The sequence below is a fragment of the Microtus oregoni genome, unplaced genomic scaffold (genome assembly GCF_018167655.1).
Source record: "Microtus oregoni isolate MIOR12 unplaced genomic scaffold, Mior012 000014F_ref0000157, whole genome shotgun sequence".
Classification (NCBI taxonomy): Eukaryota; Metazoa; Chordata; class Mammalia; order Rodentia; family Cricetidae; genus Microtus; species Microtus oregoni.
The window spans coordinates 50,260,787-50,332,875 of NW_024543073.1; positions in this window are offsets into that span (position 1 = coordinate 50,260,787).

Genomic DNA, 72,089 nt, shown 5'->3' on the forward strand with positions numbered 1-72,089 from the left:
ACTGTGTGGGTTCTAAAGAAAGTTTCATTAGGTCAGGGGAGCCACCATTGGGTGGCAGAGTCCTGACATGGTGTGGCTCATCACACAGAGACCTAACCAGTCACAGAATCTCAGGAAGATCTGCTAGGCCTGCACAGCCAGATGGCAGGACTGCCTGGTCCTGGTCCTGTTCTTACTAGTAATCCAGATTGGATTTCAAATGGAAGCGCAGGGTGTGGCTCATGGGTACAGCCTCTGTCTAGGCCCACCCCCTTCCAGTGAGGGCTGGGGAGTGGCTCAGTGGTGAACTCCTTGTAGCATATTCCAGGTCTTGTGTTCAAACTCCACCATAGCAAAAAGGAGAGAAAAGGGGGAGGGGGAGGGAAATGGGAGGAGGTGCAAATTTTTAATTAAAAATAAATAAATAAATAAGGAGAGAAAATGTCAGTAAGAAGAGAACATCATCAAGCCACAGAACAATACCCATAATGACTTTTTGTTGTTATTTTGTTTTGTTTTTTTGAGACAGGGTTTCTCTGGGTAGCCCCGAACCACTCTGTAGACCAGGGTGGCCTCGAACTCACAGAGATCTGCCTGCCTCTGCCTCCCGAGTGCTGGAATTAAAGGTGTGATCCACTGCTGTTCAGCCTCCAAACCCATCTTTTTAATTTTATTTTTTCTGTTTCTTTCATCCTTTTTTTTTTTTAAAGGCTGGCTCCTCTGCGTGTCAGCACCACCACACACTGGCTGTGTCGCTGAGGGTGACCTCATAACTCTCACCCTGCCCCCACGTCCCAAGGGCTGGGATTCCATGTGAACACTGCCATATCTGTGGTGATGGAACCTGAATCTAATCCTTGCTCTGCAAGAACTCTACCAGCCCTTCTCTTTTCCTTTCAAGATGTGTGTGTGTGAGTGAGTGCAGGTGCCCATGGAGACCAGTAGAGGGCAGCAGATCCCTGGAAGTAGAATTAGCAAGTGGTTCCGAAACCACCTGATGTGGGTGCTAGGAACCCAGCTCAGCTCTTTGTAATAACTGCCAACATTCTTCGCAGCCCAGCCATCTCTCCAGCCCCAGCGGCTCCTTTTCTTAGCTTAAAAATGTTTTTATTTATTTTCTTATATTTTTGTTTTTATTTTTTTATTTTTAATTATTTTCTGATTTTAATTTTTAGGCAGTGTGTGTGTGTGTGTGTGTGTGTGTGTACATGCACACATGTACATGAAGGTGTTCACACACATATACAATTCCTCAGCTTTTGCTTGTTTGTTTGTTCTTACAGATAGTATGTTTTGGTGGAGGTGAACTGAACCCCGGGCCTCCAAGCACTGTGCCACCAAACTACTCCTACTCTATAAAAAACTGAAAAGAATATAGGAAGAAATGTCAACCTTTTGAAGCTAGTCTCAGAAGGAGCATCCATCCGGGTCACATTTTATTGTGAGAGTCAAATTGTGTGAGCTGGGGATGGCTCAGCTGCTAACCGCCTTGTGGTACAAGTACAAGGACCTGGGTTCGACCCCAGGATCCGTGAATAGCGCAGGTGTGGTACGGTGCACTTGTAACCCCAGTCCTGATGCGCCTAGGTAAGTCAGCCGAACCTACTTGGCCAGTTTCAGGTTCAATGATAAACTCTGTCTCAAAAAACAAGGTCGATGGCCCCTAAGGAATGACACAAAGCTGTTCTCTGACCTTTACACACATATACATACATATGTAACTCCCACAAAACATGCATGCATAGTAGGTGCAAGAGAACACACACACACACATGCACACACACACACACATGCACACACACTGAAACAAGTCAGTAAGTTCAGTCTACACCAAGGCGAGGGAACCGCAGCGGGTGGATGCTAACATGTGGGAGGCAGAGGCGATTTGGTCACCCATACCTTTTACTATCACTACATATTTGACACCTAGAGTTTTTATAAAGAAGAGGGTATCTGCCGGGCAGTGGTGGTGCACACCTCTAATTCCAGCACTCGGGGGCAGAGGCAAGCGGATCTCTGAGTTGTAGGCCAGTCTGGTCTACAGAGCGAGTTCCAGAACAGCCAGTGCTGTGACACAGAGAAGCCCTGTCTCAAAAAACCAAAACCAAAACAAACACAAAAAGAGGGTGTTTAGGTCACAGTTTTGATAATCAAGGCCGAGGCATGGTGCTAGATCCGGGTCAGGTCTGGTGAGCACCCTATGTGCTGAAACAGGAGGAGACCACATCCAGTGGGAGACTGTCCTGCAGCCCCTCCCAGGGGTTATCGGGCACTAACTCACCTCTCGCGCCGTCTCCTGATGTGTATGTATATATGTGCTATTGTGGATTTGGCTGCAAATGCACATGAATGTTTGTACGTGCATCCATGTGAGAGTTCGATCTTAGCTGTTATTCCTCAGGAGTGGTCCACCTTGTCGTAGCTTGAGACAGGTCTCTCATCGTCCTGGAATCCCCCAAGTAGGCTCCACTGGCTGTGCAGTGAGCCCCAGGGACCCTGTTGTCTCCACTGTGGCGCAGCTAGGTTTGCAAACATGAAACCCCGTGCTCAGCTTTTTAATTTAGAGTTTTAAGAGGTTTATTTTTGTGTTATTTTTCATTATGTGGATGTGTGTGTGCAAATGTGTCCAGGTACCCCAAAAGGCCAGAGGACACTGACTCCTCTGTAGCTGGACTTAGACTCAGCTGTGTGCCAACTGATATGGGGCTGGGAACTGTGGGGAGCCGAGGAAACCCTGAGTCAATGTGCAAACAGCAGATTAAATCCCGAGTGAATGTGGGTTGTTGACATGGGCGTAGCCACATTTCGGACCCCAGTGCCTCAGCCTCCTGGGAGTGGCAAAGCCTGTCCCAGGGGAGGGCAGAGCCTTCCTCTGGTCCAAGGACAGTGTTTAGGAATGATTCCTTGAGTGTATAAACACTGTCAACCGCAGCTTCCTCCTCTGGGAGGACTGCAGCCTGGCATGGCTTCTTTACAGAGACCTCCTACTGAGATAGCAGACCCACCTTCTCCAGCCGTAGAGCAAACCTGCCTCCCAGTTCAGACACACGGAACAAACGGGCTGGGGTTCTGAGTTGTGTGGCTTAGTGGTTAGCATCTTCCTGCAGACCAAGCACAGAGCACCAGTCCCAGCTTTTCTGGGCACAGGTCTCTGTGTGTCTGTCCTTTCTTTGTTTCCTTGTTGCCCCAGCTAGGTCACTCCCTCAAGCCAGGGAGCGCCACGGTCCTCTGAAACAGCACCCAGTTCTCTGAGTCCTGAAGGACCCATATACCCACCTCCGTTCTAAAGATTTATTATATGTATGGATGTTTTGTTTGCTTGTGTGTATGTACACTATGTGGGTACCTGGTGCCCTCAGAAGTCAGAAGAGGACACTGGATCACTCGATCACTCGGAACCAGAGCTAAGCATGGCTGTGAGCTGCCATGTAGGTGCTGGGAACAGAACATGGGTCCTCTGGAAGAGCATCAAATCTGGAAGTTTGAGCCATCACTACAGCCACAGGTCCAGCTTTTTTTTTTTTTTTTTTTTTTTTTTTTTTTAATTTTCGAGACAGGGTTTCTCCATAGCTTTTGGTTCCTGTCCTGGAACTAGCTCTTCTAGACCAGGCTGGCCTCAAACTCACAGAGATCCGCCTGCCTCTGCCTCCCGAGTGCTGAGATTAAAAGCGTGCGCCACCACCGCCAGGCTTCACAGGTCCAGCTTTTGATGTAGGTGCTGAGGATCGAACTGTGGTCCTCAAGCCTGTACCATCTCCCCACCCCCATCAACCAAGCTGCATCTCTTAAAGTTCAGTGCCTGCTCCCCAAGGACCAAACCTCTACTACAGAAGTCCAAGAGAACAGAGATGCCTAGGCTAGCTCAGGGAATGCAAGAGCCTGTCTGCTCTGCCATCCTCTTCCATCGTCCCTTCCTGATACACACACAACTCTCGCACCAGGCCAGATCTCCAGGCCTCAAGTGTGTGTGTGTGTGGGGGGGGGGGTGCCTTCTGGACTCTCCTATCACTGAACCTGAACACCTCTAACTTGGCTCTATATAGCTAGCCTCCATCCTCCCGTTACCTTGGCTAGTTCCCTCGGCCTTGCTTTTCTCCTGGGATACGCAGGTGGACCTCAAGGCCTTTGCATTGTTCTCTGTCTAGAGCTCTGTTTCCAGACCACCCCAGGGGCTCACACTATTCTGCTGTGCAGGTGTAGTGGAGGGCAGAGCTGCATCTGAAGGCTCCATTGGACAGACACCAACCCTTCCTGTTCAACTTCAGTGGACACTGTAAGGGTGGGAACAGCTCCTAGTCTCTGTGTATACGGGTGTGCATGTACACATGCGTATGCGACAGACAGAGGTATCGCCCTCAATGACAACCCATATTTTACTTTATTTTGAGACAGGGTCTTCCCATGTCCTATGGCACTATGTAGACCAGTACCTCCCACGTGCTGAGACTAAAGGCATGTGCCACTGAACGCTGTATGATTTAACTAGCTAATTGTGGGGAGCACCGAGGGGCTCTGATTAACTGCTCACACATAAGCACTAGGGGAACCAGGAATGATAAAGGCACAGGGCTGTGTCTTCAAAGAGAGGGATGTAGGACCTGTTTTCTGCCCAGAAGGCTGGGGGCAGATTAACAGCCTGGTGATCTTTGCATTGTCTGTGTGGCTACACTGGATCCCTCCCCAGACTCTGAGCTTGTCAATCTATAAGAACCTGTCTCTATAATAGGAGGTGTCACATGTAGACAGTCTATAGACCCCATCTTTACGGAAACTGTCACGTGTACTTCATAAAGAGTTTGGTTTTATGCTTTTGTTTTTTCAAGATATGGTTTCTATGTGTAGCTTTGGCTGTCCTGGAACTCACTGTGTAGATCAGACTGGTCTTGAACTCACAGAGATCCACTTTCCTCTGCCTCCCAAGTGCTGGAATTAAAGGTGTATGTCACCAGCACCTGGCCACAAAGGGTTTCCACGGAGCCAGGCTTTGAGCCTTGTTTTGCACATGGTGTTGGGTTAGTTATCACAAGGAAATATCACCAGATTGTGCTGTGCTTAAATACACCTAAAATAAAGTACTCAGGGTCAGACTCCCAAGGTTTGAATACCTGCTGCTTAGTCTTGTTGAACTGAACTACCTTCCTGCTCCCCTCGGGACAGTACTCTGCTGACCATGGATGTCTCAGCGGTCCATGAACTAATTAATGAATGTTTGAAGCAGAGTCTCACTAGGAGACTAGGCTTGAACTCAGAGATCCACCTGCCTTTGCCTTCTGAGTGCTGGGGTTAAAGTTGTGTAGTACTGGGCCTGTGCACATCGCATTTTCAGGCAGGTGTCCTCATAGGACCTGGAGCCTGAGATCGGCTAGGCTGGCTGCCTGGAGGTCTCTCAGGGTTCTGCTGTCTGCACCTCCCCGGCGGAGCCATTACAGGTGTTCACAGCTGTACACGGCTTTTCACGCATGTTCCGGTGCTTGAGTGGCAATGATCTGCATGCAGAGCCACCTCCCCAGGGCAGCAGTGACGCTGGCCAAAGCCCTCAGTGCTGCCTGCTACTGCTGTGTGTGCGCGGGTGTGTGTGTGTGTGTGTATGTGTGTGTTTGTGTGTGTGTGCGTGGCTCCTGAGCTCCTCCCCCCCTTCCCTTTTTTCCTTTAGAAAAATCTTGTCTTGTTTCATGTTATGCATCTTTGTGTACCTGAGCTTATGTCTGCGTCCCATATCCAGGTAATACCTTTGAAGGTAGAAGAAGGCGTCAGACCCCTGGGACTGAAGTTATACTTGGTTATGAACCACCATGTGGGTACTGGGAGAAGAACCCAGGTCCTCTGGAAGAGCAGCCAGTGCTCTTAACAACTAAGCCATCTCCCTGGGTCCTTTCCTGGACCTTCTTAACCACTTCCTACTTCCTGTCTCTCCTTCTGGGGTTCTGGAGGCCTCAGCTGCCTTTCCCTTGACGTGGTGAAGCAGTGTGGTCGGGGGTTGGGCCTCTTCTGCTGTTCATAGCTGTGTGGCCTGCTGAGCCACACACTCTGTGATTCAGTCTTCCAAACTGTAAAGTGGGAACACTGGCTGTTGAGGTTTGGGGGGCAATCAAGCTGGTTTGTCTTTACCTGGTAAGGTCTTTACAAAGTTTTTCTTCTAGGCTTTTTTTTTTTTTTAACTTTCTGTTTTTGTAGTAGCCTCAGGGCTGTGCTCAGGAAAAACAAACAAAGCAGAGAAAGGAGAAAGGAGGTTTGAAGGATGCTTAGATGGGAAAGAGGAAGAAGCTTAAAGGCATGGGATGTGAGAGCCTGGGAGGGCGTAACACCTTGTGGTGCAAGCCACACATAGTCCCACCTAAGCTGTATAGAGCTATGAGGGCCATCCCTGTAGGGTCAGAGAGAGGACCAGAGGAGCAATGGCAAAGCCAAGATGGCAGGAGCCTGCACTCTATAGATGTAGGCTGGAGAGGAAATGTGAGGGAGAGCGGGGGAGCTGACCTGCCGGGGCCAGGCTGCAGTCCGCGCCGCCTGGGAAACGCCACGCCCCCTTCCTTCCTTGGCATCCAAACATTTCCACATAAGGCTTGGCTGGCCGTAGCTGTGTGGGTGAGGGGCATGCTCTCGCCCTCTGAGTTCAGGACAAAAGAATTAGAAGCTCCTGGACTGGGTCCCAGGGGGGACTGTTGTGGACAGAGAGGCTGGGTGAACAGGGAGGGGTGGAAGAGCTGACCATCTGAGCAGCCTCTCTGGGGCCAGTGTCGGTTGCCAGCTGCAGCCCTGGGACACTTCTCTCTCTCCCCAGTCTCATTCACCACAAGCTCACGGTCCAGTGCTTGGAGCTCTCTGGGTCCCTCTGCAGCACACCAGGAAAACTCGAGGTCTCAATTTCAAAATCGATGGGAACCTACCTGCCCTCCTGGTGCAGCCCCTTTCTGTGCTCTGAAACCTGGGTATCAGCAGGCTCCTCCCCTCAGCTCTGCCTCTCTGTTCACTCTGGCCAGGTCCTTCTCCATCAGGAATCCTCCATATTCCTACTCAGTGCCAAGTCAAAGTCATCCATGTGGTCCTCAGGTCTGTCCTGTCACCTCTGAAATCTCGCTTCCCTCCAGCCCCTCTGGCTTCTCTCTGTTCCTTGCATGCTTCTGCCTCTCGACCTTTTCCCCCTGCATATCCTTTTGCCTGGCTTCTCCTCCTCCCGAAACTCTGTTCTAAAGAGACCTAGGGATGCACTGGAGACCAAACGGATAAAACCCCCACTCTCTATGTGTCCAGGTGACATCTATACTTGTCATCCAGCACCTGATAGGTAGAGGCAGGATGAGCCAGCTGGAAGCCAGCCTGGGCTACATGGCAAAACCCTGTCTCAAAACGACAACATACAGGGAGGCTGGGGGGTCGGGGAATGGCACCCTTGCTAAAATGCTTGCTGTGTGAGTGTGAGGACTTGAGATTTACCCCAACACCCACGTCAGACCTGGGCGGCTCACGTGCCATCTCAGCACTAGGGTGTGCAGGGCTGGGGTGAGGCAGAGACACGGGGGTCCTGAAGACTCACTGGTCAGCTAAGTTCTCGGTTCCATGAAGGACTATGTCAAAAAAAAAAAAAAAGAGTAAGACAGAGGGCTGCTGAGGAAGAAACTTGACATGGACCTGTGGGCTCTACACACAAGGGAGCTGGGAGTGTTTGTTCTTGCCTCAAATGACTACAGAGTAAGAACTTATCTCAAAAAAAGAAAGAAAAATAAAAGACCCCTCCCCCCAAGGGGGGAGCTGACAGGAAGCAAGATTAAGCACAGAGATACTGACAGTTGTGTTGAGAAAAAAGGAAACCGGGAAGGGTGGAGTTCCGTGTTTATTTTTCCATTTGAGATATGGTCTCACGTGTCTCAGGCTGGCCTCAAACTAGAGGTTTAGCTGAGGCTGGCCTTGACTGAACTCAGACTCCTCCCTTCAGCTCTTGAGTACCTCGCTGCAGACACAAGCACCCCAAACCTTTGGAGCGGTTTGAAGCAGGGGCATCTCGAGAAAGATGCATGTAGGGCTGGCCAGTGAGCCTCCAGGACCCCCGTGTCTCCACCTCTACCTATCAGGTGCTGGGTGACAAGTATGGATGTCATCTGGCCACATAGAGAGTGAAGGGTTTATCTGTTTGGTCCCCAGTGCATCCCAAGGCCTCTTTAGAAGAGGGTCTAAGTGTGGGTATTTGTTTACTCAGAGCTGAAAGGCCACCCCTGTGGTTTTTTATGGTGACATTCTAATTGCTTTGTTGAGGCTCAATTTCTGTGCCATGTAATTTGCCCACTAGAAGCCTACAGTTAAAGGGCTGAGGGTGCAGCCTGTTGGAGCATCTGCTTAGTGTGCACACAAGAAACAGGGCTCCATCTCTGGTGCAATAGAGAGCAAGCTGAAGTCTAGCAGTGATGGCGCACGCCTTTGATCCCAGTACTCAGGAGGCAGAGGCAGGTGGATCTCTGTGAGTTCGAGACCAGCCTGGTCTCCAAAGTGAGTTCTAGGACAGCTAGGGCTGCTACACAGAGAAACCCTCTCTCAGAAGAAAAGGAGAAGAAAGAAGAGAAGAAGATGAAGTAGAAAAAGAAGGAGGAAGGAAGGAAGGAAGGAAGGAAAGACAGACAATCTGGCATGGTAACCTATGTCTGGAACCCCACATTATGAAAAGGATAATTCAGGTGTCACACAAAGGCACATGTGATCAATCTGTATGCACGTTGGCCAGCTATCTTTTCACAAAAAGTCGCACCATGACCTGAAACTAGGCTGGGCCACACACTCAGCAAAATGGCGCCTGCCTTCCTAATGAAGGGGGTGATTGCGTCTCATCCCATTAGTGGGAGCTAAACCTTACACTCTGGCTGGATTAACTAATCATCACGAGGGAGGAGGGAAGCTTCGAGAACATGCAGGCTGACTACCCTAATGTCCCCCTTCTATCGTCTTTTATCTTCCCTGCTTTCTAAAGAGATAGCTGCCGTCATGAAGATGGGCGAACACCGATCTGGCTTCTTCCAGCTGAATGCGGCCATTAGGCCGAGCAGTCAGGGTTCCCCTCTAGGGGGTCTGTGGAGAAGACCCCCAGATGCATGGGTAGTCTCATGTGTGTAACTGCACACAGACATACACAGACACACAGACATACACAGACACACAGACAGACACACAGACATGCACAGACACACAGACATACACAGACACACAGACACACAGACATACACAGACATGCACAGACACACAGACATGCACAGATACACAGACATGCACAGACACACAGACATGCACAGACACACAGTGTTGGGAGGGAAGGAGGCCCTTGACTGGAGAAGCGAAGACAAAATGATTAGCAAGGCAAGGTACCAGGGGTGAGAGCAGAGGAGATGTTCACTGTCAAAATCAGAGTCCATTAAATCTCTCCGATGGGCTCACGAGAGCCTTCATCTACCGCTGTTCCTTGTTTGGCTTTGGCCTCTGAGGTTGGTCTCCAGAGTGATGAACCCGGGATGCTTCCAGGCCTCGAGACAGCCGTTGGAGTGGCTGGAATCAGTACGAGGTCCCTCCCCTATGGCTTCTGGACAGAGAAGGGACATTTCGCCACCATTTGTGTGTTAGGGTAAAATAATAGTGGGCCTGTTTCTCTTGGCTGCAGACAGGTTCTGAAGCGAGCCAAGATCTGAGGTTTTGAATCTGGGCAGCATTTTTCTCACCAAGAAGAAAATCATTAGTAAGAAACGGTTGTCTGAGCAGCACCCTATATGGAGTTCAGGCTGAGGCCTGGCCTCTAAGCCTCACCTTTGACCTGCCTTCACCTACTCAGACCTCCATAGCTGAAGGAGCTTTTTAGTCTCAGGGTTTTTTAGTATTACAAGTCATAATAACAAATTTACCAGGAGTCGTGAGAATATTTTTCCCTTCCCTGGTGGAGTGGTCTAAGCAACGACACCCTCTTCATAATGTCCCAGGGACAAACTAAAGTTTGATGTCAGGGAAGTTCACCCTGGAGAACAAGAAAGCCTACTGATGGAGTGTGTCGGAGGCCCCTTAGACTGTTGAGGAAACAACAATCACTGGCCTTCGGCTATATTTCCTGTTAGGGAGTAAAGACAGTACAGATGACGAAAATTAACCTTTCCTCTTTAAACTGTCGGGGCCCTCAGGGGCTGCCCGAGCTTGAGAGGAGCCCCTGCCCCCTTTGTTCTTTTCCCCAGTTGTGTGTTCTGTGTGAGGGTATGTCAAAGGCCTTGCTTGGCTCTGGCTTTACTTGGAGGCATGAAGGAAATTTCCCGCCACGCTGACCCTCTTCTTTGTAGACTGGACATGGATTAGAGTCTGCTGGGTGGGTGTCCAGGCCTAACTTCACATGACAGCAGCTGACTCCCGACAGTTCTGGGAAATTTGGGGATGTCCCATAATCCCCTGGGGTCTAGTTGAACTTGGCAGACAAGGGGGCACATAGTCTCCACTTTAATCCTTCTGATTACATTAACATAGCCTCCAAGTATGAACATTGGACGCCTGGTGTCAGCCACTCAGTCTGGTCCTTTTAACTACTGGGCAATATTTAGATAAAACTGAAGTGAAAGCCTAAAATCTTTTAAGATCCATTAATGTGAGCAAAGACTTGAGAGCAACGTATTGAGCTTTAGCCTTAGAAAATTTGATATCATCAACTCTAAGCCTCACCTTTGACCTGCCTTCACCTACTCAGACCTCCATAGCTGAAGGAGCTTTTTAGTCTCAGGGTTTTTTAGTATTACAAGTCATAATAACAAATTTACCAGGAGTCGTGAGAATATTTTTCCCTTCCCTGGTGGAGTGGTCTAAGCAACGACACCCTCTTCATAATGTCCCAGGGACAAACTAAAGTTTGATGTCAGGGAAGTTCACCCTGGAGAACAAGAAAGCCTACTGATGGAGTGTGTCGGAGGGGTCGCTGACAGGACTGTGGTGTCCCCCAAGCAGCCACACTGAAAAGTCTGCACTCAGAGTGGATGATGGCTTCTGAATAGCTTTTTAGCTGGAGGCCCTTGCCCTAGTCTTTTATACTTTCATAGTCCTTAAGACCTGGAGGCCAAGTGCAATTAGGGCAGAACTGCACACAGCTGGCTGGGAGGAGGGGCTGGATGCTCAGCGAGGTCCGGTGACCCCGCCCACGCCCTCCTCCTATGAAGGACCTTCAGAAGTTAACGGGTCCAGCTGTGGCAATCCTTTGTAAGCAGGCAAAGAAGTCATGCCAATGACAGCTGTTTGGCTCAAGACAGCATTGTGCAACACCCCTTTAATTAAAGCACGTTGAACCCAAACTACGTACATAGGCTAAAATAACGACAGTGCACGCACTGTTAAACTACAGGCCTCTTAAATTCCTAGGTAAAGCCAGGTCGAGAACACGGTCTTAATAGAGTACACAGAGCGAACTATCATAGCTGCGCTTATGAAGTGTGAGAAGCAGCAGACAGACCGCAAAATCCCACGAAGCTGGTGTTTACGGGATCCTGAAGGACTCCGCTAAGGAAGCGCTGGAGTTAAGAGCTTAGACAGGGTGGCGACCGCTGCTCTTTTCCCTAGTCTGTCTACGTTAGAGTAACCAGAAAGTAAAAACCCAGGATGCCCAGGGCTCCACGGGAGAACAAACAAAGGCAGACAAGCATGAGCGAAGGCGTCTAGAGAACGGAAGAGACGCTCTATGTCAGTTAGAGAGAGCAGACTTGGAGCAGTGGCGGCGGAAAGAGCCGGCGTGAAGACCCAGCATAGGCGGTGTCTGCAGCCTCCCCCAAGAAGGCTGCTTGTTCCGGCTCCAGCCGTGGTAGCCGCCTGCTGGCAGCAGCTTGCCGGCACCTGGACAGCTCTTCTCTGGACCCAGCTGGGATCTGCGCTTTACCAAGTTCTCCCTGGACTGCTGCAAACCACGTGAGCTGCCCAAGTCTAGACATCTCAGTGTCGGCTCCTTTTGAAGCTTTTAGTGTTGGAGATGCACGGCTGGAAAAGCTCTCAAGTCCCCTCCAGAAACCAGTATATACATCATGTAAAGCAATGTGTCAAAACAAAACAGAAAAACTAAAAATAAAAGATCATCGTGGAGGTCTGGTGTTGCCTCCTTAGTCTGGCATAAAAAATGCATTGGCCTTGTATTGCATGGGCAATACAACCCATGTTGGAGTCTTAGATGGGCCTCATTTCTGTGATCCCATCAGGAAGGTGAAGGCCAAATAGGGAGGGAAGTGGGGAAGGAGGAAGAGCAGAAGGGAGGAAGAGAGAAAGGGGGGAGAGGGAGGAGGGAGGGAGAAGGGGGGAGAGAGAGAGAGAGAAGAGAGAGAGAGAAGAATGAATAAATAAATAAATAAATAAATAAATTCGGGAGAAGAGGATTGGAACCTGTGACTGGATGGCTGTGGTGCAGAAAATTCTAGGGTACCTGCTAATCCAACGAGGGTTCCCGGTAACAGAAAAAAGCATTGAGTTAGGTTAGCACGGATACATGAGGAGGCTGTACACATGGCACAGGCTGATAAAGCCCTCACTCCACCCCGCCAAAAAAGAACAAAGCAAAGAAACAGGCAGAACTCCCACCCCCAAGAAAAGGGGCTGCAGATAGTAACTGTGAATGCCCAGAGCTGTCACCTGAATTCCATGTTCACCTCCCCTCAGCTCCCTCGTACACACGGTGACCCCACTAGAGGAACAGGAGCAGGATGGGGGCGTGTCTCCAAAGCCTGCTGACCCTGGCGTGCTGACGGTCCTGTGGCCTCTGCTTGCTTGTTTGGATAGTTTCTTGGGCCTTCTTCAAGCTGCTGAGGAAAGTTTGCCCCTGGATCCTTATTGATCCAAAAGAGTGTCATTCCGTTAGATCCTGGGGTCACCATGACAGGGTGGGGCCTGTTGCCCCATTGGAGGGGATGGTAACACTCACCCAGATGAAATCCTGGAGAACACCCAAATTACTGGGGGAAAACCAATCTCAGGGTCCTACAGACGAACACACCACAGAGTGAGAGTTATTTGGCAGGGATTTCTTTTTGTAGAAAGGGTACATCAGACTCAAAGTGGGCTAGCAAACACTAACCAAAATTGCCCACATCTCTAACCCTCCTGTAGGTGGTAACTGTGTCTCCTCCCGCTGGTGGGGGTTGGACTTCACAATTTGATGCAACCAATCAGCACAAAGGGGAAGGTGGTGAGAAACATGGGCTTTGGGCTGATTGCCTCTGACAGGAAAACAAACAAAAATCAGTTTCTCACATTCCAGCACTTGACAGCCCAAGGCAGGAGGGTTTGAGCCCAGGGCAGCATGGCCAGGCTCTGTCTCAAACAGATAAAACTGCTAAGGTCTTCTTTAATGCTAACAGCATCAGGCTGGGAAACGGTTTGGTGGGATAAACTGCCTTGCAAGCTAGAAGACCTGAATTCAATCCCCATCAAATAAAAGGCAGGCTGAGCATGTGCTTGTAATCCCAGCGCTGAGGAGGGCCAGCAGGTGGACCCCTGAGGCTTGCTGGCCGTGAGAAAGCCTGTCTCAAAAGGCAAGGAGATGGCTCCTGAGGCACCTGAAATTATCCTGTGGCCTCCACAGTCACACACACTCTTACACATGCAGTCACACAAGCGTGTGCACAGACACACACATGCAGTCACATGAGCGTGCACACACACACTCACACATGCAGTCACATGAGCATGCACAGACACACTCACGCATGCAGTCACATAAGCGTGCACACACACACTCACACATGCAGTCATATGAGCGTGCGCACACACACTCACACATGCAGTCACATGAGCGTGCACACACACACACTCACACATGCAGTCTCATGAGTGTGTGCACAGACACACTCACACATGCAGTCATATGAGCGTGCACACACACACACTCACACATGCAGTCACAGGAGCACACGCGCACACACACATGTAGTCACAAGCAAGTACACACACGTAGTCACAGGAATACATGTATGCATACACACACACACACACTATTAGCAGTTTTGGGGATGGAAGTCAGAGTCTCTGACTGAGTTTGGGTCCTGAGAGAGCAGCAGTGCCCAGCTCCGAGCCTCTCTTGGTGCCCGCTGTTCCTGGCCAGCACTTTTTCAGTAGGCCAAAGCAGAGAGGAAGCTGAGACTTGACCTTTGGCATCTCCGTAAACAGGAAGTTGGCCAACCACTTCAGGGTTGAGATCCAGCCTAGAGGGTCCTTATCAGTCCACCCACCAGTGGCTCTCCTGCCTCTCCCACACAACAAGGCAGCTGACAGCAAGGCCGTCCAGAGTCTCAGAAGTTGGGCTTGATGTCCCAGCTTTCCCTTCTGCAGCTAGCCCCACAGTGTGGAGAGGAGAGTCAATAGTCCCACAGTGTGGAGAGGAGAGTCAATAGTCCCACAGTGTGGAGAGGAGGGTCAACAGTCCCACAGTGAGGAGAGGAGGGTCAACAGTCCCACAGTGAGGAGAGGAGGGTCAACAGTCCCACAGTGAGGAGAGGAGGCCTTCTCAGGGGTGAGAAGGCTTGGGCACCGGCCAGGGCAGCTCCTCACAGATCACTAACAATGGGAACCTCAGGGCAAAGCCTGGAAGATGATGGGAGACAGGGCAGCCTCAAGCAGGGGAAGGTTGAGTCTAGGCTACCATTAGATTGTTCAAGCCCCTCTCACCTCTCGTCTTCCCCACATCTCCCACACAGGTGACAGGAAGCTCCACTTCACTTCCCTAACAAACAGCATCCCCATCCTGAGTTCTGAGACCAACCTCTCCCCAGTTTCTTGGGCTCAGAATTCAATCAAATGTGTGTTTGGTTCCCTGCTGAAGGGCCGCACGGCCGTTTCCCAGCCCTGACCTTACTCTCACTTCCCCTTTTCTCTCGCCTTGCCAACCATGTGTAGGTATCACAGGGTTTCCCACCTTCCTCATCCTCTCAGCTCCTTAGCTCAGCCCGCACCAGCGGAAGGCGTTAACTTACTCGCCACCCAGACAGGCGCCAACTCACCTGCACCTACAAGGCCACCCAGACAGATGCCAGCACTTCTACAGGTGGGGAAACTGAGGCCTGGGGACTCCCAGGCAGGGAGCAATCAGCTTCAGCCTCCACAGTCGCTTGAGGTGGGTCAGGATTCTGCCAGAGTCCAAGGAACTGGAGTCCCACACAGCTCTTGACCACCTCTCAAAGATCTGCTTCAGACCAGAACCTGTGTCCCTGAATTTGCTTTTTACCTCAGTCAGAACCACCAGGCTCCATCAAGCTGGCTCCCTGTGGGAATTCTGATTCCCACTCCACCCTGTCGCCTAGACCCTCCACTCAGGGAAAGTAGAAAAAGCCCAAGGAAGTGGAGGTGGGGGGGTTGAGAAGGGAAAATATTTTGGTTCTCAGGAGGCGAGGAAATTGCCTGATTCCCAACCGATTAGGAGTAATTAACCCTTCGCGAGGCAGTAATTAAGTCTGTGCGGCTGAAGCCGTAATTAGAAGCCCCAGAGGCTCCGCCCCTCCCTAAGCGCACCAGCAGGCTTGCGGACAGCCCTGGTTTTCCTAGGAGGCTGGCGCGGCCATCAGTCTGGCCAGGGGCTCCTGGAGCGAGTGTGAAAAGAAACAGTGTTCCTGGAATCAAATCAGTTTCTCTTCATGGTCCTTTTCGAAGGTGCACAATATTGTTGGGGCAGCGGGGGGCATGAACCGGCTGAGGTCCGCCAGAGGGGCTTAGAGGGTACTTTTCATTTTGAGATGGTTTCACTGTGAATTCAAGATTCTCCTGCCTCAGCTTCCTCGGTAAAGAGAATACAAATACCGCATGTGTCATACCCCAGACCAACACTGAGGTGAAGAAGGTGGGGGACAGCGGCTCCCTCAGGGAAGACGGGGTGGTAACAGGTTCCAGGCTCAGACAAGAAAGGAAACTAGACACGGGCCCAGTAGTATAGACGGTCTGAAGTGAGGACTCCTTGGGCCTGTACTGACCTTAGTGTCATGAAGAAGGCCAGGCTCTGATCCCAGAGCCAAGATGACTGTGTAGAGCCTAGGGTCTCTCAGGGAGAGAGACAAGAGGACGAGAAGGGGCTCTGATGGCCGGGACTGTTCTGCAGACCATGGCTGACTAACAGGACCACAGAAGCCAGGGCCTTGCACACGCCTGTCACCCACCAGAGTTGCTCAGGATGCTGAAGCAGGGTCACCACAGTCCAAGGTTTGTCTGAGCTACAAAGTAAGTTAAAGGCCAACCTGTGCAGTTCACTGAGGAGCCGTTTCTAAGGCAGAGCAGGGTGATCGCCTCACACGCAGGAAGCTGTAGGCTCAAGCCACAGAAACATATAATAAAGAAATATTTCTATTTTTTAATCTTATCTTCTGAAGGGCAATCAAGGTTATCGAGGACTGGAGTAAGATGCTTCCTGATGCAGAAGGACTAGAAATGAGGTTGTGTGCCCCCACCCAAGCCTTTTATATTCTCTCTCTCTCTCTCTCTCTCTCTCTCTCTCTCTCAAGACAGGGTCTTATTATGTAGTCCTGGCTGTTCTGGAGCTCACAGTAGCCACTACCTCTGTGTGAGTCACCATTCCTGGCAACACCATCCCTTTTATTTATTTATTTATTTATTTATTTATTTATATTTTTTGTTTGGTTTTGTTTCAAGACAGGGTTTCTCTGTGTAGCCCTAGCTGTCCTGGAACTCTGTTGACCAGGCTGGCTTTAAACTCAGAGATCTACCTGCCTCTGTCTCCCACGTGCTGGGGTTAAAGGCACGTGCCGTCACAAGGTAAGCTGGGCTCCACATGTATGTCATAGCATGTGCAATGTGTCACATGTGCACATACACACAAAGTAAATAAGTAAAGAAATACACTGGGGGTAAAGAGCTGGCCCTGTGGTTAAGAGTGCTTATTGTTCCTGCAAGGGACCTGGGTTCCGTTCCCAGCACCCACCCGGTGGTTCACAACCACCTGTAACTCTAGTTCCAGGGGATCTGATGCCCTCTTCTGACCTCAAAGGACACTGGGCATGTGGTGTACAGACACATATACAGGGAAAACAGTCGTGCACATAAGAGAAACCTAAAAGAGGGAGAGAGTTTTAACTTCAAGTTCTGTTCCAGGGCCTTTGCACTTGCCGCATCCGACTGGAAAACCTTTAGCCAATCCCGTGTGTGTCTGGGGATTTTGTGCTTCTCCGCTTCCGGACAAACCACATCTCCTTGGAGCCATCTGGGATTCGTGGTCTGGCTCTTCAGTGGCGAGCTGTGACATCATTCCTCTGTTCACCTCCTCCTCAGGACGCTGACTGTGGGCCAGCAATTGCCTTGTCCGGTTCTAGTTGTCCTCCGGCCCCACCCCCATTCTCAGGCGATCAGAAGCTCTGGCAGGTTTAAATGTTCTATTCCCTGACTGTGACCCCAGACCAGGACAAGCACAGTGGCTCAGCAAATGTCTGTTGCATGAAAACGTGGACAAATTCTGGCTGAGAAAAGCGTCCTTTGCAGGAGAATTTCATAAACGTGAGTTGTTTCTAAAACTACTCCTGGGAATGGGGGAGGGTGCGTCCTGGGCGGGGACGAAGGTGGCAGTGACCCACTTTCGCAGGCGGCGCTCGCACCTCCACTTGGCGGCCCCCAGGTGGCGCTCGCTCCCCGCGCTGCTGCCGCGGTACCAACTACGAGCGAGTGGTGTGTGTTTTGTGGGCGAGGCCTCCAGACTCAGCCCTCTCCGCGGCATCCTAGGAGGAGCGCCTAAACCCGGATTCGGATGCCAAGTCCTGTTTCGGAGTTCGCTGCCTGGTTGGGAAGCTTTTTGATCATGTGTGAGGTAGAGATGAGGATGCCGCTCTACCTATCTCCTAGCCAGGTCTCACATGATCCTCCAACTTAGGTACTGAGGGACAAGCTCACTAGGTGGATGTCCTATTAATGTACATAGGGCACGGCTGGCGCAGGGAGAAGGGAAGGTGCACATTCACGGTAGAGATGAACGAATCTCTATTGTACAGAGAAACCGAGGCTCAGGCAACCCGCATGACTTGCTCAGGGCTCAATCCCAGCCCTTCCCTCTCAAAAAGCCTTGGCAAAACCTGGCACGGTAATGGCATCCACATTATAAGAGGCCTCTTTCAAGTGGGCTCCACCCCGGTGGGAGACACATCGGCCTTGGATGTCCATCTCCCTAGGGCAGATGTCCTGGCTCTTGCTCTCACCCACAATGGCTCAGTGCTTAGGCCGTCCGGCCCAGCCGCTGCATTCAGGTCTCTGCCTTTTGACACTGTTGAAGGAGATGATCCCACGCTTTAGAGGACGCTGAGTAGATAACCTGGTCACCACAGTTGGGTCCCAGTGCTGTCTGTCCCCAAGGGCCCCTCGCCCACTGCTGAAATCATAACTGCTCCAGGACTTTCTCTGCTTTCCCCGAGGTCAGAGTCCGAGGGCTTGCCCGAAACCCCACCCCCACAAGGCACAAGGAGGCCTTTGGGAAAGAACCGCCAGGGAAAGGAAGAAAATGTCTACTAGGCAGATGCACACAGAACCTTGTAAACTGGTGAGCGCCTTTACCCGATTCAAAAATGGGGCCCAAGTACCTGATTTGGCAAAAGATCCCAGAGACTTTTGGAGAGACGCTTACGGTTAGGGACACCTGGGAAGCTCCTGGGAGCCCTGGCCCTGAGTACCAGCTGTGGGTCAGTGCTGAGCTGTGTGCCCACCCGGTAGCCGTGCCAGAGCTCTGCCCTTGTCGGGTGTTAAGTCCTGAACTTCTGGCTTGGAGCTGGGTACACTCAAATGCTTGGCTGTCCAGATGAGGTCATGCCCAGAGCATCTGCTCGGGGCCTCCCCACCCTTTCCTGTGGTTGTCCAGAAGACCTCTTTGGACACAGAGAGCCAGCTACCCTAGCCCACTCCCCTCCCCGGAGGCTGGAACCGACTGTGTGTATGTTTGCTGTGCCCGTGTGTTTGTCTGCTGTGACGTGTTTACATCGGATTTTTCTGGCCCGAGTGTGTCTGTCTTTGTTTATCCTTCTGCTCTGTCTCCACAAATGTGGAGGAAACTTCTGTTTCCAATGAGGGGCCAGAGAAATATCTTACTGCTACATTCATGCACTGGAAGTGATTGAATTCCCAAGATTAGAGTAGAGGCATTCTGCCTGAAACTGGTTTAGAGGGAGAAGCTGCTAGACCTGCTCTTTCTCTGCTCAAAAAAGAAACGGAGGTATGAGGAGGTGAGTGAGAGGGTGGCCAGAAACTGCGATAAACCAACCACATGCAGACAGTAAAGAGGGAATGTCTATGACAAATCAACCACATGCAGAGGGTTCTCCTTGAGTAGATGTTTCATGAGCTAGGTGCAGGGACACACACCTGTCACCCTGCCACTTAGAGAATGAGACAGGAGGTGTGTTATTCAGGGTTGTCAAAAGCAATGATTCTCAACCTGTGGGTTGCAACCCCATCAAGGTCAAACAGGATCATAGATCAGATAGCCTACATATCAGATATTTACATTAAGGTTCATAACAGTAGCAAAATTACAGTTATGAAGTAGCAGCGAAATAATTTTATGGTTGGGGGTCCCCACAATGTGAGGTTGCCGCATTAGGAAGGTTGAGAATCACTGCTCTCAGAGAAAAAAACACTGATAGAATAAATCTATAAAATCCCCTTTTATAAGGGGATTTATCAGAGTGGCTCACAGGCTGTGGTTCAGCTCATCCAGCAATGGCTGTCTCCAAACAGAAACTCAGGAAATCCAGTTGTTCTGTCCGCAAGGCTGGATGTCCCAGGTGACTTCAGTACCTACCAGAATCCCGAAGTAGGCACCACTGCCAGTGAAGGAAAGAACTCGCCAGTGGTTGTGAGGAGAGGCAGGCAAAGAGCAAGAGCTTCCTTCTTCCACACCCTTCTGCATAGGCTGCCACCAGAGGGTGCGGCCCAGGATCGGGGTGGATCCAGTCACGAAAAATCCCTCACAAGTGTATCCAGCTGCTCTGGGTTTCAGTTGATGCTAGACATGATCAGGTTGACAACAAAGATTAGCCATCGAGGATAGCGAATTCCAGGCTGGTCAGGGCTACAGAGTAAGAGCCCATCTCAAAAATTAAAAAACAATTTTAAAAAATGCATTTTCTCTTGAGACAAAAATCTCATTCTGTAGCCTGGGATGGGCTGAGATTCACTATGCAACCCAATATTGCTGCGACTTGTGGTCCATCTCCTTCTTAGCCCACCATGTGCTAATTACTGCCACGCCTGCCTTCAAACAGAAGCAAAGACTTCGGGGCTGGAGAGATGGAGGAGTTAAGAGCACTGGCTGCCCTTGCGGAGGACCTGAGTTTGATTCCAAGCACTCACACGAAGGCTCACAGCTGTTGATTCGAGGGGATCTGAAAGCTTCTGGTCTCTGCAGATACCAGGTGTGCATTCACAGGTGCAAAATAAAATAAATAGAACACTGTAAAATCTAATCTACTGTTTAAAATTATACATGTGTGTGTATGTGTGTATGTGTGCGTGTGTGTATGTGTGTGTATATGTGTGCGTGTGTGTATGTGTGTGTATATGTGTGCGTGTGTGTATGTGTGTATGTATGTGTGTGCGTGTGTGTATGTGTGTCTGTGTATGTGTGTGTGCATGCATGAGTGTGTCCCACATGGGTTGTGCACATCAGTGCAGACACCCAGAGGGGCCAGGAGATGGTATCTTATCCCCTGGAGCTGAAGTTACAGGGTTGTGAACCTGTGTGTGCTGGGAACTGAACTCCTGTCTCCTGCAAGAGCTCTAATCCACTGAGCCCTGATTTTTAAAAAAGTGCTCCGAATGTAGCCCAGATATGGAACTGTCTGGGGTGTCCCCATAACCTGCTACAGGCAAGGACCTCTTGTTCCTATTTACAAAAGAGGAAGAGAGCTGGAGTGGAGTGCCCAGGATCTTTGGAAGCTCAGGTCTCGAAGGCCTATGTCTTGTGTCTTTACTCTTCTCAAACGACAACTGTATTGTTTTTTTTAGACAGGGTCTTACGTAGCCCAGGTTAGCCTCAAGCTAGCTAGTAGCTACAGCTGATCTTGAACTCTAGCTCAGGCTCAGACTGGTCTCAACCTCGTGGCAATCCTCCTGCCTCAGCTTTCCCAGTATACCACCGTAGCAGCCTGATACCACGCTTGAGGTCCCACAATGGTAGGCTTCTCTGTGCCTCTGTTTCCCTTTGTCACCCACGAGTCTCAGCAGAGTGTCCTCAGCTCAGCGGCTGAGCTCCTTGGCACGATGCCAAGTTTCTTGTACTTTACTCCTGTGGGTAGTCTCGGCCCAAAAGGGCTCGTTGGATCTGTGAACAGATATATCAATTAGCGCTAATTAATAATCCCTGTGGGATCAGCACTGTACCAGTGACAGGTCCCCAAGCTCTGAAGAACCTTGAGGCTGACATGAATCCCTAGTATGTGACATTCGGGGCCTGAGGTCCCTGCTGGGGCCAAGAACAGGGCCCCTGGGTGACAACACCACAGGGTAAGATCTCAGAAGCCTGGGTTCAGACCTGTAGAGAGATGTGACCTGAGGGCCCACCAGAAAAGTCACCAATACTTCACAGAGAATCAAACTTTTAGGTAAATTCTTCATCATTCCTTGCCTCGGTTTCCACATCTATAACATGAGGGTCATACTTTCCTCAGTCATTAAGAAAGATAAGCAATCATGGAAATTTCATGTCACGGAGTGTGGCAGCAGGGGCTAAAGTGAGCAGTTACAGTGGCTCCGACAGTCACCAGCGCGATCTGAGGCAGGGACTCAGCGTGACCGGCCAGATTTTCCTAGTCCTTAAAGTTTCCTTTGCCTGGTATAGACTTCATGGGGTTGCTAGAAAGGGGCTGGAGAAACAGCTCAGAAGCAGGTCACGGGCTGCTCTTCCAGAAGACCCAGGTTCGATTCCCAGCTCCCACCTGGCAGCTCACAGTCGTCAGCAATTCTAGGCCCTCGTGCATATTGGGATTTTCCTGAGCACTATTTGTTGTGTGAAGTGTAAGGAGGAGATTTCCAGTCTCTCTGCCAACTGGCCTATTTTGTACAGGAAATTAAAAAATATATTTGTGCCAGGCAGTGGTGGTGCATATCTTTTAATCCCAGCACTCGAGAGGCAGAGGCAGGTGAATCTCTGTGAATTTGAGACCAAGTTGGTCTACAGAGTAAGTTCCAGGACAGTCAGGGCTACATAGAGAAACCCTGTCTTGAAAACAAAACAAAACAAAACAAAAAAGAACTCCCAAAATTCTGCGAGTGTACACAAATATATGTGCACCAACATGGAAACCAGAAGAAGCCCTCAGGTGAGGGTCCCACGTTGTCTCCCTTCACCTGTTTCTTTAAGGCAAAGTCTCTCCTGAAACTAAGCTAGGCTGGAAACCAGCAAGCCCGTTGATTTTATCTTTTTTATTACAATATGTTTATATTGATTCTTTGGGAGTTTCACATCAAGCATCTCAATCCCACTTGTTTCCCAGTCCCTCTGTATCCGCCCTTCTCTCTTGTAGTGCCCCCCCCCCCCAGGAAAACTTGAGAATCTCCTCTTGGATATCCTGTAGCTGCCCTGAGTCATGGAGATCTTGTAGCTATGGTTCCCAAAATCAGTTTCTCCGTGGGCTCCAGCAGGTCATAGATGGGTAGGTGTTGGGGAGTGCCAACTCAAAGCCCTGAATGTGTCCTGGTCTGGTCAGCTGCTGGACCACCACTTAGGTGAGGGGCAGAGCCAACTCTCCCATGCCTGTGGCGAGGGGTGGGGCCAACTTCTCCAAGTGCCATGGGGGTGGGCAGCTCTCCTATGAGGGGCAGGGCCAATGGGCAGCAGGGGCATCTCTCTGATGAGGGGGGAGCCGGCTCTCCCCATGCCAATGAGGGGTGGGACCAGCTCAGCACAGCTCTCATACTTCAACACATGGTTCACATGACCTCCTGTGGTAATATGGGCAACTGGCATCCACATGGCATCTGGACCACGGACCCAGACATGGTCATCAGCACATCTTGGGTCTGGTTGTCACAACAGCCCCAGGTGGCGGCAATGCAGGGCACTCAGATCTGTGGGCCCTGGTGGCAGCATGACCCTTAGACAACTACATGGCCCCAGGTATCAGCCCAGCCCCTCTGGCATCTGCATAGTCTTTGGTGGCAACAGGCCACCGACATCAACTATGACCGTGACTGCGGAGGGACCACAGACCAAACATGGCCCCTGGTGACAGCACAGGCCACTCAGACTGGGGCAGTCCCTGAAGTGGCGTGGCCCTTGGGCACCAGCGTGGCATGTGTGGTAGCCCAGACCCCAGGCATTCTCACGGCCTTCGGTGATAACAGGAGTCATAGACATTAACAAAGATCACGGAAGGACCACTGACCCAGATGTGGCTCTTGGCAGCAACCTAGGCCCAGACATCCACATGACCCCAAGGGGCAAGCAGGCCACCTACATTAGCCTTGCCCACCCTTGCCTCTTCAGATCTGCCTCTCCTCATAGGGCTTGAGCCATCTTCCTTCTTTCTTTCTGAAACACCACCATATACTGGCTCACTGTAATGGCACCACGTGGCTGGGCTGGCCCATGATTCCTCCTCCTAAGAGGAGGAATGACCACAGGCTGTCTTGTGAATGTCCTTCATCTGCTGGACCCTAATGGCAGCTGGCAGGCCCTAATTCCTCCAATTTTATCTTTGGTAAAAGTAGTTTTATTATTATTTATTTACATTCATGTGTGTATGTCTGCATGTGAGGAGGACAGAGGGTATCAAATAATCCCCAGGAGCTGGAGTTATCAGCAGTTGGGAGCTGAACCTAGGTCCTCTGTAAGAGCAGTATATGCTCTTAACCATGGAGCTGTGTCTCCATCCCCTTGAGTCTGTCATTGCCTCTGCTTAGACCTGGAATTGCAGGCAAGCACAGGACACGTGGCTTGTCATGCGGGTGCTGGGATCTGAGCTCCTACTCGTGACTGTTCAGATGGTGTTCAGAGATGCTGAGCCATCTCTCCAGGCCCTCACATGCTTTAAATATTTTTTTGAGAATAGGTTCTTCTCTCATACAATATATTCCAACCCAACCACAGTCATTATGTGCATGGTTTGTGTGTGTTGTGTGTGTGTCAGGGACATTGCGCCTGCCACAGTCACATGTGAAGGTCAGAGGATCGCTCTGCAGTCAGCTCTCCCAAGTTACTTTCGCGTAGGGTCTGGGAATCCAAGTCAAGTTGTCTGACTTGTGCACTTTACCCCACTGAGCCCTCAAGCCCCTCACATATTAACCCTGATCTCTCTCTCTCTCTCTCTCTCCTGCTTGTTCTCTGTGGCTGTGATAAACACCATGATCTAAAGCAACTTGGAGAGGAAAGGATTTGTTTTAGTTCAGAGGTTACAGCCCACAGCATATAAGGAATTCAGGGTTAGAAACTCAAAGCAGAAACCATGGAGGAAGCTGCTCACTAGCTTGCCCCAGGCTCACAGCTGTTCTTACACAGCTCAGTGCATCTGCTGAGGGGTGGCATCATTCTCAGTGGGTTGTATCAACCAACAATCAAGAAATGCCCCCAGACATGCCCACAGGCTAATCTGGTAGGGCAATTCCCAGCTGTATTTCTCTCTCTCCAGGACTGTCAAGTTGGTAGCCATGGCCAGCCACCACAAGCCCGCCCCTTGTCACTTGACGCACAGACACATCACTGCTAAACCTCTCCTTGTCCCCGAGATCGCATGCTAAATACCACAATATAAAATACAGTCCAATCCCAAAGTGTTGCAGTGCAGGATTTAAATATTTCAACACTTTGAAAGTTTAATGTCTCAGCCGGGCGGTGGTGGCACACACCTTTAATCTCAGCACTTGGGAGGCAGAGGCAGGTGGATCTCTGAGTTCTAGGGCAGCCTGGTCTACAAAGTAAGTTCCAGGACAGAAAAACACTGTCTCAAAAAAAAAAAGTTTAATATCTCTTTGAAAAATCCAAAGTGTTTTTTTAACTGTAGGCTCTGGTAAAATAAAAAATAAGTTATATGCTTTTTTATTTCAAGAAGGAAGAATCAGGGCATAGTTGCTTTCATATAAAAGCAAAAAGAAAACCCCATAGTGTAAAAAGGCTCAGTGTCTGGGACTGGAAAGATGGCTCACTGTTAAGAGCACTGGCTGGTCTTCCAAAGACCTGAACTCAGTTCCCAGCACCTGTGTCAGGCAGCTCACAGCGGTTTGTAGCTCCAGCTCCAAGGGATCAGACATCACGTGTAAATGTGTAAATACCCATGTATGTGTGGTCAGGCACACACACACAGTCCTGCACATAATTAAAAATAAATGCTAAAAAACACAAACTCAAAAAGAAAAACTTCGCAAACTCCATGTTGGCTATTTGGGACTCACTATTGATGTGCTGGACTCCAAAGGCTTGGGCAGCTCTGCTTCTCTGGCTCGGCCATCCACAACACACATAGCTAGTCTCAAAGGCTCAGGCTGGCTCTTGCCCATACCTGCTTCTGGCCTCAGTGGACACCCATGGTCCTAGAGTCTCCGTATTCTGTAGTCCCCACTGTGACTAAGGCTGCACCTTCACCGATGGCCTCCTTGGGTCTCCCTGTAGGGACCCCAAACCTACCACAGCGCCAAACCTCAGTAGTTCTCCACAACCCCTTCACGCCTTCAAAGTCAGCAGGATGCAGGAGACTCTTCCACGTTGCTTGCCAGGTTCTGCTGCCACCTCGATGTGCAGCCTTGGCCTCGACTGGACCACAGCTTCTGCGTGCTGACTTGGAGGAAATCATTCCCAGGAGTCTTTGCCTCCGTGATGCAGGTCTTTTACTGAACACAGTTGGGTTTTCCCCACAACTAGCTAGCATGGACAGTCCTCAGGTCTCCCTTCCACACATTTCAATTCAAATGATTCATATTAGCGTCCTGGAGAGGCCCCCAAAAGACCACCATCTATGTATGCAATCAGCAAGAGCGTTTATTATCTTGAGAAGCTGGGGCCACACATCCAACACAAGGGTAAAAATGGTGAACGGCAACCTTCCTCCAGGGAAAGCTTGCACACTCTTTTTACACAACTAAAGGAGTACTAAAAAGCAGTGTGGTCATCCTATCTAGGATTGATTTACACAAGTGACAATCGGATTAGCTCATTTCTAATTGGTTAGGGCTAGCAGAGGTGGGTTAAGGTTATAGCTAGGAAAAGCTATATTCTTTGGCAAATTTGGACAAGTCCCAGGTTTTATCCTTATTTGATTATTACCATGAGGTACCTGGGGAAGGGGGAGTTGGTCCCGGCCTAGTATACGCAATTCCCCTCATCCTTACCGTTGGGGGCATTGGCAATTGATTGTCCTTTGTGTCTTCCTCAGAAACTGACTTGTTCAGTTTTCAGGAGGCTGGAAGCGAGGCCTAATTCTTCACTGAGTTATTAGGACCTGTCATGGTATCTGCCTGGCCCTCTCAATTCACACCATGGCCCTGATAGGGTCTTTGGGAATCAAACTGTCTCTGTAATTATGAGCCAGGCCTCCATCATCTGGGTTTGTCTGAGAACTCATGCCTTCCAGTCTCCCACAGAACAGTGCTTTCGTTCTCAGTACCAAACAACTTTTCCAGACCAAAGTGCCCAAAATTTTCACAATCCTCCCCAAAACAACACAGTCAGGTCCGTCACAGCAACTAACCAGTCCACATATGGTTCCAGTTTCCGTCCAAGGTGGTTTCTGCCGCTGTGGTAGACACCATGGCCACAAGCAATGGGGAAAGGGTTTATTTCATTTTACAGATTACAGGGTACAGTCCATGGCTGAGGGAAGCCAGGTCAGGAACCCTAAATAGAAATCTAAAGCAAACCGCAGAAGACAGCTGCTTACTGAGTTGCGGTCAGGCCCGCATTCAGCTACCTTCCTTGTACAGCCCAGGTCCACCTGCCCAGGCATGGTACCTCTCCCAGTAGGCTGGGCCCTCCTAGGTCAGTTAGCCATCAAGAAAATGCCCCGTGTACATGACCACAGGCCAATCTGATGCACACAATTTGTTCTAGAGTTTCTTATGGTTGTGAAAAGACACCATGATCACAGCAACTCTAATAAAGGAAACATTTAATTGTGTGATTCACTTACAGATCAGAGGTTCAGACCATCATGGCACGGAGCATGGCAGCGTGCAGGCAGACATGGTGCTGGAGAATTAGCCGAGTATCCTACTTCTTGCAGGCAACAGGAAGTCAACTGACATACTGGGCAGTGTCCTGACTATATGAAACCTCAAAGCCCGCCCTCACAGTGACACACTTCCTCCAACAGGGCCGTAGCACTCCAACAAAGAAAGCCACGCCTCCTAATTGTGTCACTGCCTAGGAGATCATGGGATTATGGGGGTCGATTCCATTCAGATTGATGGCTGCCATACAGTGCAGAAGAGGGCAGTGAGGAAGGACCGAAGATGAGTCTACGGCTGCCACTGATGTCTTCATGGTTCAGCCTGGCACCGTGGTAACACAGCATGCAGGAGAGTGGGGTGGAGCCAGGACTGGATCTTTTTTTTTTTCCTTTTGAGAAAGGGTCTCATGTAGCCCAGGCTAGTCTTAAACTGTATAGCTAGAGGTTGCCTTTGAACTCCTGGTCCTCTTGCCCTACCTGGAAAGCGATGGGTTTACAGGTCTGTATCATTGTGTCATTAGCCCAGTCTACTCAGTGATGAAAACTAAACACAGGGCTTTGCGTATGCCGGGCAGGTACTCTACAGCTGAGCCGCATGGTGCCAGATTTGCTCTCTGCAACTTTCTGCCCTTCTTAGGAGCCAGCCCTAGTCCTTGGAGTGGATTCGGGAAGCTGTGGGTTCAGGTGCAGCTATCGGTGTTTTTAGGAGAACAGACCGTTGTGCCTGCTGGAAGGGGACAAAGGGGAAACCTGAGCTGGACACAGGCAACAAGAGCACCGTGTGACATTTAGTAGGTTAGTTATAAGTGTTTGGCTGCTTCCCTCTGGTTGCCAGGAGGAGCAAGCAAGCAGGAGAACCGAATGGAGCTGGTGTTGGCGGCAGGGTGGGAAGAAGTGGCCTGCTGGTTGGACCGCTGAGGAGTAATGGGCCCTTATTGCTCGGAGGCTGTAAAACCCTAATGAGAATGAAGATGTGGTTTAATGAGGATGGAAGTGTAATTGTGCCTGTCCCTTTGGTGCCACTTTCCCGCGGGGCACCTGCCAGCTCTCGGGGAGGATGGGGGACAGTGTCGGTATTTCTGTTTCTCCCAAAGATCTTCCCAGGGGACACCAGGGCTGTGGTAGTGTGCAGCCTGCCCCCAGGGCTGGTTCCACAGGCTCCCAGCCTTTTCTCTTTTTCTCAGCCAGTGCTAACACAGCCACAGTCCACACAGTCCCTACTGTGTGCTCGGCATGTGTACAGCCCCTTTATAGCAAGTTAGATACATGGTCCCTTGAAAGCAAGCCCATTGTACAAGTGGGGACACTGAGGCATACGGAAACCAGGGTCCCAGTGGGCATCTATTAGGATAGGTCTGAGAAAAACGGACTGAGGCAGACCTACCCAGGAAGGTGTTGGGGAGTCAGGGCAATGAGGATCCTTCCTTCCCACCTCCACCAGCCCAGTTTCCTTAACGTAAATATCTATATGCAGGATATATGACATGTGACCCCTGTGAAAGGGTCATTCAACCCCCAAAGGGGTCAAAACCACAGGTTGAAAATTGCTGGTCTAGACAGTGGTCAAGAAACGGTGGAGGGAGGGCTCAGAGGGTAAGAGCTCTTGCTCTTCTAGCAGGGATCTGGATTTGATTCTCAGCACCCACATGGTAGCTGACAAACACCCATAATTCCAATTCCAGGGGCTCTGTGGCCCCAAGAGCTCCAGGCACATAGGCAGTGCACATATATACACGCAGGCAAAGCACTGAAACATGTGAAATGTATCATGTTATTAATCTAACAAAAAAACTTAAGGGGGAAACAGTAAAGGAGACTTTAAATCCATTTGTCAGCTTATTGCCTGCTACTGGGCTACAAGATGCACATATGAGCTTGTGTGGGCCCCGTGCACAAGTACGTGCACACAATTCCAGGACAAGTAAACTTGTGTGCCAAACTGAAGGGTGTGAATAAGCATAGTCCTAAGGCAGTGTTGTGGTTCTGGTAGAGGGCGTCCCTGGTGTGTAAGGCCTGCACTCTACCCCAACAAAGCCTGCACTAGCAACCCTGCGTGGGGCACATGCATGTAATCTCGGTACTTGGACGGCAGAGGCAGAGGCAGGGGAATCTCTGTGAGTCCAAGGCCAGCCTGGGCTACCCAGGAGACCCTCTTTCAACACCATAACAACACAGCTTCCTCCAAAGCAGATAACATAAACAACAATTGCACCCATAATACAGTCCTTAAGATAAAGATTCTGCCAGTCTTGGGGTATACATGAGAGACAGGCTCTGCCACACCCCAGTGAGCACCTTTGTTCTCTTTTCTTTTCTTTCTTTTCTTTTCTTTTCTTTCTTTCTTTCTTTCTTTCTTTCTTTCTTTCTTCTCCTTCTCCTTCTTCTTCTTCTTTGTCTTTTGAGACAGGGTTTCTCTGTGTAACAGCCCTGACTGTCCTGGAATTCACACTGTAGATCAAGTTGGCCTTAAAACCACAGAGATACTCCTGCGTCTGCCTCCCAAGTGCTGAGATTAAAAAGCATGTGGCCCCACACCGGGTCACCTTTGCTATTTCTGATGGCAGTTCTGTGATACCAACTGGAGCCCTGCCCTCTTAAACCTGGGCTCAGACCTGTGCCTGAACCTCGCAAGCCTACTTGCTAGAAAAGCTCCAGGGGGAAGAAAATGGTGGTTTCCGGTTATTGAAGACATACTATGTGCTGTCCCGAGAGGCATCTGGAACAAGGTCTGACCAATGAGTTAGAAGGGTGTGTATGTCTAGGGCTGAGGGCATGGTAGGTGATGGACTTCCTGCCTAGCATGCATAGGACCCTGGGTTCCATCCCAGCACCACAGGCACAGGGTGAGGAGGAGCACATCTGTCCTCCAGCGAAGCCAGCAAAAGGTTAGAAGTTCAAGGTCATCTCTGGCTACATCATAAATTTAAGGTCAGTCTGGGATACATGAGGTCCTGTGCAAAAAAAAATTATTGTGTGTTTGTGTGTATGTGTGTATGTATGTGTGTGTATGTGTGTGTGTGTGCATGTATGCATGTATGTCTCCAAGCCCTAAACCCCACAGCCTGCGGATGTTGTTATTTGTAGAAAGATCTTTGCAGATGTCATTACAGGGACGATCTCAGGATGAGGTCATCCTAGATTAACTCTACAGCCCTAAATAAAATGACAAACGTCCTCTCACAGGAGACAAGAGAAACCTGGGCTCAGGAAAGGCCTTGAAGGCTGCCTCACGTCAAAGAGCCACGGCCGGAAGCTGGAAAAGCTTGACTGACAATCCCCAACCTTCACAGAGGGCCTGGGGACACTTTGGCTTTAGACGTTTGATGTTCAGGACTGTAAAAGAACTCAGGTCTGTTGTTTTAAGACCAGGTTCAAAGATGTTTGTGTTTTTATGGGTGCGTCTGCACATGTGTGTGTGTGTGCATATATGTGTGCGTGTGTGTATGAGTGTGTGTGCACACATGTGTGTATGTCGTGTGTGCGTGTAGTGAGCCGGACAAGATCGCCATTACAAGATGGCGCCGACATCCTGTCTTGTTGGTTATAAACAACTCCATATTTGGCTATGGCTTTGAGAGCTGCGCGTCCCCGCTTCCCGCATGCGCAGAGGATGAGGATCCTTGAGCCTATCCCGATGCGGTCTGGTGTCAGCTGTTGTTGGCAGCCAATCACAGGGCTACCCGTGTGCCAATTCCCTATTTAAGCGGCTGCCTTAGTGCACCCCGGCCCCTTCGCTTCCTGCTGCCTCTCCCGTCTGCTCCCTGTTCCTCGTTTTCCCGCCCCTCATTCCATGCTCCCCATCAATCAAGGGCACTCCAGTAAAAGCGTGATCTGAGTGGAATCCTGGTGTGGTGGTCATTCTTTGTCGCCGGTTGAGAAGTCCGCCGCAGCTGGTGCCGGAAACCCGGGAACTTCGGTCGCCAGGCGAAGGGCCGAAGAGGATTCTAAACTCAACACGCGGAGTGGTGACGTCGGTAAGTTTCTCCCAGTATGCTAATTTCAGTCTCCCCAAGTATGCTGTTTGTGGGAGTGGGTTCTTGGATGTTTGGTCTCGTGTTCGTGGCGTTTGTGATGTTGATACTGGCCTGCTGTCTCTGGTTGCACTGCCGTAAGTCCGGCCGCAACCTCAGGGCGGGGAACAACGTTGACGTTCCGAGAGAGGGGCGAAAGGCCCGCATTAAACACAAGAACAGTTTTTCAGATTCAGATTCAAAGGGGGGAAACTTGGAAAGGCCTAAAAGAAAAAAAGTAAGAGAAAAGGATCCTGGTACAAACCTCTCTAAAAGAGAGGCTAATGAGAAGGGGAGAAGTCCCCTCTATCCAGCGCTCGAGGAATTTGCGGGCCTGGATCGGTCTGAGGAGGAGGAAAAACTGGAGAAAGCCGCCTCTGGCAATCTTAATGTGTCATCCTATGATAGGGTTGGTAGAGATCTGGCCGCTAAACAAGATATGCTAAGAAAGGGAATTATATTCTTCTGGTTCGAGTTACCGAGGCCTCCAGATTTTGTAGAATGTGAACAGCTGTGGCTCCAAGATGCAAAGCTACAAACACAGGACCTGCCTTGAGGACCGACAGGCTAGAATGCTAGGCCACTCCCAGTGTGGGCCTCAGGGCATAGCGCAGCAAGACCCTGGTGGGGCTCACCAGCTTGAACCTCTGTCCTAGCCCGGAGCAACCGGCCTGGATCAGGTCGGCACAACTGCTCCTCTCAGCTACACCTCCAAGCAAGGCTGAGCACATGTTCTTGTGGTTAAACAACTATGTATTTAGGCCCAAAAGGGGTACTGCTAAGTTTTGAGGTAAATATTTGCCTAATTTTAAAAGATAGACCTAATGGGAGACTCCCAGTGCTGGGGAGACTCTATCACTAAGGTCTAGGGATGGCGCGGGCCCCCACATGGCTAGCCGGAGACTGTCCTTGCTGAGGTCACATGGCTTTGATTGGCGGGGGAGGAGTTTGACCCCTAGTGACCTGGAAAAAAATTTTTTAAGAAAAGAGGCCACAGCCCTATACTCAGGGAGGGTCATAAATTCCAAAAATCCAATGGTGGTCGCAGGGGGACTCCCTGCCTCGGGACCACTCCCAAGGTCATAATCAGCTAGTTCCTAAAACAGCAAGCTAATAATCACAAGGAGAGAACTCAACTGTTTATCGGGATTGTTATCAGGATTGCAGTCTGGTTTTGTCTTCAGCTAGTTCCTGATGCAGGGTCGCTGAAGCGGCTAGTCCTGGATTTTTGGTTCTTCTCTTCCTGCTGGAGGAGTCTAGATTTGTTCAGGTTTTTCAATACGATGTGTGATCCAAAGATGACTGTGTCAGTTTACACTTCCAGCAATAAGGTTTTTTCTTTACCCACATTTTCTTAAGTATAAATTGTTAACAATAATTTTTAATCTTGGTCATTTTTACAAGGTTAAGATAAAATCTCAAAGTTTTGGTTTACATTTCTCTGTGGGCTAAAGGTTGTTATGTTTGAACATTTTTTAAATGTGTCAGTCATTTTTAAGTTTGTCTGTTGAGAATTTTCAGTTTAGGTCTGTAATAAGTAAAGATCTTTTCCCACTCTAGCCTTGTTATACAAAAGCTTCTCAATTTCAAGAGATATAATTTATGGTTTCTCACAATGTTTGTGCCACTAAGGCTATGTTTAAGATATGACAAAGTGTGCTTCAAAATTTTTTCTCTGTGAGGTTCAACATAATTTTTATATGCTAAGGCCTTTGACTCATTTGAACTTAAGTTTTATACATGGAGATGGATGTAGATATATTTTCATTTTTCTGCATGTTGGGGCCTGGTCTTGGCACCCGATAAGATCCAAGAGACTACTGCTATAAAATTTCTGGGGGCAATTATATCCCCTTTGACGGTGACCCCTCAAAAGATTTCCATTCGCACCCATCATTTGAGGACACTTAATGATTTTCAACAATTATTGGGGGATATTAATTGGATTAGGGGGTATTTAAACATCCCCCGGGCAAAGTTGTTGCCCTTGTTTTCTATTTTGGAAGGTGATCCAAATGTTAACTCGAACAGAACTTTGACCCCCTTGGCTGAAAAGGCTTTAAAACAGGTGGAGAAAGCAATGACTAAGGCACAATTGTGCCGAGTCGATCCTGCTTTGCCCATATTCTTATGCATCTTAAAAACTACACATTACCCTACTGGGGTGCTATGGCAAGATGGCCCTTTATGGTGGTTCCATGGTAATTCTTCAGGTACCAAAGCTATTCAATATTATCCTGAGTTGGTTGCTTCTCAAGCGGTATTGGGGATAAAACATTGCTTAACATCTTTTGCAACCATGCCAGATAAATTAATTATTCCCTATACCAAGGGACAGGTGGAGACATTGGCAGCTACAGTAAATGAATGGGCTGTTTTGGTTTGCGCTTTTCCTAACCTTATTGATAATCATTATCCAAGACATCCCATATTGAATTTTGTGGAAAGGAACTTAGTGTATTTTCCTAAGGTTACCTTTAAAAAGCCCATTAATATGGCCTTGACTGTTTTTACTGATGGCTCCAAAACTGGCAAAGGTGCCATAGTAATTGAAGGTAGGGAACCCATTTTGCTTGATTTTCGACCTGATTCCCCACAAGTCACGGAATGTATGACCGTGCTGGAAGTTTTTAAAAGATTTTCAAAACCCTTCAATTTATTTTCAGATTCTAAATATATGGTAAATACTGTTGCCTCATTGGAGGTGGCCGCCTTTGTTAGAAATTCAAGTACAGTTTCCAATATTTTATGTCAAATTCAAGCGTGCATTTTACAAAGGGATAATCCCTTTTTCATTGGACATATTCGGGCACATACTTTGCTTCCAGGACCCATGTCTGAGGCCAATGATTTGGCTGACTGCCTTACCCGGTCCATGGCTTTGGTCGTCTCGGACCCTATAGAATTAGCACGAGATTTTCATAAGCTTTGGCATGTGCCTGCCAATACCCTTAGAAAAAAATTTCATATTTCCAGACAGATAGCCAGAGATATAGTTAAAGCCTGTTCTTCATGTGTGACCTTTTTATACCCTCCTAATGTTGGGGTCAACCCTAGAGGGCTGCAACCTAACGCGTTGTGGCAAATGGATGTTACCCATCTGCCTGATTTTGGCAAATTAAAATATTTACATGTATCAGTGGATACCTTTTCTGGCATTATTCATGCCACGCCCCTAGCGGGAGAAAAGGTGACTCATGTAAAAACACATTGCCTTGAGGCCTGGGCTGCCTGGGGAAAACCCCTATGCCTGAAGACAGACAATGGCCCGGCATATACCTCCCATGGATTTCGTGCCTTTTGCGCACAGCTCCAAGTGACCCACATTACGGGTCTTCCATACTATCCACAAGGACAAGGTATTGTGGAGAGAGCCAACAAAAATATTAAAGAAATTCTACAAAAACAAAAAGGGGGAATAGCTGAATCCGCCTCCCCCAGGGAAAGAATCTCCCTTGCTCTCTTCACACTTAACTTTTTAAACCTGAATGAGTCGGGTACTGCAGCAGCTAAAAAGCATGCAGCAGGCCCTATGGAACAAAAGGAATATGTGATGTGGAAAGATATATTGGATAACAAATGGTATGGACCGGATTTTGCGGTGGCAAGATCCAGGGGAGCTGTATGTGTTTTTCCACAGGGCCAAGAGGCTCCACTTTGGGTTCCGAGCCGGCTGACACGCATGATCAAGGAAGTTCCTAAGGAAGAGGCTGAGTCGCTGGAGAAAGTTCCTGCTAACATCCCTGATGACGTGGATCCAGGGGAAGGTGGAGCACAGAAGGAAAAGCCTGTCAGCCTTCCCAAAGGCGATGCCCGTTCGCCATGATTTCCCCAGATTTTTACCACCAATAGAAACCTTGAGTTATAAGTCTAAAGTGGCCCTTTTAGGAAAAGCACGTAACGTTACAGAGAAAGCGTCCCTGTGCTTTCAGTTGCGTGGGCATGTTTTTTGGCAAGCTGCCTGGGTGGCTATGTGTTGTGCCTGTGGTTGGTTTGCTGCCTTCGAGCCCAGACCAATAGGGATAAGGCTATATTGGGATAAAGTTATAATCTCTCAGGCTTTAGCTACCCTGGAGTGTGGCTCCTTCCCCCAGATATGGTTGTCAGCACTAAGAGACGCTTAGGGCTTCCATCCTGCACAGCCTTTGCACCCCATGGGATCTGTTGATTGATCCATTGCACTTGGGTAGGTGTGCAGATGTAGGTTCCTCCTGCACAGCCTTTGCACCCCATGGGATCTGTTGATCCATTGCACTTGGGTAGGTGTGCAGATGTAGGTTCCTGCGACACAGCCTTTGCACCCCCGGGGTTCCTCGAGTACCCATTGCACAGGGGAAGGTGTGTCCATGGAAAATATCTTCCATCCTCGATCGACCAACACATCATGAGGTGGGGGTCAGATTGGATGACGTTAGTCCTGCGCTCATTGCTTACAAACAATAAGGGGGAATTGTAGTGAGCCGGACAAGATCGCCATTACAAGATGGCGCCGACATCCTGTCTTGTTGGTTATAAACAACTCCATATTTGGCTATGGCTTTGAGAGCTGCGCGTCCCCGCTTCCCGCATGCGCAGAGGATGAGGATCCTTGAGCCTATCCCGATGCGGTCTGGTGTCAGCTGTTGTTGGCAGCCAATCACAGGGCTACCCGTGTGCCAATTCCCTATTTAAGCGGCTGCCTTAGTGCACCCCGGCCCCTTCGCTTCCTGCTGCCTCTCCCGTCTGCTCCCTGTTCCTCGTTTTCCCGCCCCTCATTCCATGCTCCCCATCAATCAAGGGCACTCCAGTAAAAGCGTGATCTGAGTGGAATCCTGGTGTGGTGGTCATTCTTTGTCGCCGGTTGAGAAGTCCGCCACATGTGCGCATGTGTGTGTGCGCGCACGCATGTGCGATATGTGTGTGCGTGTATGTGTGAGCACGCGTGTGTGAAAGTGTACGCAGGCACGTCGTGTGTGGCCAGAGGACAGTACTCAGGAGCTGTTCTCCACCTCCCTCCTTGTTAAGCAGGGTCTGTTCTTGCCGCTCTGCTGTGCACTCCGAGCCAGCTGGCTAGGAGCTTCCAGGTGAGACTCGTCTCCACCTCTCGTCTCGTTTTAGGAGTGCTGCTGTTACAGATGTGCACCGCTAATCTGGCTTTTTACGTGAGGTTTGGTTTGCTGTTTGTGTTTTGTTTGTTTGTCTTGGATTTTTTTTGGTAGTTTCTTTTTTATTTAAATAACTTTTTTTTTCATTTATTTTATGTACGGACCAGTTTCCCCTCTCTCCTCTCCTCCCATCCCCCTACTCTACCCCATCTCCTCTCCTCCCCATCGGCTCCTCCCCCATCTCCATTCCGAAGGGGCAGGCCTCCCATGGTTTGCACAAAGCCTGGTGCATCAAGTTGAGGCAGGACTGAGCTCCTTCTCTTATGTTGAGGTGGGATTGAGACAGGGTCTCCCTGGGTAGCTCTGGCTTTTCTGGAACCTACTGTGTAGAGCAGGCTGGCCTTGAACTCCCAGAGATCTGCCTGCCTCTGCCTCCTGAGTGCTGATGCTAAAGGTGTGTGCATGTGGCGGCTCAACCAGCATAGCTCTGCACTTTACTTTTCCTTTCCTTTCTTTTTTCGAGACAAGGTTTTATGTAGCCCGGGTTGGCCTTGAATTCTGTGTGTTGATGTCTTAGTCACTCTTCTGTTGCTATAAGGAGATACCATGACTAAGGCAACTTATTTTTTCCTTTTTTTTTTTTTAAAAAAGAAAGCTATTCTTTTTTTCATTTTACATACCAATCCCAGTTCTCCCTTCCTCCCTTCCTCCTATTCCCTCCACCTACCACCCCACCCCCATCCACTCCTCAGAGAGGGTAAGGCACATTGCTTTGAGGAAGGTCCTATATCTAGGAAGGTATCCCCACTATGTCTGAGCAAGGTATCCATTCAAAGAGAATGGGTTCCAAAAAGTCAGTACAAGTAATAGGGATAAATTCTGGTGCCACTGCCAGTGGCCCCTCAGTCTGCCCCAGCCATACAACTGTCATCCACATTCAGATGGTCTAGTTTAGACCTATGCTGTTTCCTTCCCTGTCCGGCTGGAGTTGGTGAGCTCCACTAGCTCAGTTAAACTGTTTCAGTGGATGTACCCCTCATGGTCTTGACCTCTTTGCTCATATTCTCACTTCTCCCACTCTTCGATTGGACTTTGGGAGCTCAGCCCAGTGCTCTGCTGTGGGTCTCTGCCTCTGCTTCCATCAGTTGCTGGATGAAGGTTCTATGGTGACGTTTAAGATAGTCATCAGTCTGACTACAGGGCAAGGCCAGTTCAGGCACCCTCTCCTCTATTGCTTAGGGTCTTAGCTGGGGTCATCCTTGTGGATTCCTGGGAGCTTCTCTAGTGTACCAAGACAACTTATAAATAAAGCATCTAATGTAGGACTCACTCCACCTGTGTGTGTGTGTGTGCATGCGCGTGCGCATGTGTATGTGTTTGTGCGTGTGCGCATGTGTTTGTGCATTGGGCATGCACGCGTGTGCATGCGTGTGTATGTGTGTGCTCGCATGAGCGACTTACTGCACATCTCTGTGCGTGTGTGCGCGCACACACACGTGTGTGTGTGTGTGTGTGTGTGTGTGCACACTACCATACCCAGTTTATGTCTGGATGGAACCCAAAGCTTCCTGAGCGTTGGGCAAGCATTCTACTGAGCCACAGCCCCATCCCCGTTTCCAGAGTTTCTTACATGGTGTTTCCAAATGCTATTAGCATTTGGCAGGGAGGGCTCAGTGGGTCTTACGGATGTAATATAAAGTAAATAAACATTGCTTGTCTGGGTAGACATTGTACAACCTCTTGAGAGCCCATACAAAAGGCAGAGGCAGGACTCTGGTAGTCAGCTTCGTGATCTTTTGACCCTGCTGCTGTGAGACTATCGTGGTGCAGTATATCGTGGTAGGAATGTGTGGTAGACAATGCTGCTCACAACAGGGAAGCTGGGAAGCAAAGAGAGACGTGGGCCAGCAGGATGACTCAGTGGGTAAAGGTGCTCGCTGCTAACCTCAGTACTTTGTGAAATTCCCAGGACCCAAATGACAGAAGGAGAAAACTGACTTCTGAAGGTTGTCTTCTGTGGCATATACAGGCCAGCACACGCGCGCGTGCACACACACACATGTGCACACACACATACACACGCACAAACACATGTGCACACAATGCACACACGCACAAACACATGTGCACACACATGCACACAACGCACAAACACACACACTAGCAATGGAAATATTTTAAACACAGAGAGGTCTGGGGCCTCACTTCCTCCCACTAGGCTTCTCCTCTTCCAGGCTCCACCACTCCCATCCTTGCGGTACTGTTGGGGGCCAGGTCTTTCTCATGTGTTTGTTCAACAGACATTAGAGTCCTAGCGAGCAGAGACTCCCATCTCACCGCTTCTGACCTCACACTGGGATTTTTAACTGCGGAGTCTCGGCTCTTAGGCCTTCTGACCCCAAGGAGAGCAATCTTACCTCCTCTCCTGAGTCTCAGTGGCTTCCAAAGGACAAACAGTGGGACATATGAGCCAGTTCTCCATGATCTCCATCTCTCTCTCTCTCTCTCTCTCTCTCTCTCTCTCTCTCTCTCTCTCACACACACACACACACACACACACAGGTTCTGTTTCTCTAGAGAATGTGAACACACCATCACTCTTCTTAAACTTAGTCTCACACAAGACAGACCTCAGACTGCTAGGGTTATTTCAAAGGCATGACTGTCTCCTCCCAGAGAAACTTTGAGGGGATGCGTGTGTTAATTCTTCAGGTGATTTATGTATGTTTGTTTTTTCAACACAGGTTTGTCTGTGTAGCCTTGGCTATCCTGGAACTCACTCTGTAGATCAGGCTGGCCTCAAACTCAGAAATCTACCTGCCTCTACTTCCTCAATCCTGGGATTAAAGGCATGTGCCATCACCACCCAGTTAAAATATTTATTTTTATTAATTTTATTTCATGCACATGAATGATTTGCCTGGATGAATGCCTAAGTGCCATGTGCACACACAGAGGCCGGAAAAGAGAGTCAGTTATAGATGGTGTTTGTTAGGTCACACGTGGGTGCTTGAAATTGAACCTGGGTCCTCTGGAAGAGCATCCGGTGCTTTGAGCTTCTGAGACAGCTCCCCAGTCCCCACAGGTGACTGTATATGTAGATTGATTCACAGGAACTAAGACTAGAACCCCCATTGGAGTACACATCTGTGATCTCAGCACTGAGAGGTGGAGGCAGCAGAATCAGGAGTTCAGGGATAGCCTTGGCTACATATGAAGTCTGCGGCTAACCACGGGACCGAGTTTCCGAACATCAAAAATAAATAAATATCTGCCAAGTGGAAAGGGTGCTTCTGTCTCCGGGAGACGTGTGCTGGGCCTGAAGACATTTTCGCTGGTTACAATGTGGGTCAAGGGCATTTCCGACATCTATGTATAGAAGCCAGGAATTTTTTTTCCCCTTTTGGTATTAAGTATGGATTCAAGGCCTTGCACTCTGTGCAGACCAAGGATCTTGTAAAAGACCCGGCAGTGCTTGGGACAAGACTTCACAAGAGAGAGTGACCCAGTTCCAAGCCGCAGAAGTGCTAAGCCACTCAGTTTTCTGTTATTGCAACAAAATCACCAAGACAATCAGCTTCAGAAGAAATCTGACAGTTAATCTCAGCTGTCAACTTGACAGGAGAAGCACCTAGGAGGTCTGTCACTCGCACCTCGCACCTCTGAGTGAGTTTGTTTGCGGAGAACTCCTCCATGAAGGTGGTGGGAAGACCTGCGCCTTCTGGGTCCCTCCGTGTTCCCTTTCATTCCAGAAAGGCGCGGAGTTTTGAGATGGTCAGAGGAGGCGTCAGGGGCACGCTGGAGGCAGGACTGTGGCTCTCTTATGCGTGTCTTTTCTTCACTGGGAGTTCGGTGCAATCGAGCTTATGTTGACGGTGAGAAAGGCGGAAGGACTCAGGCTACGGGAATTAGCAAGCACTACAGCTCGGATGCTCGCGCCGCCACTGTTTACCAGACCACCATTGCTTACATTCCTCCGTGCCAGGTCCCACCTCCCAAAGTCCCTACTACCTCCCAGGCAGTATCACCGGGAGCCTAAAGAGTACGGTGGCTCCACCCGGGTAAGCTCTCCCACGCAGCGCGGACAAGCTCTCAGGCACTGCCTCAGCTAGCTCACCCAAGGGAGCCTGCAGCAAGGGGCACGGCCAGTCCTCCTGCTCTCGGGTCCTCAGATCCGGGTCACTCCCACTTCCGCCACCAGGACCAGCTCTAGTGTTCTGCCCAGGCGAAGTACAGGGCCTTCTCCCCCATTGCTGTAGGGGGGCGTACAAGGGGCTAGGGGGTCAGCTCTCCTGCTCTCACACCCACAGGGTTGGCTCACCGGTGTCGTGTCCGTGCCCCCCCCCCTTCGCCACCCAACAGGATCAGCTCTAGTGTGCTCCCCAGGCAGTGTGATGATGAGGACAAGCTGGAGGACTGACCAACCCACCCAGAACCAGGGCTGTGAGTTGGTCCACTCCATCTATGACTTGGTGGAGCAGGTGAAGGAGATGAACCTACAGATCCAAAACAACAGGATCTCCATGACACATGTGGACAACAGGCTACCCAGGAAGAACATCAGTGAGAACCCATTATCAGCAGCGGTGTAGCAGAAGCCAGAGGCCTCAAGACAAATCAGTGACTCATGGCAACAGACACTTGCAAGTAAAGATGAGTGGACCAAAGGCTGCAGTGTGTGTGACTCACTGGCCACGCTAGAGCTTCATGGAAAGAGTCTTCTCTCTCTCTCTCTCTCTCTCTCTCTCTCTCTCTCTCTCTCTGCTTCTGTTTTGTTTTGTTTCTTTGGTTTGCTGTTTGTTTGGGGTTTTTTTTTTTTTTTTTACATTATCTCTTTCTCTGTGGAATCTTATTTTATTTGGACAGAAACTAAGCAGAAATAATGAAGCTAACAAATGTTACGGCTTATCTTTTAAATTTCGTTACGTTTTGGGGAGGGGAGTGCAAGGACGGAGGTCTGATGTGTGGAGACGGGGAAGTGGGTGGGATCAGAACGCGTGATGCGGAATCCACAAAGAATCAATAAAAGTTAAAAAAGAGTATGGTGGCACAGCCGGGCGGTGGTGGTGCACACCTTTAATCCCAGCACTTGGGAGGCAGAGGCAGGTGGATCTCTGAGTTCCAGGCTGGCCTGAGGTGCACAGAGGAACCTTGTCTGGGGTGGGCTGAGTCTGGTGGGGCACACTGTAATCCCACTGTGGAGGTAGAGACGGGAGGATCGGGAGTTCAAGATTATCACCGGCCACATAGCATGTAAGGTCAGCCAGGGCTGCAGGAAACCCTGCCTTACACAAACCTCATCAGAAGACACATGACATGGTGGAGGGAAGCGGAAGTGTCAGACAGAGGATGTGAAAGCCCGGCTGCTTGCTCGCATATGAGCCTTTCCCAGAGCCTGTTCCTGCTCCTCCCGCACCAGGCACTAAATGTGTTCTCTTTTCTCAGCTCTCCGAGGCCCTGACCATGCCCTGTGTCATGCTAGTGTCCGTTCCACTAGCTAATTTTCTATGGGTCTTGCTGGACCGCCATGTCTGGCTCTTTGATTATTTTATACATGTGTGTATGTGCGGTGCACCTGTGTGTGTGCAGGTAGGCATGTCTGTTCATCTGGTTCCTCACCTTGCTTTTCGAGTCAGGGTCTCTCCCAGGCCTGGAACTCACCACCCAAGGGAGGCCAGCCATGGAGCCCCACGGACCATGTCCCACCTCCCCGGCACTGGAATTACAGGCACATATCACACACTCAGCTTTTTCTACTTGGGTTTTGAGAGTCCAAGTTTAGGTCCTCATTCCCACTCGGCAAGCACATCACAGGCTGAGCCGTCTCTCCAACCCCCATTTCCAGGATTTTTCCCCCAGAATCTTATTTCTTCTCTTAACTCAATGTGGCCCAAAGGTGACTCTGCCTGCTTTGAAGAATGTGTTTGACTCTGCTCTAGTCACATTTGGGGGCAATGGCTCAGAGATCACCCCATCCTCTTGGGAATCCTGAGTTCATGCTCTGCTCCCCAAACCCCAACTCCAGAGCCCAGGCCACTCAAGGGCCCCTCAGGCTCGTGGCTGCTCAAGAACCCCTCACACCCCCACAGGAGGAGGTAGATGGCAACCAGGTTCCAGATGACAGGGAAGGCAGCAACATCCTCCAGTCTAGACTGCCACAGTGTGCCTCAGTTTCCCCATCCGCTCATCTGAACTTTCTTTACAGGAGACAGTAGGCAGTGGCATGGCCACTCATGCAGAGAACTCCAGGGCTGCAACTTTTGTATAATACAGATCCCTTAGAGTCGTCCAAGCGCCTGTAAGTAACCCCGATAAGCACCAGTTCACAGAGCTAAACTGTGTTGGGATCTTTTCTTCTGTCTGTCCTTGGTTCCTTACCCGGGTTAACAGATGCTTTCTTGTAGGGATGGCTCAGTGGTTAAGAGCATTGACTGCTCTTCTGGAGACCTGAGTTCAATTCTCAGCACCCACATGACAGCTCACAACAGTCTGTAACTCCAAGATCTGATATCCTCAGCCAGACGTACATGCAGGCAAAACATCAATGCCCATAAATTAAAGATAAGTAACTTATTTTAAAAAGGAAAGGAAGAAATTCTATACACCTTTAGTCCCAGCACTCAGGAGGCAGGCAGATCTCTGGGAGTTGGAGGCCAGCCTGGTCTACAAAGTCAGTTCCAGAATAGCCAGGGCTGTTACATAGAGGAACCCTGTCTCAAAAAACAAACAAACAAAAAAGAAATTCTAGCTCTTGGGGAGGCAAGATGGCTCAGCAGGTAAAAGTGCCTACTGCCAAGACCGACATCGGAGTTTAATCCCCAGGACCCACAGGATGGAGGCAGAGGAGCAAGCTAACTCCTATAAGAGGCCTTCTGACCTCCCCATGCATGTTACGGTGTGTATGGGCTACTCACCAACACAAACAAACACACAAGTAACTGTAATTTTAAAAGAAAAAAAAAAGAAGCCAGGCAGTGGCAGCACGTGCTGAGTTCAAGGCCAGCCTGGTCTACAGAGCCAATTCCAGGACAGCCAGGGCTATGCAAAGAAAAAAAAAAAAGTAAAAAGACATTCTAGATCTTCCTCCAAGCCTCCCTGAAATCAGCCAGGGCCACGGTCCTGCGCTGGCTGAGTACATTTCACCCTTCACAGGCTAAGATATTCCCCGAAGCTTCAAGGCGCCAAGACTCCTGAGGAAACCCAGGATCAACCCCCTCATAGATTTGCCTCCACCTCCCCACTCCACGGTCCCCTGACAACACTCCCCTCTCTTTCAGGCCTGAAGCATCCACTTGTAGGCTGGGATTGGCCTGATGTGGATGGGACCGGGTTGGGTGGAGCTAGCCTTGCTGGGCTGAGGCCGGCATGGGATGGGATGGTGCTGGGACTTACCGGAAACCTCATCGAGGTCTGGATTCTTTCTGGAGACGAAGTTGCTGGTCTCTTCCCTCCACTTACCCCACCGGGCTCCTCCACTCTCTGAACACAGTATTTATTTGAATTTGTGAAATAATGAGGTCCCCGAGGTTGCACACAAGACATCAGCCCTCTAATCAAAGCATTAAAACTCTATTGGCACTGGTGCGTGATGGCGCGGGAGCTGCGGCAGGACCGCCAACCTAATCAGAGCTCTGGCCTGGCTCTGGGCGGGAGACATCATTAGCCAATCGCAGCAGCATCCCCGGGGTGGCACGGGGTGTTGGTTTGCCCAAGGTCCTCCCTAATGGGCACACTGGATGACTGATGGTGCCTCAGGCTGAAAGGAAGAATTGAGGGCTGGGGTCCCCTGGCTGGCTAGGACTGAATCTTGTGCTTTAGAAGTGGGACCCACAAACGTGGAAGTCAAGTTTTCTCTCAAGAGCAAGGAGACCATCAGAGACTTGGGATCCCGAGAGCGAACCCAGATCTGCTATTGGAAACTACGTGGAGCAGGTAAGATGGAGGTCCGTAAAGAGCAGATAGACCCGGAACCCCAGTTGCTCGGAAGGCTGAGTCAGGAGTTTACGGCCAGCTCAGGGTACACAGTGAAACCCCAACTCCATTAAAAAGTGGGTAGTGCAGGACAGGCTCCAAAGCCACAGAGAAACCCTGTCTCGAAAAACCAAAAAAAATCAAAAGAAAAAAAAAAAAGTGGGTAGTGGCTGGTTGGTTGGCTCAGTGGTTAAGAGCTCTTGCAGAGGACCCAGATTCTGTTTCCAGCACCTACATGTTGGCTCACAACTGTCTGTAGCACAGTCCCGGAGGGCCAATGCCTCCTCCTGACCCTGACCCAGGCACATAGGTGGTACACAGACAGACATGCAAGCAGAACACTCATACACATAAAATAATAAAAAACTTTTTTAAAAGTTATAAGTTCTTTAAAAAAAAAAGAGCAAAGCTGCCGGGCAGTGGTGGCGCACACCTTTAATCCCAGCACTCGGGAGGCAGAGGCAGGCGGATCTCTGTGAGTTCGAGACCAGCCTGGTCTACAGAGCTAGTTCCAGGACAGGCTCCAAAGCTACAGAGAAACCCTGTCTCGAAAAACCAAAAAAAAAAAAAAAAAAAAAAAAAAAGAGCAAAGCTGAGCGGTGGTGGAACACGCCTTTAATCCCAGGACTCAGGAGGCAGAAGCAGGTGGATCTCTGAAAGTTGGAGGCCAGCCTGGTCTACAGAGTGAGTTCCAGGACAACCAGGGCAACCAGAGAAGCCCTGTCTTCAAAAATCAAATCACCCGCCCCCCAAAGACAGAACAGACCATTCAGCAGATAAAGGTAGTTGTCACCAAGCTGATGACCATACCAACTCCCAAGTTGCCTCTGATTTCTCCACATTGCTGTTCACACACACACACACATACACACACACACACGCACATATATGTACCGTGTGTGTGGTACCCTTAGAGGGTGTGGGAACTGGATCTGGAGTTACAGGTTGTTGTGAGCCCCCAGGTGGGTGCTGGGAATTGAACTCAGGTCCTTGCTAAAGCAGCAAATGCTCTTAACTGCTGAGCCACCTCTCCAGCCTCAGAAATGAAGATTCTTTTTTTTAAAAAATATTTATTTATTTATTATGTATACAATATTCTGTCTGTGTGTGTGCCTGCAGGTCAGAAGAGGGCACCAGACCCCATTATAGATGGTTGTGAGCCACCATGTGGTTGCTGGGAATTGAACTCAGGACCTTTGGAAGAGGAGACAATGCTCTTAACCTCTGAGCCACCTCTCCAGCCCAGAAATGAAGATTCTTTTTTTTTTTTTAAAGATTTATTTATTTATTATATATACAACATTCTGCCTCCATGTATGCCCGCACGCCAGAGGAGGGCGCCAGATCTCAGTATAGATGGTTGTGAACCACCATGTGGTTGCTGGGAATTGAACTCAGGACCTCTGGAAGAGTAGCCAGTGCTCTTAACCGCTGAGCCATCTCTCCAGCCCAGAAATGAAGATTCTTAAAGCAAAATGTTTAAACAAACAAAAACAGGCTCTATGGCTATAGCCTTGCATGCGTGGAGCCGGGGTTCCAGCCACTGCTCCGTGTGTGGGGGTACACAGTTGCAAACCTAGCATTGAGGAGGTAGAGGCAGGAAGATCGGAAATTCAAAAATTTCCTTGAAGTACAAAACCACTGTAATTATCAACACTTTCATGCCTGAGGCTGGAGGATTGCCACAAATTTAAAACAATCTGTTCTACGTAGTTCCAGACCAGCTGGCTGCAGAGTGAGACCCTGTCTCAACCCTTCCATCCATGAGAATTCCTAGACATCTGAGTCCGCAGAGACAGATGGATTAAAACTGATGTGGAGAGATCAGGATGCTGCGGCCTGGAAACCAGTTACCTTATCATGGGCTAGCACTAGCCAGGAACAAGCCCGTGCCCACCTCTGTGTCAGGACTAACGTCCTGTGACTAATAGGAACCTTTGAAATCCATTAACTTAGCAGACCCTTGCCTTCCTCCAACCTAAAACTTACGATGTTGTCAGATAGCATCTTGGGCCTGTAGAAAAGCTTCCCCCATCTCAACGTATCTGATGTATCTGTACTAATGTACTTTGTTTTAGAGGCTATTTTATTGTCTTCTGTATATGCGTGATTGTTTGCATGTATATCCATGCAGCATTTATGTGTGTCTGGTGCCTGTGGAGGTGAGAAGAGTGTGCCAGATCCCATGGAACTGGAGTTACAGTTGTGAGCAACCATGTATGCGTGTTTGCCTGCATGTATATCTGTGCAGTGTGTGTGTGTGGTGCCTGTGTATAGAAGTTAGCTTGATTCAGGAAATAAACAGGCTAGCTTAAAGATAAACAATTATATTTTACTTATTGTAAGAGGAAACTCACGCCACAAGAATGGAAAGTCCAAGTTCTGCTGTGTCCCATGGGAATCACCCAGAGAGAACAAGCACCTGGTCTGTCCCAGTTTTGTTTTGTTTTGTTTTTGGGGGGAGAGGCTCCAGGAAGCCACGCCTTAACTAGGTTCCACTTCTTTTTTTTTTTTTTTTTTTTTGGTTTTTCGAGACAGGGTTTCTCTGTGGCTTTGGAGCCTGTCCTGGAACTAGCTCTGTAGAACAGGCTGGTCTCGAACTCACAGAGATCCGCCTGCCTCTGCCTCCCGAGTGCTGGGATTAAAGGCGTGCGCCACCACTGCCCGGCTAGGTTCCACTTCTTAAAGATGATTGGTTAACAAAGCTTCCCCCATCACCTGTGGAGGTGAGAAGAGTGTGCCAGATCTGTGGAACTGGCGTTACAGTTGTGAGCAACCATGTGAAATTTGGTGGAGTTTTTTAGGGGGAGGGTGTTTTCTGTGACAGAGTTTCTCTGTGTAACAGCCCTGGCTGTCCTGGAACTAACTCTTGTAGACCAGGCTGACCTCGAACTCACAGAGATCCACCTGCCTCTGCCTCCTGAGTGCTGGGATTAAAGGCGTGCGCCACCACCGCCACTTGGCGGGTACTGAAATTGAGCATCCAGCGCTCTGAATCACTGAGCCATATCTCCAACCCCCACCACGAGTGTATTTTAAACCTGCCTTGATTTATGACTTGTTGTTCTGTAAAGCTTCATGAAACTGTTTCCACATGAAACATGGAATTTGGGATAACCTAAATCCGTGTTCCTGGGCCATGGTTACTCAAAATTGCTCCAGAATAAACTGTCATTCCCTTTAAAATAAGAAGTGGGGTGAGTGTGGGCTCATGCGTGTTGACACCCCACCCCCAAAACGCTCTGATGATTGGTGTTTCTATGAGATGAGAAGTGAGACATGAAGCCTGTAACCATGGCTCCCGGGAGGCTGAGGCAGGAGGCCTTTCAGAGTTCAAGGCCAGCCTCTACTACCTATAACAGACATAAGGGCACATACTGGTTGTTTGTTGTCAAATCTAGACATATCTGGGAAGAGAAAGTGTAAATTGAGAAAATGTCTCTGTAAGGCAAGCCTGGGGGTCACTTTCTTAATTAACGATTGATGGGGATAGGGATGCCACCCAGAGGCTGGTGGGCCTGGATGGTATAAGAAGGCAGGAAAATAAACTGTGGAGAGCAGGTCAGGAACAGTGTTCCTCCATAGTTTCTGCATCCAAGTTCCTGCTTGATTTTCCTCAGTGATGGAGTGTGAATGACCTAAGAACTGTAAGGTGAAATAAACCCTTTTCTTCCCTAGTTGTTTTTGGTCATGGTGTTTTGTCAAAGCAGTAGAAATCTAACTAAGACAGAGGCAGCCATTGGTGTGATGTGACCACCAGCCAAGAATCACTGAAGACACCAGCAGTTGGAAGAGGATTGGCACTTATTTTCAAGTTTGTTTATTTTAATTTAATTTTGGGTATATGAGTGTTTTGCCTGTATATATGTTTGTGTAGCATGCGCAGGCCTGGTGCCTTCAGAGGCCAGAAGAGGGCATCAGATCCCCTGGAACTGGAGTTATGGAAGGTTGTGAGCTGTCATGTGGGTGCTGGGTACTGAACCCAGGTCCTCTGGAAGAGTCATCTCTCCAGCCTGCATAAACTCCCATCTGCCCACGGCAGCTCCCAACACTGAACACCCCCAGGAGCTAGCTCCCTAGAACTGCAGTCTGACCCCTCTTGGCGTGGGATCCAGGGGACCTTCAAAGTCTTGTCGTCTCTGCCTCTCACCCTCCCAGAGGGACACATTAGCCTGCCCACTGTCATCTGAGTCTGCCTGTCTGCTCCCTTCACCCTGAGCCGGAGGATCAGGCATCACAACCGTCAAGCTCCATCCTCATCTGTGTCTACTACTATACACACACAGACACACATACACACAGATACACACACAGATACACATACACGCACACATACACACACAGACACACATACACACACAGATACACATACACACACAGACTCACTCAGACATACACACAGACACACACAGACACACACACAGACACACACATGTTGGGGAATATTATTTTAAGGTGTATTACTTTTATTTATGCTGCATTTGTTTGACTCTGGGAAACTGTGATTCTTTGCCTGTCTAAAACACCTGATGGTCTAATAAAGAGCTGAATGGCCAGTAGCAAAACAGAAGCAAGGAAAGATGGGACTGGCAGACAGAGAGTATAAATAAGAGAAATGAGGGTCTGGTGGTGGTGGTGCACACCTTTAATCCCAGCACTCAAGGAGGCAGAAGCAGGTAGAGATCTGTGAGTTCGAGGCCAGCCTGGTCTAGAGAGTGAGTTCCAGGACAGGCTCCAAAACCTACAGAGAAACCCTGTCTTGAAAAACCAACCAACCAAACAAAACAAAACAAAAAACAATAATACAAATACACACATACATGTAATAAGAGGCTAAGACTGACCCAGTGGGGTCACACTTCCCTGGGATGTGCTAGGTTCTGGGGTCATTTTCAGCCCTTTGTGGGTGGGAGTTGGAAAGAAATAAAGACGGTCCTCTTTCTGAAGTACCCACTGGGTGTAAAATTTAACCCCAGCAGGCTGGTGAAGCCATGCCCATTGCTTCTCCACTATCTTCCCTCCTGCCCAGACCAGGACTTCAGAGAAGCCAGTAACCATTGTAGAGTCTTAGGGCAGCCTTGGGGGAATGGAGGGTAGGGGTTCAGAAAGGGTTAGATGTTTGCAGAGTACAGGCATGCACGTGAGAGCACACGCATTTCTTCTGGCAAATGTGAGTTTTTGAGCGTGAAAGTGTTAGTGAATATATATGAAGTGAGAGAAGGATGTGCAATTCTGCATGACTGTAAGTGTGCATGGTGTGCTGCTGTGTAGGTTTCCTCCAAAGCTAAAACATTCCATCCTTCAAGAAGCTCCTTAAGCAAGAGTAAAAACAGCTCAAAATTGCTCCAGGAAGTCCCTGAAGTTGACTAGATTCATTAGGCCCCTCCCTGCTGGAGTAAGCAAAATAAGCGGAGAGTCCCCCTCAGACAGGGAGAAACTGAGCTGCAAAGATGATTTCGAGGCCAGACAGCTGCGTGGGAGAAGCCGAAACAAACCAAGCTGCCTGGAAGAGGATTAGACCAACTGAGTCACCTGGAAAGGGCACTCTCCGACCTGCTGAGCTGTCTGCAGGCTGTGCGGTGAGCTCCAGGTTCCAAGCTTTGCAAACCACACCAGGCTGGGCTTTGCTCATAAGGCTGTCTTTGAGTCAGTTCTGCTCCTGTAAGTCATCCCAATAAGACTCGTCGGTTCTCCACGTTGAACTTTAGTGGTGTCTGTACTTTGGTCTGTCATGGGTTCCCTATCTCAGGTGAATACCATGTGTGTTCTGTCTCCCCACAAAAAGTTTTGTCACACAGCATGTGTGTGACTTCATGTGACAGAGTATATGTGTGTGGTTATGCGTGAACGTTATGTGACTTTCTGTGTGTGGATGTTCAACCCGCGATGCGTGTGCCCGTGTGAGAGTACATGAGAACATGTGGAACTCATAACCATGGCCAAGTGCGTGTGTTCAGGAGACAGGGGCAACTATGAGTTCAGACTTCAAGCATTTGTGTTTGAACCTTGTCTCCCTCCAGATTGCCTTCAGGTCACTTGTTCCCTTTTTCTGTTTCTGTAGTGTGTGTGTGTGTGTGTGTTGCATATGTGTGGGCCCGTGTGTGTGGAGTTACACGTGCACATGTATGCATTTGTATTTGGAGTCCCAAGGTTGATCTTTCTCAATCATTCTTCCACTGTATCCACAGAAGCAGGGTCTCTTAGTCAAATCAGAGCTCACTGATATGGCTAGTCTTGTTAGCTAGCTTGCTCCAGGAATTCCCTGACTCTGCCTTCTGTTGCTAGAATTATAGAAGGGTCACTACACCCACCTGGCATGTATGTGGTCTCCTCTTCACACTGACAAACTCATTTCCTTTTGACAGTCTTCTGGATTTTGCTGTTTTGGTTTTGACATAGCCCAGGCTAGCCTTGGACTCACTACATACCCGAGTACAACAATGGACCACTGATCCTCTACCTCCTATCTTCTCTGACTGGTGTCCCCACACCTGACAGAGTCTTTGGAAATTTTGGTTCAAATTCGTGTTCTCTGGGCCCCTCTTCCTTCGAGGAAGGGTCTGGACATTGAGAAAGACCAGCAAGACCCTGAGTTCCCTCTTGGAAGCTGTCAGGGACAAATTGTAGAGAAAGGGCTCTGCCCCTCCCTGCCATCCTCTGGGAGTCTCTAGTGGGTATTCTGTGCCTTGAGGAAGTTGTCAGTATCCCTGCCTTGGCAGGCGTGGGAGCTCCACAGCCCCAGTGGTGACAGCCAAGCTCTTCTCCAGCCACAACCCATTGCATGTGGGAGGCACAAGCTGCCCAGCAAGAACTATGGGCTTGTAGGCCTGAAGGGAGACGGTTGTGACAGGGAAGATGCCCTTCCCCCACATCTCTACCCCAGGCTGCAGGGTGAGGGAGTACCTTACTGGAGAGAGAAGCTGCAGGGTGAGGGGAGTACCTTACTGGAGAGAGAAGCTGCAGGGTGAGGGGAGTACCTTACTGGAGAGAGAAGCTGCAGGGTGAGGGGAGTACCTTACTGGAGAGAGAAGCTGCAGGGTGTGGGGAGTACCTGTACTGGAGAGAGAAGCTGCAGGGTGAGGGGAGTGCCTGTACTGGAGAGAGAAGCTGCAGGGTGAGGGAGTACCTGTACTGGAGAGAGAAGCTGCAGGGTGAGGGAGTTCCTGTACCGGAGAGAGAAGCTGCAGGGTAAGAGGAGTTCCTATACCGAAGAGAGAAGCTGCAGGGTGTGGGGAGTACCTTACTGGAGAGAGAAGCTGCAGGGTGAGGGGAGTACCTTACTGGAGAGAGAAGCTGCAGGGTGAGGGGAGTACCTTACTGGAGAGAGAAGCTGCTTGCCTTTGGAGGAAACTTAGGTTTCTGAGGCTGCATTGAGAGAGAGAAGGCCAGGAGAGAACAGAGGCTGACCTTCAACAGACTAGACTGTGTTTGTTAACACACTTTATTAACACAGCGAGGGTCAGCGGTCCAACCAAGAGAAACGGAGAGGTCTGCAAAAGGAAAAGCCAGCCAGGACCCTTCTAGGGGCGGGCTGAGGAGCGCTGGAATGAGGAAGTTGTTGCAGCTTCTGAGGATCTGTTATCTCTTCCTACGGAAGGTGAGCCAGACCTCTCCGGAGGCAGACTGTCGCAACAGACAGTCCTTTCTGAGCCAGGGCCCGTTTAATCTCACAGGAATCCAGATTTTACAGGCAAGGTGCTCGCTTTCACATGGGGCACAGACCTGAAAGACGTAGGGGTTCCCCCAGTGCCCATGCTGGCTGTGGCCACAGGATGAGTCTCAGGGGCCATCTCTGCCTTGCCCAAGGCTGTGGGTTAAGAATCAGTTATGGGGAGCACCACCCACCTAGAGTCCTCCAGTAAAGGGCTGAGGCGTGGCCCAGTGTGGAGACACTGCAGCAGCCCAGAGTCCTAGAGTCCTGCAGTGAGGGACTGGAGGTGGGACTCCAGCCTGGCATGCTCACGGGCCTGGGTTCCGGGACTGAATGTGGGATCCCGGCCTGGCATGCTCACTGCTCATGGGCCTGGGTTTCGCAGGGATGCCGCCTGGCATGCTCACTTGAAACAAAACAGTGAGACGAGGATTTCCCATTCCCCATCAGTTGTGACAAATGTCTCATGGATGGAGGAGCATGTGTACACCTGGTTTGTTTCCTTATTTGTGATCTCCGCTCCTTGCATGCAAGGATGCAAGGCCCCTGAGAGCAAAAAACTATATCCTCTTGTCCCCCAGTGTGAGGCAAATGATTCCTTGTTCAGTTTGACCTACCTTCCTTCCTTCCTTTTTATTGCCTTCTTTCCGTCCTTTCTTTCTTTTCTTTTCTTTTTTTTTTTTTTTGAGACAGAATTTCTTTGTGTAGCTTTGGTTGCCCTAGACCAGGTTGGCCTTGAATTTGGAGATCCGCCTGCCTCAGTGTCCTGAGTACTGGGATTACAGGCAGAAGCCACCACGGCCCAGCTCCAGGCTTCTCAATCTCATCTTCAGTGTGTGCCTGTAACAAAATACCAGAAGCAGCGCTTAGGAGAAGAGGCTCAGTTTTGGCTCAGGGGTCTCTAAAGATTGGTCCCTGATCACCTGGTCCCTTTGCTTGGAGCCTGAAGCAAGGCAGAGAATCATGCTGGGACCCATGGCTTATGACTGGTCCTACCTACTAAGTCCCCACCTAGAAGTCCCCAGGTAAGGGCAGGGTCCTGTGATCTTGTCCCTTTGCAAGGTCAGGCTCTGCTTGAGGCTGTCTGGAGAACCCCGTGAAACACGTGAGTTTTGGGGTCCTCTTAGATCATAGCCTCTCAGATCATAGCCGCATCAAGAAGTCCAGGATAAAAAGTCCACTGGGTAACTCCAGGGGGTGCCAGTAGGGGAGCAAAGGAGGAGGGGAGCCTTGTCATGAGCCCCTAGTGCTCTGTGAGCCAGGGGGTCCCTCGGGGCAGGTGGACTCACCCCAGGATCTCCAGCCTGCCAGACTCAGAGCCGATCACTCTTCCCCGGCTTCAGAGGCCAGATCCCTGTGAGATGCCCAGAGAGAACACACAGGGACCCAGGGGACCACACAAGGGCCCCAGTCTTTGGACTCTGTCACAGATGCCAACTGATTAACTGTGTAGAAGTGCCATAGCCCCTTAAGGACACAAGGACAAAATCTGCCACTCCAAGCTACCACATAAAAACACCGTGAGTCAACCAGGTCCCATGTCACATTAGTGCAGCGAGCTTAACACCCTCAACAAACCTGGTTGGTGATATAGGCAAGCTAGTTGGGAAGAGTTAGGATTCCTCTTGGAATTCTGTCCTTCCTTCCCTCCCTCCTTCCCTTCCTTCATTTCATAAAGTACCAGATTTAGGGTTCAAGAGAGAGAAAATGAGGCGATATTTGTCAGAGGGACTGGGGAGATGGCTCAGGGATCAAGAACAAAACTGCTCCTGCAGAAGGTCTGAGCGTCAGCTCGCAGTACCCCTCCTGGAGGCTCACAACTGCTGTAACTCCAGCTTCAGTGTGTGCAGCACCTCTGGCCTCTGAGGGCACCAGCACGTGTGTGCACACACATACATACAGATGGACATAATTAAAAGTAAAATAAATCTTCAAAAACATCTATATTTATACCCCCCAAGGCTGAAGTATCCCACGCTGGTGGGGGATCCCCAAAACTCATTGGCCAGCTAGCACAGCCAAACCAATGAGCTCTAGATTTGTGGAGGGACCCTGTATCAAAACAAAAGGTGGAAAATAACCAAGGAAGGTACTGGGTGCATACCTCTGGTCTGTACATTCTACATACACTCACATACATGTGCATACCCCCGTATCCCCACACCCTCCCTTATGCATACAACACAGACTCATACTCAAGATACACAGACAACACCCTTCACATATCCAACACACACACACGCACGCACGCACACTCACATTACAGGGTCTCACGATGAATGTAGCCCATGGAGACTTAAAACTCAAAATCCACTTGCTTCAGCCTTCCGGAAGTCAGGATAACAGATCCGAGTCATCATGCTCTACCTGGCCTTGTTAAATGAAGCTGGTTCCTAAACTAAGGAGCCAGGAACTGTCATATGGTGCCACATCCCATGGGCCCAGGGTGGGCTTGTGGGCTTGTGGCCCTTCTGCCCCACTAGGACCACTTTCCAATGCCCTGACTCCCTGAGTGGAGTGGGTGGGCCTGGATGTGAGGATCTGTGTGGTGTCTGAGGCGTGGACTTCCACAGCTAGTGTTGGGGGAGAAGCCAGGCGAGTGCTGTTGGCTCCATCTCTGCAGGGCTGTATGGAGAGGGGAGTGGAGACTGAGGCTGAGAACACTTCTTCCCCGCGGGGTCAGATCCTCTGCACTTTATCCTGAGAATGTCTGCTTCTCTAAGCAGGGCACTCATTCCCACCCTCTCCTCCCTGGCTGCTGTAGAAGGGGGAGGAGTTCTGTGAGGGCTGAAGCTGTTTTAAGTTTTAATTACTATGCTTAAGAGATTTAAACAATGAAAATGCCTCTAAGCTGTATGCCCCACTTACCCAAGGAGGACAACTTCCTGGACTGCTGAGGGCTGTTGTTCAGGTGAACAAGCCCGGTGTTTTCCCTTCAGTGAACAAGGCTGGTTGTCCAGCTGCACAGACTGTGCTTGCTCACACATAGGCAAGAGCTACGTAGACAGGAAGTACCTTAGGATGTAATCTTAGCCCCAACAGGACAAAGACAGGAAGTAGATGGCCCTGAGGGTTTTGCCTTTATGAGCACTGACTAATGTAATTCGTGCCATTCTCTGGGAGTCCCGAGTGTGGACCTGGCCAGAGTCCATTGTTCTGGCCGGAGTTAAATAAAATCTGCTTCAAGTTTGGCTCAGAAATTGCTGTAGTGGTCTCATTCTCGCCTGGCGGAGCTGACAGGTTCAAAGGCGGTCCTGTAGAATATGGGCTCCCCCACAGTAGACCCAAGGACAGTAGCAATCTTTATGCAAGAAGCTTACTTTGCCAGGTCACTGTTGAAGGTTTGGGCTGGGAGGCAGGGATAGTGGGGGTATTCATCCAGCAAACTCCTTGGGCAAACTGTAGTTCTGATGGTGACCACGGGAGTACCTGACCTCCAAAAAAACGCTAACATAACCTTTCCAGCAAGTGTCAACTCAAAGCTCTCTGCCTTAAGACCAAGTATGGTGGTGCAAGTCTGTGAGCCGAGCATTCATGGGGCTGAAGCGCAGGGACAGTGGGTGTGAGGGCCGTCTGCACTGTACGGCAGGACTCCACCTTAAGAGAAAGCAAAGCCTCAGGTAGGGAGACCATGAAGTGTGTGGGACCCCAGCGGTGGGCACAGCATTAGCAGAGCACCAGACCAAAGACCACAGTGAATGGAAATGGAGTTTGGGGCTGGGCCTAGGGAAGATGACTCAGCGGGCATAGTGCTCATTAAAAACAATCAACGTGAGTGCCTGAGTTCAAATCCCCAGCACTCACGTGGAAAGTCGGGCTCTAGGGTCCTTGCACTATGTGGGCAGGGGGAAGCCAGACCGCTGAAGCTCTTGGCCAATCATCTAGTCAATCAACAAGTTCAAGGTTCAGCGGGAGACCCTGACTCTAAGAGCAAACTGGAGAATGATAAGTGAGGACCCCAACATTGATCTCCGGCCACACACAGGCACACACACTACCCCATGGTCATGTACTCATGCAAAACCCCCCACCCACATGCCTACACACTCACACAAAACAGTGAATGTGTCTGCTTTGCTGGACCGCGTGTCTAGATTCTTGGTGAAACATTTTTCAGGATGTTTCAGGGAAGCTGTGTTTAGTGGGTAAGATTAATGCTGGAATTGGGAACTGGTGCACGCTGTCTCTGTCTGTCTGTCTGTCTGTCCCTCTCTCTTGATGTGTGTGTATATGCGTCCGTGCCCCTGAGTGTAGACATGCACACACCATGGCACTGTTTCCGAGGTCAGAGAATAGCCTTAGTTGTAGGTTTTGCCTTCTACCGTGTTTTGGACAGGGTGTCTTGGCTGTTAAGGTCAGACTAGCTGGCCCAAGGATTTTTCTGGATTGTTCTGTTTCTACCTCCCTTATTAACTTATGCATGTTCACACAGCACACACTCCGACTGAGCCGTTCCCAGGCCCTGACACTGAACACTGGGAATTGAGCAGATGAGATCCATCCAGTCAGTTGAGATCTTAACAGAACACGATGGATCCTCTCTGTATGAAGAGCTTTCTAACTACCTTTGAATACAAAGTACAGCTGCTCCTCCCTGCGTCTACCCTGCAGAGCCATGACTTACCAAGCCTCCAGCATCGTGTAGCCCGTTCTGTAAAAAATAGCCCCTTCCCCTGCAGATGGACACCAACTTACAAGGATGCTGCCTGTGATTTTCAATCTGACTGTGGTATATGAAAGACCCCCCCCCCCCCGCCCAGCTTGTTAAACAACTTAGCCCCGGTAACGCCATTTTACAAGGCTTGTACTGAATATTCAGGGTTTGAACAAAGGGCAGTTTAGAAGCTGCCAAAACGAGATAGAGACACCTGTGGCTGGGCCGGGGGAGGAACGAGGAATACCGAGAATATGGCTGGGTGTCGTCTGCCCCAGGCGGGGAGAAGACACTCTGTCTGCCCTAGATAAGAGCCAAGGCAGCCCATATCTGAATTCTCGGGGACTAGGGACCTTGTCCCGACCTGAACTCGGCCACATTCAAACTGACCAATGAAAACCCTGTAACTATGCTTCTCGCTTCTGTACAGCGCTTTTTGCTCCCCAAAACATATATAAACCCATTACCCCGACCTGGAGGTGCACAAGTCCTCTGAGAGACTTTGTCGCCCCAGGTACCTGTGTATCTGAATAAACCTCTTGCTGTTTGCATCCGTACAAGTGGTCTCGCTGTTCCTTGGGAAGGGTCTCCCCAGAGGAAAGACACTCTTGGAGGGTCTTTCAGTATATAGTTGTTGTTTTTTACTCTTTTGGCTCTTTGCTCACTGGGGGGTCCACCAACCAGCTCCTAAATAAATCACACGGACGCTTATTCTTTCTTATGAATGCCCAGCCTTATCTTGGCTTGTTTCTTGCCAACTTTTCTTAACTTAAATTATCCCGTCTACCTTTTGCCTCTGGGCTTTCATTTCTGAAAGTCTTTTCTTTCCTTCTTATTCCATGCCTGCTTTGTGGCTGGGAGGCGGGCCCCTTTTCTTTCTCCTTGATCTTCTCTGCAGATTTCTCCTATTTGTTCTCTCTGCCTGCCAGCCCCACCTATCCTTTTTCTTGCTTTGCTATTGGCTGTTCAGCTCTTTATTAGAATCAATCAGGTGTTTTAGACAGGCAAAGTAACACAGCTTCACAGAGTTAAACAAATGCAACATATCTTTTCAATATTAAACAAATATTCCACAGCATAAACAAACGTAACACACCTTAAAATAATATTCCCAACACCGATGCCAGAGAGAGCTTCACAAGCTATGGATTTTAATGTTCACTACACAGCATGAGGTACTCAACATTTTAGCATGAAGAGGTTTTGTGTCTGGATGTCTAAGTGCCTCATATGTTTGAATACTTGGTCCCCAGTTGGTGAAACTGTTGGGGAAGGATTGGGAGGTGTGGCCTTGTTGGAGGAGGTGTGTCACAAGGGTAGGTTTTGAAACTCATACTATTTCCAGTTAGTTCTCTCTGTCTCATGACTACATTTCAAGATGCAAGCTCTCAGCTACTGGTCTAACACTGTGCCAGACTGACTGCTGCCGTGTTCCCTACCATGATGGTCATGGGCCCTGGCCCTCCAGAACCGTGAGTCCCACAGAAGGTGCTCTCCATGACTTGCTCTGCCTGCTTTATTCTACAACCCAGGACCACCAGCCCAGGCATGGCAACTGATCCTTGTGAGATAGGACTTCCTATGTTAATCATTAATCAAGAAAATATTCCAGAGATGGGCAGTGGTGGGGCACACCTTTAACCCCAGCACGTAGGAGGTAGAGGCAGGCAGATCTCTGTGAGTTCAAGGCCAGCCTGGTAGACAGAGCAAGATACAAGATAGGCTGTCTCAAAAAAAAAAAAAAAACACACAAAAAAAAGAACGAGAGGGAGAGAGTGAGAGAGAGAATATTCCATAAGCTTGCCCACAGGCCAATTTGGTGGGGGCATTTTCTCGGTTAAGGTCCTATCTTCCCAAACACCTCAAGCTTCTGTCAAGTTGATACATTGTTGTTAAACCATAACCTTTCCTTTCTTGCTTATCCCCAATCTCTTGTAATTAATATCAGTATCACAGTATAAAATATCCCAACTTTTAAAAATCCCACTCTTTAAAACTTCACTTTAAAAGTTCAGTCTCTCTAAAACAATCAAATTACAAATCTCTTATAAATTCAAAGCCCATCTTCAGTCTCTTTAAAAGTTCAAAGTCTCTCTAACACGTCCAAGGTCTCATAACTGTAGGCTCCTGTAAAATAAAAAAAAAAGTATTAAATACGTTCTTACTCTCAAAGGGGGAAATCCGGGTACAGTCACAGTCAAAGAGAAGCAAAGCTTAGCACTGTATAGAGCTCAGTGCTTGGCATCCGGGGCCCATTCCCACCTTCTGAGACCCAGGCCTTGGCCCTGGCTCTTCCCTGGCTCCGCATTCACAGCACATGCAGCTCTTAGGCTCGGGCCATCTACACCCTGCACCTGCGAGTGTGCTGAGAGGGTGTGCTATGGTCCTGACATCTCCAAAATGCTGATGTCTCTACGGCACCGGGGCTGCGCCTTCACCAACGGTCTCTCCTGGACCCTGAGCCTGCCATGTGGACCAACCCTTGGTTTCTTTCCATGACCACTCTGGTCCTGGACTTTCCCCTCCTGCTAAGGCTGCACCAAACCAATTACCTCTCATGGAACCGAGCCTCGGTTACCCTCCACAACCCTTGTCTTCACACACAGTGCTGCATGAGAGACTCACACCTTACCAGCCTCAGCCGCCAGCCTGAGATACAGTCTTGGCCCCACTCTGGACCACAGTGTGTGTGCTGACCACACAGAAACACTTCCCAGAGATTTTGCCTCGATGATGCTGGTCTCTTCTTAATTACTGCTAATTTCCCAGTCCCAGCTGACCGGCATCAGCACCCCAGGAAAGCAGAGGTTTGATTCAGTTTTTCTGGTCTTGTTAACCATAGCTGACTCAGCCTCAGCAGATCTGAACTTTGGATTTTATTAGTTTTTATTTTTATTTATTTATTTTGTTGTTGTTGTTTCTTCTGCTCCCATCTCTTAAGATCCCAACTATGGCAGGTATGGTGGTGTGCATCTTCAATTCCAGCATTTGAGAGGCAGAGACAGGTGGATCTCTGTGAGTCTTGGGTCAGCCCGGTCTATAAAATGAGTTCCAGGACAGCCAGGACTGTTCAGAGAAACCCTGTCTTTTGTCCTCCCTTTCGGGTCATCTGTGACTTTATGCCCTTCTCCTGCCGAGACATCCTGTGTTGAGGAGCACTCGCAGCAGCGCTAGCTCCGAGCAGAGCCTCAAGCTGTGTTTTGGAATTTTGTATATTCGTTAGTTCATTCATTCATTCATTTATTCGTTCATTCTGCGAAGGAACTAGGAATTCCACGCATGCTCTGCCAGTGAGTCATGCCCTCAGCCCTCTTCCTCTTGACGTCATTATTGTCCATCACGTCAAGGTTCGGAGGAGAGACTGCAAAACTCCGTAGTTAAACCTGATGGGTTAAGGATCTAATCCCATCTCCAGCGCACATTCCCGTGTGACTTGGAGTAAGTGATTGAACCTCTCTGTGCCTCTCCTTCTCCACTGAAGGGATGGGAACGACGCAGGCGTCAGGACAATCGATGCAGCAGTCACGCCACCAGAGCAGTGGCTGCGCGTCAGTCTCTGCAGCGCTCAAGGTGCGGCCACCGCCCTCACGAGTCACAGCCGCGCTCCCGCTTTCTCCTATTCATCTTGGTTTCTGGGCTCCCAGGCATGGCAGCAGCTGGTTCCCACAGTGGTGCTGCTGGCTGCCCACTCCCAGCACGGTCCCCCTCTTCTGTCTGTCGTGCCTGGGTTCTCATGCCACCTCCACCTCCGCCTTGGGGTGACCGGATCCCGTGCCTCCCGGGACAGATTTCTAGCACTTTCCCCCCTTTTAAGAGATTGACTGCAATTTCTATAATAACATCACATTAGCCAGAAATTAATGTCCTCATTAAGACAGCAATTAGGCACATTAGCGTGGCAATAAAGGAGAAGCTTATGAAATAATTGCTGGTTCCAAAATGCCTTTAATTTAGTATTTTATGCTGCGCGGTGTTATTAATTTTTTCACTCGGCAGAAGATAATAAGAGAAATGTCTGAGTTTGAACATTCTTTCTAAGGACAGTGATGCCAGCCCCTTTAAACAGTTAATACCTGGTTTTGCCGCCCCTGTCCTGTCCATGGAGGGGCAGGGGAGGAGAGTAGACAATGACTCTGGGAGGCAGACCATCTGCTCTGCACCAAGGCATCAGAGCGGCATGGGCACCTCCCAGCGCAGGGAGATTGCTTTGCCCTGAGCTATGTTTGCTTGTTTGTTTGTTTCTGCTGGGCTATGTCTCCTGAGTTCAGGTGTGTTTAGTGATGTTTGGGGAACCCAAGTTCTCTGCCCCAACTGTAGGGTTTTCCACTGTGGGAAATATTGACAAAATGTACTGTTTTTTTTTTCTATCAAATGGTTAAATAAGACAACACTCTATTAAAGAAATTGCAGGGGCTGGAGAGATTGCTCAGTGGTTAAGAGCATTGCCTGCTCTTCCAAAGGTCCTGAGTTCAATTCCCAGCAACCATGTGGTGGCTCACAACCATTTGTAGTGAGGTCCAGTGGCCTTCATGCATACATATAGACAGAATATTGTATACATAATAAATAAATAAATATCTTTTTAAAAAAGAAATTGCAGGCATTGAAGAAATGGTTCCATGATTAAGAGCACTGGCTGCTCTTTCCAGGGAACTCAGATTCAATTCCAAGCTCCCACATAGCGGCTCACAATGGCCTGTAACTCGACGGCACACACACACACATACATACATACATACATACATATATGCATGCTAGACATACACATAAAACAATTTTTTAATTGCAAAGAATCCACTCGCGAGATCTCCAGATTCCTCCCGTCGGTTCTTCTTGAAATCAAGAATATGTTCTCAAGGTTGAGTACTGTTCTCGGAAATTATACTCTGCTCTTCCGCTGCAGAACTGTGAGTAAGCCAGCCATGCAAGAGTGTGGGGCCACCTGACAGCTTAGGTCAGAACCCCTTGTGTTAGGACCCCTGTCAGGTAAGTTTGCCTGCTCGGCTTGGCTATGTGCAACCCTGCAGAAGAAAAATGTTTTGGATGCCAAGATACTTTGGATTATGAGGTCATGTTCTGGGGACCCCAGACCCAATTCTAACACTATGATAAAACAAACAGGTGTCCCTATGAAACAGTGACAGGATCTATTGAAGACGGCCTTTTGGGTTTATTTCTGTTTGTTGTTTTGTTTCTAAGATCTTGTTTTATAGCTCGGACTTGCAGGTGCAAGGACCTTTGCGTAGGATGGAGCTTGAAAAATATACATTAGCCAGGAGGCTGGTTTAGCTGTGGGAAGGGTAGCAGCAAGAGCGTATCAGAGACATACTGAGTGGCAGAGAAATGGGGGAAGTTTGAGAAAGCTACCCATCCCTGTCAGAGACCCACCAATTATCTGCTGCCTGAGACACTGCCTGACGAGCAACACTGGAGTCTAGTGGCTCCGGATAGGTAGCGTTAACCAGGCTCCAAAGTCTCCTGTGACCTAGGACTCTTCCCACTCCCTCCACTGGGCTCCTTCTCACTTGCGGGACTCTGATGGCTATGGGGTGGCCTACAGCAGGGTTCTGATCCATGTCCCTCATCCTCCTGCAGGCTAGTGCAGGCATGGTCATGTGACACAGACCAGGTTCCCAGATCCTGAGGACAAACAGGCAGTATGACTTGAGGCTCCCATCCAGACTGTGATTCGCTGGCTCAGGCAGTAAAGTACTTTTACTTGCCCAGTGAGTCTGCCAACTTCAATTCCCGAAACCTGAGTTTGGTCCCTGAAACCCGGGACCCAGGTAAATGTGGATGGAACCATGCCCTCTGACCTCCACACACACTGTGCTGGGTAATTTCACGTCTGAGAGAAGGGAATCCCAGTGAGAAAAGGCCGCCCTAAGGTCAGGCTGTAGGCAATATGGATGGCATTATTTTAATTAACCCAGTCCATGGTGGGTGGGGTTATCTGTTAATGCCACCGGCAAGAGAGTAAGACCACTACCACAGTTTTTCAGTCAAATTTGAAGCAAGCTTTATTAGATACTGGCCAGGACAATGAGCACTGGCCAGGTCCATACCTGGAACCTCCAGAGAATGGCTGTGAATTTTGTCAGGTGGTTTATAAAGGCAAAACCCACAAGGCTATGCCCTTCCTGCCTTTGTCTAGTGGGGGTAAGCATACATCCTAATGTACTACCCGGATGGGTAGCCAGGCCTTGGATAGGAAGCACACCAGGGAGGGAGGTCGCCCCCTCACATCCTGTATCCCAAGGAAATAAAGTGCATCTGAGACCTTTGTTGCTATGGTGACTGCCACAAATAAATTTGGGGAGGGGGCTGCCCCAGGGGTATTAGTAAAGAGCCTGTCCTCCACCCTCTGGGGCAGTCCTGGAACTCCTGGATAATCTAGAAGAGGAGGCGTCCAGGAGCCTAGAACCTTTCATGAAGCCTGCCAGCCATGCAAAGGGAGAGAGGCCCGGCGGATCCAGGGTGTGGTGGGGGTCCCTCATGTAAGTCCACTGTGGAGGCCATCTGTGCCCCAAGCCTCTGTGCCAAGAGTGGTGGGGAGGGTGTGGCAGGACCTCCGACCACCTCTTTGAGAAGCTTTCGCATTTTTTTATTTTAATATGTATTTGTTTGTTTAGTGTGCACACGCGAGCCTATGCCATGACACTCGTGTGGAAGCCAGAGAGCATCTCGCGGGATATGGTTTTCTCCTTCCGTCCTATGTGTCTGTCAAGCTTGGTCACGAGTGCCTTGATCTGCTACGCTATTGCAACGACTCATGCTATCGCGAAGGCTCACGTCACTTCTTTGGTTCTTTGAGGTAAAGTCTCAGGTAACCCAGGCTGACCTTGAACCCCTGTTGGGGAATATTATTTTAAGGTGTGTTACTTTTGTTTATGCTATATTTGTTTAATTCTGAAAAGCTGTGGTTCTTTGTCTAAAACGCCTGATGGTCTACTAAAGAGGCAGGAGATAGAAATAGGCGGGGCTGGAGGACAGAGTATAAATAGAAGGAGAAATCTGGAAGAGGAAGAGGAGCAAGAAAAGGAGGAGAGAGGACTCTAGGGGCCAGCCACCCGGTCACCCATCCAGCCACAGCGTAAGAGTGAAAGTCAGATTACAGAAGTAAGAAAAGGGAAAAGCCCAGAGACAAAAGATAGACGGGACAATTTAATTAAGAAAAACTGGCTAGAAACAAGCCAAGCTAAGGCCAGGTATTAATAAATAACAATAAGCATCCATGTGTGGTTTATTTGGGAGCTGGATGATGGGCCCCCCAAAAAGGCAAAAGCGTAAAACATCACACTACAAATTTCTGATCCTCTGGCCTCCCCGGTGCTGTGATGAAGGCTTGGGCTGACATGCCCAGTTTTTCCAGGACTTGGTGAACGCTGGGCAAGCGGTATATCAACCGGACCACATCTCCCGTCTTTTTCCTCTTCCTCAACTTTCCAGTTCTGCTTTAGAACAAGCTCCTTGCTGGGGTACAGCATGGATCCGTTCCTGCCAGCTCCCCAGTTCCAAGAGGTCCAGCCTTGCCGTCCAGTTCCCCAGCGCTTCTCTGATTGGATGGGAGGCTCAACACACCAACCTGTGCCAAGGGCAGTTAAAGCTCCAGTGTGAATCTTCAGCCTAAAGCCCCGAAGGAAGTGAGAGCATGTGCTGTGGGTGCAGCTGAGGGTTTTTCTTTGCTTTGCTTTCCTCTTTGTAAAAATCTGTTAATAAAGCGCGGGTGAATCTGAGCAGCTCTGAAGGGGGAGGGGAAAGACAGGGCTGCTGTTTGCAGACGGAGATTTAATAAGAAGGAGAAACAAAAATAGTTACTGTGCTGAGGAGAGAGGAGGGGGACTGGGAAATGGTTCCCCATGATGGGGGATGCAAAGGGAACCAGGAGGCTCTGAGGGGTAGGAGGACCTGGCTCATTCCTTGGTTGGGGAGTCCTGAGCCGGGAGACATCTATTCCCATTTGGGGTTGGTTGGTCTTTGCAAAATTTCCAGCACCCTGAACTCAGGCGATGGCTCACAAGGACAGACTGCCAAGGACAGTCATGCAGACTGCTCACTGCACAGGTGTGCAAACAGTGATGTCATCTGTTCCCCTGACCACAGCCTGTGTCTACCCAGAGGAAGGGAAGTCTTTCACAGATCTGTACAGAAAGGGCAAGACATCAGAAGACAGATACACACAAGTGATCAGAGAATAGTGGAATATTACTCAGCCACAAAATTGGAAGAAGCACTTCACAATCCTTGATAGGCATGAACCTCCAGCAGTCAAGGGCAAAGGTCACAGGGCATGATACCTCGGTGCATGGGATGCAAGGACCAGGCAACCTGCAGAGACAGAGATGAGGGTACAACTCAGGGGACCCTAGCAGTGCTGAGGGAAGAGGAAGGACTGCAGATAGGTAAGGGCTCCTTCTGGGAGGAGGAACAAGCTCCAGATTAGACAGAGGCCATCGTTACAGCATGGTGGATGTCATTGGAGCCCAAAGGGATCCCCATTTATTTTATCTTATTATTACTTTAAAAACGTTTGTGTGCACCTGGTGAGATGGCTCAGTGGATCAAGGTGCACGTGGCCAAGACTGATGGCCTGAGTTTGATTCCAGTGACCCATATGGTAGATCTAATGAATCAACGCCCCCCCCCAGGTTGTGCGAGCATATTTAAAAAGATAGTGTGTGCACACATGTAGCCCAGAGGCTGGCACTGTGTTTTCTCCGAGGAGCAGCATCTATCTTTCAGGAAGAACAGTGGAGCACAGGGCATTCTTTTTATTTAGAAAGCTTTGTTTATTTTTATTCTTTGTATTCTATACATGCATCACATTCATGGCATTCCCTTAGAGGCCAGAAGAGGGCATAGGGTACCCCTGAAACTGAAGTTACAGACGTTTCTTACCCACCATATAGGTGCTGGGAGCAGAACCCAGGTCCTCTGGAATAATAATGGCAGGTGATCTTAACCACTGAGCCATCTCTCCAGCTCCCCCCTACACACACACCCGAGATGAGGGATGTTAAAGGGAGGGGGAATAGCCCATACTGCAGGGAAGCTCCTTAGGTTCAGGGAGGGAATGGCCTTCAGGAAGTCCCCCAAATTGACCAGACCCACTAGGGCATCCCTCCCCAAGCAGGCACAAACTGTAAGAACCGGAGAGGGACTCAGACCAGCGGCCTGGAAAAGTCCCTCTCCCACTCGTCAAGATAACTAGAGCTTCCCTGAGCCGCCACCTGTGCTGGGTGTGCCTTGGTAAAGTGTTTTTGAGTCATTTCTGCTCCTAGAAGTAACCCCAGAAACAAGTTGGGTCACCCAATTTTACTTTGGTGACATTGTCCTTTGGTCTGCCACCACCTGCTCCTCATCTACTGCTCACATCTTCACATCTCCCTAGGAATAAGGGTCACATGACAGGCATCTTCCTCTGTCCCTAGGAATAGGGTCACATGACAGGCATCTTCCTCTGTCACTGCTCCATTTTTTTTCTTTTTATTTTACTTTTTTTTAGAAACAGGGCTTCTCACAGGATCTGGAGCTCACCAAATGGCTAGACTGACTGACCAGTAAGCCCCAAAGATCCTCCTGTCTACTCCCCAGAGCTGGGATTACAGGCTCACACTCGATCTTCATAGAGACGCACAGGTTCTGAGCTCTGGTCTTCAGGCTTGCACGGGAAGCCCCTTCCTCACTGGGTCATCTCCCCGGCCTCTGTTACTATTTAATGAGCTGGGGACATGACTCTTGGTGTGATGCCTGCCGCACAGGGTGAGGACCTGAGTTCAGATCTCCTGAACCGGTGTGAAACAGATGTGATAGTGTGTGTCTGGAGCCCTGGGTCTCCTGAGCGAGGTGCTGGGTGGAGCCAGGAGAGTGCAGAGGTTCACAGCCCAGACATCCTGGTGTATGCAGCAGTGAACCTGAGACCCTACCTCAAACACAGGCTCATGCCTGAGGTTGTCCTCTGGGCTCCACAGGTGGGTGTGACTCAGGCTGACCTCAAGCTGCTGGGTTCCAGGGACAATTTTGGCTCAGTGTCGCAGTGTGCACTCCCACTCCTGCAACACACTCTATGGCAATTCATTTCCTGGTGTGTGAACTTTTCCACACACACAAAAGTGGGCTAGACGGGGTATCTGCTCTTGTCTGTGACACACTCCCCTTCGAAGGATCCAAGAGGAAGGGATCAGGTGGATTCAATCACTCAGTCACTCAACAAGTATTCCCTGAATCTTAGTATCATCCAAAGTTGTGATGGACACAGTAAACCTGTCCTGGGTTCACTCCAGTGGACAGACTGATGGACAGTCCCAAACGTGTACAGTGTGGTGGTCTGGCCTTCTTAGACTTACAGGGAGGGACACTATTGGAAGGCGTGGCTTACTGGTGCAACTGTGTCCCTGGGGATGGGATTAAGGTTTCAGAAGCTCAAGCCAGGCCCAGGGTAGCAGTCTTTTTGTGCTGCCTGAGGATCCAGAAGTAGAACTCTCAGCTACCTCTCCAGCACCATGCCTGCCCGCATGCCACCATGCTTCCCCCTGTGATGAACTGCCAGCCAGCCCCAACTAAATGTTTTCCTTTATAAGACACAGTATAGGAAGTGATGGTGTTTGAATAGACACAAAACAGGTGAGGACCACAGGGCCCTGTGGAGCTAACAATGTGCTGTCATCACAGAGGAGACTTTGTTTTTAAAAAAGGTCTCTCACCACATTGTTGATGCTGTCCCTGGGCTCCCACACTGCGGGGCAGTTTCCTACTCTGTCTCCTTGCTAGATGCAGGCAGTGGCAGACACCTCCAGAGGAAGCCATTGGCACCCAGCAGCAGCACTGGGGTGCTGTGGATGTCAGAGGAACAGCCAGTACAGAGCACTGAAGGCCTTCTCATTGGAGCGAGCACCCCTAAGTGTGGATTCTTCACACCCCATTAGTACTCCACTGGAGCTCTTGTTTATAGCCCCCAATCTGTCATAATGCTGTCACCCAGCCTTTCTCGGAGAAGGAGAAGGGATGATCATAGGGTTGGCTGTCTGTCAGCCCAGCTCCAGACTCATGGAGAGATCCTGTCCCAGAGGGTTGCTCGGAGACTGGTGGAACAAAACACATGACTTCCTCCTCTGGCCTCTGCATGTATGTGTGCAGACACCCTCCTACACACGCACACACACTCACGCACACACACACACACACACACGTACACACACACAAGCCAAAGCTAAGAACCAACCCAAGAATTGGGACGCTGCACGGCTGAACAGGACCCACCGAGGCTCCATGCGAGTGTGTGGCTCAGTGACTCAGTTCTTGCCCACTTTCCTAGAGCTCTGGGTATGATGGCATCCTAGGACGGCTATGGCGAGATGCGAAGGAGCTGGAGAAAACAGAGGAGAAAGAAGTTTCCAAGACTAGAATTTAAAAACAAAACAAAACAAAAAACAACAACCCGGTTTTTGGTTTTTGTTTTTCCTCATTCACAGCGCTGAATGCGGTCCAGATCCTCCATTACTAGGCGAGGATTCTGCACCAGAGCTACAGCCCGGCCCTTTGAGGGCATCCTTGAAAGTTCGAGTTCACATTTTACCCACCCCGCTTCTTGTCTGTGCACCTGGCGCAGTCCCCACGCCTCTCACGCCCCACCTCTGCGTCGTCTACCTGGACTGTGCAGTCTGGACTGTGCAGTGCAGTTGCCTCTGCGTGCGTGTACTGGTCTCTACTGCCATCTGTGCCTTGGCATGTGTGCCCACCGACGCCAGGGCGCTCGTGAGCACTGGCGCAAGCCACGCCCTCCTCTGCTCAGAAATGCCCCACTCCAGCCCAGGGCCACCTGATGGCAACATCACCAGGTCCCCTGCTGCCATCGCACAGATAGCTTGTTTTAAACTTTCTTTTTAAAGATTTATTCATTTGCCAGGCGATGGTGGCGCACGCCTTTAATCCCAGCACTCGGGAGGCAGAGGCAGGTGGATCTCTGTGAGTTCGAAACCAGCCTGGTCTACAGAGCTAGTTCCAGGACAGGCTCCAAAGCCACAGAGAAACCCTGTCTCGGAAAAAAAAAAAAGATTTATTCATTTATTTTTATGTGTGTGGGTGTTTGGTTTGTCTTTATGTCTGTGTGCTACGTGCATGCAGTATCCTCAGAGGCCAGAAGAAAACATCAGATCCCCTGGAACTGTAGCTACAACCCTTGTTAGCGTCATGTGGATGCTTGGAACTGAAACCAGGTCCTCTAGAAAAGCACTCAGATTTTTTTTTGTTGTTGTTGTTGTTTGTTTGTTTGTCTTAACCATTGGATCATCTTTCCAGCCTCCTTCCCCATTTAAGACAGTCTAACTACATAGCCCTGGAACTTGCTTTGTAGACCAGGCTATCCGCGAACAGGCTGTCTGCGTGTCTCTGCATCCTAAGTGCTGAATTACAGGCTGTGCCCCTCCTCCGGTTTACGGACTTGGCATTTGAAGTTGAGCTGAATCATTATTGTCTAGGCATTGCAGTGTTCTGGAGGTCAGATTTCCCGCAAGATGTCTTGGGGCTGGGGTGTCACGCGGCTGGGGTCAACCTGCAGAAGTAAACCCTTCCTCGGAGTTCAGCAGAAAATTCTTTCCTACTTCTTCAGGTGCCTGAGAGAGAATTCTGCCCCCTGCAGGTGGAAAATATGGTTCAAATTTGTGTCTCTCTGGTTGTGCCCAGAATGGACCTGCTGGATCACTTCTTGGTTCCTGGTCTTTTCTCTGTTTTCAAAGAAGGAAGGGAAGGGTTCCTCTCTCTGCAGGTTCACTGTGCTGCTGTCCCCATTAAGGACTTGTATGACTTGGTCGTACCCAGGGGACCCGTGTAATTCAAACTGGTGATCCCATCCTATGTCCCATGCCTTCAGTGCTCAGGGTGAAATGGTTTCTACAGAAGAAACAGGCCTGAGAGGCCTGGAACCCCTCACCCGCAGCAAAAGTTCAGGCCCCGCCCTGGCCACAGAGCCCTGCCCATTCTGCCTGGCCACTTTGCTAAGCTCGTTCCTTCATCCAGTTTCTCCATCACGCTTTCCAACCACACCAGCCTCCTCATGACCCTCCGGTTCACTAGGTGTGACCCTGCAACTTGTGCAGGATGGTCTTATGTCAGCCTGACACACAAGCTGGGGTTATCTGAGAAGCTGGGACCTCCAGTGAGAAAATGCCTTCATAAGATCTGATCGTAAGGCATCTTTTAATTAGTGATTGATAGGGGAGGGCCCAGCCCACTGTGGGTGGTGCCATCCCTGGGCTGGTGGTCCTGGGTTCAACGAGAGAGCAGGCTGAGCAAGCCATGGGGAGCAAGTCAGTAGGCAGCACCCCTCCATGGCCTCTGCATCAGCTCCTGCCTCCAGGTTCCTGTCCTGTTTGAGTTCAATAAAGAGCAGTGATATGGAAGTGTAAGCCAAACAAACCCTTTCCTCGCAGCTTGCTTTTTGGCCATGGTGTTTCATCACAGCAATTGAAACCCTAATTAAGGGCTGTAGAGTTGGCTCAGTGGTTAAGAGCACTGGCTGCTCTTCCAGAGGACATGGGTTCAATTCCCCACATTTATATGGCAGCTCACAACTGACTGTAACTCCAGTTCCATAGGATCCGCCCCCCTCACACAGACACACATGCAGGCAAAATACCAGTGCACATAACATCTTTAAAAAATAAATTCTAAGCCGGGCGGTGGTGGCGCACGCCTTTAATCCCAGCACTCGGGAGGCAGAGGCAGGAGGATCTCTGGGAGTTCGAGGCCAGCATGGTCTACAAGAGCTAGTTCCGGGATGGGCACCAAAGCTACAGAGAAACCCTGTCTCGAAAAACAAACAAAAAAAAATTCTAAAAAAGGAAGAAAAAGAAAAGAGAAACCCTAACAAGTCACTACTCCTGAGAGCTGCCCTCTGACTTCTACACATTCTCTGTGACACAGAAATGTCCACCCCACCCCATGATAAATAAGGAAACAGATAAATGTAAAAGCCACTTCTAGGTGGTGTTTTGTTGCGTCAGCCAGAATGAGGCAAGGGTATTGTGACCCCACCCTCACCTTGCTGCATGCACAACCCCACAAAAGAAAAGCATATCCAAGCCAGGCACTGTGGAGCAAGCCTCTAATCCCAGCACATGGAGACTTGATAGAAGGCTCTCGTAGGCCAGCCTGAGCTAAACAGTAAAACAATAGGACTCTCCTGTTATTAAAAAAAACAATTGAAGTGAGAGAGAGAGTTCCTTTGTCAAATCTTGTAGGCATGTACCTGGTATGGTACACAGTAGGTATCTAATTAATACATGCTGACTTATTGCACACCCTGTGGTTTAGGGAAAATGATGGTATCAGTCCCCAAACTGTCCAGGGTGTCTAAGTCTAAGGTGGACAAGGAAGATGGACCTGGGTCACTCTATGCTCTGCAGCCAGGTTCACTGGATTTCCTGTTCGGGGGACACTGATTTCCAGGCTGCATTTGGCTCCTGGCCCACTTGTTTGAGGTTTCAGCCAGCGGGAGGCACCAGGCAGGCCTCCCAGGCAGGCGGAGGGAACAGAAAGGACCGTTAAGGTTCTCCATTGGCCTGAACCTGCCAGATGAACCCTGGCTCCACAGCTGCTTCCCTCTGGGTCCAGGCCTCCCCAGTTCCTGCCATCTGCCTTCCCTACCTTAGACACTCCTCTACTGGGCCATGTGGGCTCATGCCCACCTTCCAGCCAGCACCTGTCCCCAAAGCTTGCAGCCAGGGCCACTGTCTTTTAGGACTTTGTCCCAACCTGCTCTGAATACTAAGTGGTCAACATTATCCAGTCCCCACCTCCCCGGCTTGCTAAGCTGGCGTCAGCGGGGAGAAAGGGAGATACCACAGAACTCACAAATGAAGCAAATTGCTACAAATCGGATTTCTAGTGTCTTATCTCAGAGTCCCACGAGACCGAAGGAGACTGTAGTTGCTACAGAATCTTCTCACAGTTGGAGGCAAACAAAGTAGGAAGCCAGGAAAAGTGGATAAAGACAGAGGGGGACCAAACACAGAAAGATGGGGAGGAAGGAAAGAGGTGGTGGGGGTGGGGAGTAAAAACAATGGCCGAGGGAAATGCAAGGTGGTTCTGGGAGGAACCAAGGCCGGACTAAAAAGGGCCTAAGAGGGAACAGGGTGACTCCTAGGGGGACCACTCCAGCCGGGGGCCGCTGCTGGGCCCCCCTGCTCTCAAGCCCTGTTGGCCTCGGGTGTTTAGTTATATTTGCAGACCACACCTCGGAGGGGCGTGGGAAGACTGAACACCCATGGAGCGTCTGCTGGGACCCTGCAGTCACACACTTCATGTGTGTGACCCCACTGCTACCCCATTGACTCCCCACATCTGCTGGGACCCTGCAGTTACACATTCATGTGTGTGACCCCACTGCTACCCCATTGACTCCCCCACATCTGCTGGGACCCTGCAGTCACACATTCATGTGTGTGACCCCATTGTTACCCATTGCTCCCTGCATCTGCTGGGACCCTATAATCACATACTTCATTTGTGTGACCCCACTATTCCCCACTGACTGCCCATCTGCCGTGACCCTGAAGTCACATACTTCATGTGTGTGACCCCATTGCTCCCCATCGACTCTTCAATGGCAGTCAAGGCTCGTGAGTGGAAAGGCCCCTG